At 33.6% G+C, this 72,089-nt stretch overlaps 7 protein-coding genes and 3 pseudogenes across 8 annotated transcripts in view; all 10 read right to left on the reverse strand.

Moving 5' to 3' along the window:
- Positions 1–3,507: 3,507 nt before the first annotated feature.
- Positions 3,508–4,344, reverse strand: LOC148772212 (uncharacterized; annotated as a pseudogene).
- An 85-nt stretch (positions 4,345–4,429) lies between these two features.
- LOC105977316 (uncharacterized) lies at positions 4,430–5,146 on the reverse strand. The gene has a single exon (XM_013002621.2). The coding sequence runs from the start codon at positions 5,144–5,146 to the stop codon at positions 4,430–4,432; it is 717 nt and encodes a 238-aa protein (XP_012858075.2).
- Positions 5,147–13,695: 8,549 nt separating this feature from the next.
- Positions 13,696–15,311, reverse strand: LOC148772213 (transcriptional activator HAP3 pseudogene; annotated as a pseudogene).
- Positions 15,312–24,083: 8,772 nt separating this feature from the next.
- Positions 24,084–24,801, reverse strand: LOC148772214 (glucan endo-1,3-beta-glucosidase-like). The gene is made up of 3 exons (XM_088814907.1): positions 24,653–24,801; positions 24,335–24,557; positions 24,084–24,242 (listed from the first exon to the last, which is right to left on the reverse strand). Exons 1-3 carry the CDS (start codon positions 24,755–24,757, stop codon positions 24,205–24,207), a joined length of 366 nt encoding a protein of 121 aa, XP_088671033.1. The 5' UTR covers positions 24,758–24,801; the 3' UTR covers positions 24,084–24,204.
- Positions 24,802–26,177: 1,376 nt separating this feature from the next.
- On the reverse strand, positions 26,178–28,849 carry LOC105977148 (pentatricopeptide repeat-containing protein At5g66520). 2 transcript variants are annotated; one of them, XM_088826490.1, is made up of 2 exons: positions 28,610–28,849; positions 26,178–28,369 (listed from the first exon to the last, which is right to left on the reverse strand). In XM_088826490.1, the coding sequence occupies exon 2, from the start codon at positions 28,361–28,363 to the stop codon at positions 26,336–26,338; it is 2,028 nt and encodes a 675-aa protein (XP_088682616.1). In that variant the 5' UTR covers positions 28,364–28,369; positions 28,610–28,849; the 3' UTR covers positions 26,178–26,335. The 2 variants fall into 2 exon arrangements, with proteins under 2 accessions (XP_088682616.1, XP_088682619.1); XM_088826493.1 differs by having other exon boundaries at positions 26,178–28,372; positions 28,610–28,806.
- A 1,896-nt stretch (positions 28,850–30,745) lies between these two features.
- Positions 30,746–33,311, reverse strand: LOC105977355 (high mobility group B protein 10-like). Its single transcript, XM_088814908.1, has 5 exons — positions 33,076–33,311; positions 32,409–32,484; positions 31,864–32,032; positions 31,483–31,757; positions 30,746–31,388 (listed from the first exon to the last, which is right to left on the reverse strand). Exons 1-5 carry the CDS (start codon positions 33,222–33,224, stop codon positions 30,954–30,956), a joined length of 1,104 nt encoding a protein of 367 aa, XP_088671034.1. The 5' UTR covers positions 33,225–33,311; the 3' UTR covers positions 30,746–30,953.
- A 27,368-nt stretch (positions 33,312–60,679) lies between these two features.
- LOC148772215 (nuclear transcription factor Y subunit B-8-like) lies at positions 60,680–62,292 on the reverse strand. Its single transcript, XM_088814935.1, has 2 exons — positions 62,226–62,292; positions 60,680–61,269 (listed from the first exon to the last, which is right to left on the reverse strand). Exons 1-2 carry the CDS (start codon positions 62,290–62,292, stop codon positions 60,680–60,682), a joined length of 657 nt encoding a protein of 218 aa, XP_088671061.1.
- A 1,844-nt stretch (positions 62,293–64,136) lies between these two features.
- On the reverse strand, positions 64,137–65,750 carry LOC105977409 (nuclear transcription factor Y subunit B-8). The gene is made up of 2 exons (XM_088814936.1): positions 65,684–65,750; positions 64,137–64,726 (listed from the first exon to the last, which is right to left on the reverse strand). Exons 1-2 carry the CDS (start codon positions 65,748–65,750, stop codon positions 64,137–64,139), a joined length of 657 nt encoding a protein of 218 aa, XP_088671062.1.
- A 2,109-nt stretch (positions 65,751–67,859) lies between these two features.
- LOC148772216 (nuclear transcription factor Y subunit B-9 pseudogene) lies at positions 67,860–69,209 on the reverse strand (annotated as a pseudogene).
- Positions 69,210–71,053: 1,844 nt separating this feature from the next.
- Positions 71,054–72,089, reverse strand: part of LOC105977419 (nuclear transcription factor Y subunit B-9) — a 1,614-nt gene continuing 578 nt past the window's right edge. The window contains exon 2 of the mRNA XM_088814937.1: positions 71,054–71,643. Coding sequence (XP_088671063.1) covers positions 71,054–71,643 — 590 coding nt within the window. The remainder of the gene's footprint in view (positions 71,644–72,089) is intronic.

The raw sequence follows: 72,089 nt of genomic DNA on the forward strand, positions 1-72,089 counted from the left end.
GTGAAAGATCAGTCTCATATTGGGTGTGCTAGAATCCTTGATTGAAGATGAATTCAAACTTCAAAACGAAGGATTTTCATCTAGAAAATGTGAAGAACTTGTTCTATCTATACTTCTATGAGTTCTTATGGTTTGATATTATCATATGTGAATATGGAAGTGATAAAATAAGAAGAGAAGTTTAAGGAATTGGTCTGGTCGTTTTTGGAAGAAGATAAGTGAAAATGAAGACCAAAACACAAAGTCTTCATTTATCTACCCATTCCCAACAAGGCCAAATGGAAGGTGATTATTGGAAGGCTTGTATTTATTGCATTCTTGGCGTTCCTCCATGTTTTTATAGCTTAACATGAGATAGGGGGATCATGTTTACTCATTATAATAAAGTGTAAACAACTTGAGGATGGTCTTGTGCAACCTAGTCAACCAACCAATCAAATTGCACCCTTTTGCATACTATTATAATTTTAGTCTTATATGAGTTACTTCAAGTAATTATGTATGGAAATTATTATATTAAAATGTAATTACAATGTAGAAATGCAATTAGGACGAATATGTGACCGTTTAGCACATTTTAAGAAAAATATTTGATCACGTATTAAAATACAATTAAAGCACATGTGTAGCAAGTACTCGTGATCATGCATCATGAATAATGAATTCTAACTATATGCATTGATGCAATATGTTTATTATTGTCCATGTATGAGATGATTGGGCATTACAATCCTTCCCTCCTTACAAAATTTCACCCTCGAAATTTGACGTACCGAACAATTTTGGATATTTGCTATGCATTTCTTCCTCTCTCCCATGTGGCTTCTTCAATTCATTGATTTCTCCACAATACCTTAACTAGTGGAATCTTTTTATTTCTCAGTTCCTTGAATTTTTTATCAAGAATTTGAATTGGTTTATCCTCATAAGACAAATTTACAGAAAACTCAAATGGTTCATTACTCAACACATGAGAGGGATTTGAGATGTTCTTCTTCAACATAGACACATGAAACACATTGTGAACACCAGATAATGAAGGAGGTAAAGCCACTCTATATGCTCTATCACCAACTCTTTCAAGGATTTCAAACGGACCAACATACCATGGACTAAGTTTTCCTTTCTTTCCAAATCTCAGGATGCCTTTCAATGGAGCCACTTTCAAGAATATACGTTCTCCAACCATAAACTCTAGATCTCTTCTTCGTTTATCGGTATAACTTTTCTGTCTACACAGTGCGTCTTCATTCTTTCCCTTATCTTCTCTACCGTCTCAACAGTATGTTGCACCATCTCTGGCCCAAGTAGAATTCTTTCCCCAACTTTATCCCAATGAACAGGAGACCTACATTTTCTCCCATATAGTGCTTCATAAGGTGCCATTCTAATTGTAGATTGATAGCTGTTATTGTAAGTGAACTCTACCAATGGAAGTTTTTCATCCCAACTCCCTTTCAAATCTAGAACACAAACTCTTAACATATCCTCAAGTATTTGAATAACTCTCTCTGATTTTCCATCTGTCTGTGGATGAAATGATGTACTAAATGCAAACTTCGTCCCCATGGCATCGTGCGAACTCTTCCAAAATGCAGCAGTAAACTTAGGATCTCTATCAGATACTATTGACACTGGCACTCCATGCAATCTAACTATCTCTTTAATATATTGTTGTGCATATTGCTCCATGTTGAATGTGGACTTCACTGGAAGAAAATGGGCTGATTTAGTTAGTCTATCAACAATCACCCATATTGAACTGTATGCCTGTTGTGTCCTAGGCATTCCAAGCACAAAATCCATTGTAATATGCTCTCATTTCCACTCTGGAATCAGTAAATGTTTCAATAGTCCTGCTGGTCTTTGATGTTCCATTTTGACTTGCTGACAAGTGAGGCATTCAGCCACAAACTTTGCTATATCTCTCTTTATGTTAGGCCACCAATAGTGAAGTTGTAAGTCTTTGTACATTTTCGTGCTACCCGGGTGCACTGAGTAAGGACTTCTGTGAGCTTCTTCCAAAATGTCGCCCTTTACGTTAGCACCAAAAGGAACACACAATCTACATTTATATTGAATCATTTCTTCATTACCAATAGAGAAGTTCGGCCTATTCTTAGCATCAATCATACTTCGCAACCTAGATAAATACCCACTTTCTGAGCCTCTTTGATTCGGTCATGAAGTACGGGTTTTAATACTAAAGATGATAAAGAACTAACCGTCCATTTATGTACAATTTCAAGTTCTAATCTTTGTAAATCCAGTAGTATTGGTTTCTATATAACAATGAAGAAAGACATAGATTTTTTACTCAATGCATCTGCAACTATGTTAGCTTTACTAGGATGATAGTTAATCACATAGTCATAATCCTTTACAAGTTCTAACCATCTTCATTGTCTCATATTCAATTCTTTCTGAGTAAAGAAGTACTTCAAGCTCTTCTGATCCGTGTAAATATCACATTTCTCACCATATAGGTATTGGCTCCAAATTTTCAAGGCAAACACAATGGCAATGATGCTCTAAATCATGAGTTGGGTAATTCTTCTCATACTCCTTCAATTGTCTTGAAGCATAGGCTATACCATTCACATGTTGCATCAATACAACACCCAATCCATTTTTGAAGCATCACTATACACTACGAAACCACTAGTTCCAAAAGGAATGACAAGAACAAGAGTTGTAGTCAATCTTCGTTTCAACTCTTGAAAGCTACTTTCACATGCATCAGTTCATACATACTTCATGTTCTTTCGTGTAAGCATTGTTAATGGAGTTGCTATCTTGGAAAATCCCTGAATAAATCTTCGATAATATCCTGCCAATCCTAAGAAACTTCTAACCTCTGATACAATTTTTGGTGTTGGCCAATTTTTGGCAGCTTCTATCTTACTTGGGTCAACAGAAATACCATTCTTGGACACGGCATGCCCTAGGAATACAACTTGATCAAGCTAAAACTAGCACTTCTTAAATTTAGCATATAGTTGCCTTTCTTTCAATATTTGCAACACCACCCTCAAATGTTCTCTATGTTCGTCATTATCATGGGAATAAATCAAGATGTCATCAATGAACACAATTACAAATTTGTCGAGGAACTCCTTGAATACCCTATTCATCGAATCCATAAAAGATGCAGGAGCATTTGTTAAGCCAAAGGGCATGACTACAAATTCATAATGTTTGTACCTTGTTATAAATATAGTCTTTTGTATGCATCCTCCTTTATTTTCAATTGATGATACCCAGAGCGTAAATCGATCTTCGAAAATATTGATGCTCCTTGCAATTGATCAAAAAAATCATCTATTCTGGGTAGTGGATATTTGTTCTTAGTTGTAAGCTTGTTTTGTTCTCTATAATCAATGCATAAATGTAATGTACCATCTTTCTTTTTCATGAACAAAGCCGGTGCTCCCCAAGGAGAATAACTCGGACGAATAAGACCTTTAGGCAACAAGTCTTGTAGTTGAATCTTCAACTCTTTTAGTTCTATTGGTGCCATTCTGTATGGAGCTTTAGAAATAGGAGTACTTCCTGGCAACGTATCAATAACAAATTCAATTTCGCGATCCGGTGGCAGTCCGGGTAAATCATCTGGAAATACCTCAAGAAACTGATCAACCACATCCACATCATGGGGTTTCAATTATGTTCCTACTGAAGTGTCCATAATTAGCCAAGTATCCAACATAACCCTTACTCATCATCTTTTGAGCCTTCAGTGTAGCTATAAATGGTATTGAAGATGAAAGTGAATGACTACCGAACTCGAAATGTTCTTCCCCAGGTGGCTGAAAGATGACAACCTTCTGATTACAATTAATTGTTGCATAATATTTTGTAAGCCAATCTATGCCCAAAATGGTGTCAAAATTTGCGACTAGTAAACCAACAAGATCCGCGTAAAGTGTTATGCCACTCATCTGAATAGAACAATGTTTCAACATTTGGTTGGAATTTATCTCTTCCCCTGATGGAGTCGTCACGTTATACATGACATCTAGCATATCTGGTATAATGCCCAATCTTCTCACCTATGAATGTGATGCAAATGAATGTGTAGACCCCGAGTCTATTAATGCAAGTGCTGGAGTTTGTGAAATCAATATAGTGCCTCATCAACTTGTTCTTTAGTCATTGTATACACCCTCGCTTGAACTTTGACTAGTGGGGTGCGACAATCCCTTGCAATATGCCTTGTTTTCTTACACTTGAAGCAACAATTTTAACCGTTATAGCATTCTCCAAAATGATTCTTCCCACATGTGTCACATTGGTCTTTTGCAACTGTAGTAGAACTTTGTACAACTCTAGGGTGCTTCTCATTTACTTATCAGGATTTCTGCTATGGTCTCTTCCATTGGGATTGATTTCTTTGAATAAAAGTTTGCCTTTTCTGTTGATGACATTTCTAAATTTTCTTCTCATCAAAGTCAGCCATCAATGCGTTGTCTACCACTTGTCGAAACTCGATTGGAGAAGAGATCCTTACATCTTCTCTAATAACTGGGTTGAGGCCTCTCATGAAGTTATCCATCTTTTCTTTGTTATCTTTGGCTATATAAGGTACATACTTGCAACCCTCCTCAAATTTTCTCACGTAGTCACATACGGACATTTCATTCTGCTTCAATTCCAAGAACTCTCTAACTTTGAGTGACCGGACATCCCTCGTGAAATACTTATCATAAAAAATTGTTTTGAATGCCTCCCATGTCAACTTCTCAATATCCACTGCTAGGTTTGTACCCTCCCACCAAGTTCTAGCTTCTTTATTCAATAGGAAAATGGCACAAAGAAGTTTATCGGAATCTTCAATACGCATGTAGTCAAAGAAGACATCTAGAGATTTAACCCATTCTTCGGCAACCATTGGATGAGACCCACAATAGAAGTCAACAGGTTCCATTTTATGAAACTTCTCATATACGATAAGCCTGTTATCGTGTCTAGCTTGGGGAGGAGGAGGTTGTTGGTTTTGTTCACGGGTTCGTTGTATCATATCGAACAATTTGTGTATCTGTTCACCATGCGTTCTAGTATGTTGCTGAATCAAACCAACCAAATTATCAACTAAGTTGTGGTCACTCTTGTGGTTAACATTCCCTGTCTTCCTTTTTGGTGCCATCACTTCCTATACATTGCCAAATCTCATCATGTTCATTGGCCAATACTAATGCACAATAATGAAAATGGCATACATATGTTAATAAATCAAACACATAGGTAAATGAGAAGAGAGTTAACCAAGCTTCCCAGCCAAGGTATGTTCATATGCCTTCTTCTGTCTTTAGAAAACATTTTAAACCTCCGCTCTGATACCACAAAATGTAACAGCCCACAACGTAACAACATAATCCAATCGGATCGCAACCATTAAGTCAGGGATGCTAACCTTTTTATATATACTTAAAACATTATGGTTTTCATACAAATATACATAATATGCTTTGAACTTTGTACTGTCTCAAAGTTGTACACACAATATATATATATATATATATATATATATATATATATATATATATGTATTCATGGTTTACAAAATTACATTGTACAAAAACCATAATAGAACGGCTAACAAAATGAAATCAGAGTTTTTAGCTCAGCTACAAAAATGGCTCGAAGCATGGCATATGAACAAATCTCTGTCTGGCCGCTCTTGGCTAGGTCAAATTCTAAACATGTACATCATTATCTCAAGTTCAATATGGTGTATGAAGTGAAAATATTAGTCTCATATAGGGTGTGCTAGAGTTCTTGATTAGAGATTAATTCAAACTTCAAAATGTAGGATTTTCAGCTAGAAAAGGTGAAAAACTTGTTCTAGCTATACTTCTATGAGTTCTAATGGTTTGATATTCTCTTATGTGAATATGAAAGTGAAGAAATAAGAAGAGAATCTTAAGGAATTGGTCTAGTCGTTTTTGGAAGAAGACAAGTGAAAATGAAGACCAAAACACAAAGTCTTCACTTATCTACCCATTCCTAACAAGGCCAAATGGAGGAAGATGATTGGAAGGCTTGTATTTGTTGTATTCTTGTGGTTCCTCCGCGTATTTATAGCTTGACATGAGATAGAGGCTGGTGTTCAGTCATTATAATCAAGTGTAAACAACTTGACATGAGATAGAGGCTGGTGTTCAGTCATTTATATAATCATATTTTTTTAAGGGAAATTAACTAGGCTTTCATCTCATGAATTTCTTAGGCTCTGATTGGTTCATGGATTTTAAATAAGGCAAATGAAAATGCAAAGGAAAAGGAAATCAAGGACTTTTGAAATCCTAATTGTGTTTGGTTCCAAAGAAAAATGGTAATGAAAATAATTTTGAGGAAAATCATTTTCCATAGTTTTGTTTTGTTCTTAAGGGAAAATAATAAAGAAAAGTAGCAAGTAAAATGACAATAACAATGAATTGTTATTAAAAACTAAGGCTTTGTTTGTATAATTTTTATTTCAAAATAAATTCTAACTCAAAAAGAGATAATTTTTCTCTTTTAAAATAAATTATGACCCAAAAAAGTGTCCTGTAACGAATAAAGCAAAATGTACAATAAGATGGACATTTTATGTGTGTAAGATAGAGGAGATATGTATATTTTCATTTCCTTATTAATGCATTTTAATTATCAGAGAGAGAGAGAGATGAGAGATGAGAGATAAAGAGATAAAAGAGGAGAAAAATAGCTAAAGAGAGAGATAGAATGACACACTTTCCTCAATTTTTAGAGGGAAACTCATTTCCCTTGTTTTAGTGCAATTTTTGTTCCACCTTATCCATAAAATTATTTTACATAGCATTTTACTTATCAACCAAACAAGAAAACTATTGTACATCATCTTTTCACTATTTTACCTACTATTTTACATCTCTCTCTTTATGTGTGTTGTTTTCTTAATTATTTTTTCTTTATGTTTTGTTTACGCAGATGGAATACACTATTTACAGGAATTGTGAAGTATGTTAACTCAAAATTCATGGTTATACAAATAAGTGCACGCTTTGAAATGGGTCCACAAGGGCAACCAAGGATGGTGAAAGGACATATGGACAAATTAAAACTGTTAACCTTGTGATTATGTGGTACATTTCCATTCCTGTAGCGACAAATTCTGGGTTATGTCTTAATTGTGCGTGTTGTGAGACGATTTTTTTTTTCACACAAAAAGAAGAAAAGACGGGGGTATGGCGAAAAGTAGGCAAATGAATGCTAATTGTTACACTTGCATGAAATTTTGGTTAATAATAAAAAAATCTTATTTTATCTAAGAACATTGACCGCTCTAACTAATATGAAAAACCGTAATGCTTGTTATTTGAAATCCATTTTTTGTACGTAGCGATGATTAAAACTCGTCCGAACTCAACAATTGTTAATAACTTAAAATTAAACTCAAACACAATTGTATAGGTTCGATAAAATTGTGAATAATTTTGAATAGTATGTGTATATCTCAACTTGATGATTTATTTGCATTGTTATCTATATGTGTTTGTGTATGTAATCTCAATTTGGAGGCTAATTACTCATCACTTATTGAATTTTGGGATAAATATGACTTAGATATATAAAAATTAGTCATTTTTTGCTTTTAAAGGAGATTTATTAAATTCATGTAGTATATATAAGATTTGGATGTCGTTAATAACAATGATGTGGTCATTACTCGCAAGATCAAAGTAAACATTGTTTATATTTCTTGAATTACAATTTTTTTCAAAATTGAAAATTTTAATTATTAAAATAATTAAAACTAATAGTTATGATGGGATATATTATACTATACAATAAATTTAGTAGTGATATTTAAATTTCAGAAACAACATCAATCTTCATCAAAATCTGATATTATAAATTTAAAGAAAAACCTTTTGTAATAATGGAAAAGACGTCTTTAATAGTGGAAAATACATTTAATTACTCTTAGTTGTGCCGATACAGTTCCAACAATAACCGCTAATCATACAAAATAAAAAGTAATATATAGTCATTCTATCAGTTGACAACCTTACAGTTATAAGATGAGTTTTAACGCAATATATTTCTAATGGAGGAACGATGATGTTTAAGTTCTAATATTGTGCTTGTAAAATTAAAATAGTCCATATACAATTTCGCAGATCTCCATGGATGTAGGGTACAATTTTATCCGAACCACATTAATGTTTTGTCTTTCTTAATTCTTTTCATACGCACTATTACAACACTTTATGCAATAGTAACAGAAAATTGAATGTGACACAAATAATTAATGTTTTCAGGAAATAATTCTATAATGTCTAAGTCTCTAGGATCCTATAATCTTAGAGACTTCATTTATAATTTAAAAAGTTTTGCCACGATTTTACCTTTCAATGTAACTTGATTTTGATTTTTTTATAATTTCATATGTTAAGTATATTCACTGAGCTTATGGTTGGAAGCTTGTTCAGTTACTTCATTCTTCATGATTCGAAATTCCAATCATGTCACAAGAGTTGCTAGTGTTTCTCACCCAATGAGGTGGCAAACTTCCTCTTTCTACTCTTCCAATATGAATAATTCGCCGTATACATTAGAGGAGGGCGAGTCGTGGGGCTTGTTTTCGAAGGTTACTCATATTTTTTTAACTCGTAAATAAATAAATCAAATCTCAATTATTAGCATCAATTTATATAATGACCTCCTCTGATGCCATTAGTTATTTTAGAAAAGTATTAACTATTGTAACACTTAGATAAATTTCAACATTTCGAATATAGTTGTAGCAGATAAACCGTGTGCGATGATTGATAATGAGCTTCAGAATAAAAATTACACAAATTTAATGTGGTTTTGATAAAACTATATATTAATATCCACCAGGAATTTCCTTAACAATGAGTTACACTGGGAATTATTATTGCAAGTACAACTCATCAAGATATAATAATCTCCATGTTTTCTCTTCAAGTTCTCATCAATTTTATTTATGGTTGAGTAGAAATAACCCGCATGGGGAACTAATTAGCACAATCACAACAAGCAAAGCAACATTGGGTACAGTTCTGAAAGCACTATCTTCTTCAAAGCCTTCACGAGGAAACCTTTCTAAGATTTTTTTTTTTCTTTTTTGGAAAATATATATGTTATGCCAACGCCAATAGCCTATATTCTTCTATGATAAAAAGTATGTCTTCTAATGAGTGTAGGAATAAAAACTATGGGTTCTCTAGGGTCTAAGAACACCATACCTCTCGAACCATAAGAGAACTCATTTCGTCCGATGCATAAAAATTACTTAATAAAGATGCAGAGGTAGTATAACTGTAGTATTCTATAAATTGATCCACATCCAATACACAGTTAAACCTCTATAAATTAATACATTAAACCTCTATAAATTAATACAGTTGGGACCATCAAAATTCCATTAATTTAGCGAAATATTAACTTATCGATAAATTAATAATTATTAGTTTATACATTAATTAATAATTTATTAATTTATGAAATTATTTTTATTATTATTTTCAATGAATACATTTTTTTTATTTATATAAGTGGATATTATTCATTGTACCATTATTCTAATGCACTATAGAGCCCGTTTCACGAATGGAAGCTCTTAAAGCAGCAATGCTATAGAACACTTTCATGTTGAGTTATGCGAAAGCTATACCAAAAGTTCTAACCATGTTAAGAAAAGTGAGACACGAGATTGATGGTAATGTGAAGTTCAACAAGAAACAAACGGCAATTAAAGTATATTTTATTAAACCTTCATAGATCTATAAAATATGTATTGTACCATGTAATTTAAGAATTATTTTTTATGAATTATTAATTTATATATTATATGGGGCTTCTTAAAATTTTTGAATATGTCTTATCTTATAAATTTAGTGAATTATTAATTTAGCACGTTGTCCCCGAGTCGGTACCGGGAAAATTTATTATTTAAGCGAGGTTATTAATTTATCGGGTATTAATTTATCGAGGTTCTACTGTATACAAAATAGATTTAATAAATAATAATATATAAATCAACATCTGATCATCGTAGTTAAATAATGGAATGTTTATTATTTCGCAAAATAGTAGATTTCATCAAAATAAATTGTAAACTTCAAATGATCCAAACTCATTACGCAACAATGCTGCAAACAATATAATTAGTATTTCATTAAAAACAAAAACCTCGCCAAACAAACCTAAACGGTTCAATCGCCGCCGCTGCTAGGGGAGCATTCTGCATCACCATCACCGTAATCGTTTAAAAAGTACATCCTAATAACTTCGTCGAACCCAATATACTCATCGGGGTCCACTTCTTCTTCGTCATCAACTATCACCGCCCCATCACCCATTACCACTAGCGTCGCCGGAGGTGGTGCTGGAACTGGTGGAGCTACAGGAGCAGCCGGGGGTTGCTGGGTGCCGCTGCGCATGGCCATCGGCAATTGAACCTACATCGATGCGCTGCGCTCGTGATCCTCTGCTCGATATTTATTCAGAAAAAATTTCAGGAGCTCCATGTAGTCATCGAATCCCAATGAAGCCATGGAGGCGATTACATCTTCTGGGTGGATGGTTTATTCGTACTCGCTGTGGGCCTTCTAATTGGCCTCACTCCTTACAAAGGGGATGAACTCTAAGACACACTCTTGAATAATCTCCTTCGCATATCGGAAATTTTTGCATGGGGCGGGAGCGTCCTACGTAAGACTCGGACAATGTTGGTCATTGGCATATACAGATCCGCCTCACGCCTGAAGTGTTGCGGTGGCGCCGGATTCTGATCGCCGACATTATTTGTGGGGAGGATGGCGGCTACTGCCTCTGGTGTTGATTGTGCCTGACATGAATCAATTGTATATTTTTACTAAAAGCATGTGAAGTAAATGCGCAACCCAATGCTTAAAATTGAACAAATGTTTGGTTATATTTTCGGAACAATTTTTTTTTCTACATCCATTTATCAAATAGCCATGTAATGGTATGCGAACCATGTCAATAGTAAATATAACCCATAATTTATTACACTTAATTCGTTTCAACAACAAAAGAATATTGACAACTATGCATATTTACTCTCCTTTTTTGCACTTACTTATACAATTAATTTCTCTCACTTTTATTCTTCTATTACACTTCATGTGTATATCCTCTCACATTTTTATTCTATCAATACACCTCATGAATATGTATATATGTGACATGTATAAATAAAATCCATAAGATGCAAAATAGTATCCAATTTTACTTCAAGAATTTCTTTAAGATTGACTTTTCCCGTTTTTTCCATCCCAACCCTTTTGTCTGCATCATGAACGCCATTTTAATTTAATATTTATGGGAAAAAAAACACGGAGACACTATTTTATTTTGTGACGTATCTACTTAAGATACATCATGCAAAAAAGTAAAATAAAAGGAAAAATAACAATTCAAGTATATAAACGCATAATCAAATAAAGTAAACTAACGCGTGTCGTCCAACGTCAAACCATGAGTTAATCAAGAATGTTACTTGACAAATAAAGTAATCAAAATAGAATCATATACGAAAGGTGACAAAAAAATAATTTATATTTAATTCAAACAACAGTCTCTATATGAGGTATCTCAAAGATCTGTAAACTTAAATAGTACTTATATAAGATCATAATAAAAAGATAGATCCAGAAAGTTAAATTAAGAGCATGAATGTTAGATTGCTAGTACAACAGAAAATCAAATTAACACCGTTCATAGTGATTTTATCTAATTCAAAAATAAATATGAAAGCAAATTTATTTTTGTGCAAATTTTACCAGATGCAGATGCAGATGCACTTGTGGCATCCTTATGTTGGTTATTTGAATTTCCTCTAATCTCCATCTTTATGATTTATTTCTATTTTATTTGTGAATGTTTTTCTTAACACTCAAATGTCACACTCTAGTTCACTATATGCCTCTTTGATTTTTGCTATGAAATATGAAGTGAAAAGGCAAATGCGCATTCAATATATATATAAAAATTTAGTGTTTGGAAATGCGTACACGAGGGCAAATTAGGGCGGTGAAAAATTTTCATTAGTGGTGAAGGTAGGAGTAAATATGGAAAAAATAAATATTGCTTGGACTGTCCAACTAGTATATTGCCTTTTCTTTTGATGAATGAAAATGTTGCCGAGTTAAAAAAATTGCTATAATTGCATGCTTTTAGGAGTAAGTGAATTATAATAAAATACCATAAATGCTTTTGTGAATATGACTAGATTTATGTTATTCATTCAAGAAGACGAAATATTTTGTTATTCTTTACAAATACTAGATTCTCTCGTATATAACAAGCAATATCAATAACAAGAAAATATGTCCGATGTTTTCAAAATATTATGGTAATAAAATATATACATAGCAACATCACTAAACCTGGTTCAGACAACCCAAAACGTATAATTCAACTAAGAAAGTAGGACAAAACTCACATCCAAGCTTGATTCCTCAATTATGTAGTAGAGCTAATGGAATTTTCAACAAAATATTCATCATTTTTAAAATATATTTATATACCTAATCATTTATGATTTCGGCAGTTATATTTAAAATTGAATAGCCAAATGTGCATGTCGATTTTCAGCTAGCTCTAGGTAAGGAGACATGACACATTTTCGGCTAATTGTTGGAGTATACAGAATTATAAACGAAGGTGAATTTTTTTTGTTTTCAATTAAAGTCACGCCGCAAAAAAAATCCATGCATGAAATACCTATAAGATTTATATACAAACTATATATACCTTATTTTCTAATAGAAAATACATATCCACACACTACTAGAGTGTTAATAATTAGTATTCATTTTTTATGCGCAAATAATAAATAGGAAGAAATCCAATATAATACACATTGGTTCATATATACGTGTAAAATGAAAATGGTAGGAACACATTTATGCAGCTCTTTTTAACAGATGTTGATGTTCATCTTGAACTTTAATTTTCCTTCTGGTCCTAATTATCTGTGATTTTTCAGTGTCCTCAGAATTGATGAAAACGAACTGATAATTGATGCAATTTGTTAAAGATAACTATGAAACATTGGATTGATGAAATGGAGTTCGAGTTGTACATCAATTCGCTGTCGGATTGCTCGTTTAATTCGGGGGAATTCGAAGAGTGTTGGAGGGAGTTTGAGAGGATTTGAATTTTTTTGAAAAAAGATACAAATGAACTAAAAGTGCACTGCAATGTGGTAATTGTTGCACGATGAATAGCATTTCAATACTGTTAATGACTATAGGAATACAGACTATGGGTTATTTAGGGTCTAAGAACGTCATACCTCTTGAACCATAAGCTAATCTATTCGGTGATTTGCATAAAAATACTTCATAATTAATTTTGTATATTTTTTTAGGTGCAAAGCAACCCTTGTATTCTACTCATTGGTGCACATACAATATATACATAATAGATTTAATAAATAATAATATAAAAGTGAATATCTGATCATCGTAGTTAAATAATAGAATGTTGATTGTTTCACAAAATAGTAGGGTTTTATGAAAATAAATTGTAAATTTAAAATGATCCAAAGTCATTACGCAACATCCACATAAAACCAGAACATTATTATTTGATTAAAAACGAAAACCTCGCTGAACAAGCCTGAACTGTTCAATCGCCACCGTTGCTAGCGGAGCCTTCTCCATCACCACCACCCTAATCCTTCAAAAAGTACTTTCTAATTACTTCGTCGAACCCAATATACTCATCGGGCTTCACTTCTTCGTCATCAACTATCACCGCCCCATTGCCCATTACCACAAGCGGCGCCGGAGGTGGTGCTGGAACTGGTGGAGCTACTGGAGCCGCCGGCGGTTGCTGGGTGCCGCTGCGCATGGCCATTGGCAATTGAACCTGCATCGAGGTGCCGCGCTCAGGATCCTCAGCCCGATATTTATTCAGAAAAACTATTAGGGGCTCCACGTAGTCATCAAATCCCAGTGAAGCCATGGCGGCGATTACATCTTCTGGGTGGATAGTTTTTTTGTACTCGCGGTGGGCCTTCTCATTGGCCTCACTCGTTACAAAGGAGATGAACTCTGAGACACATTCTTGAATAATCTCCTTCGCATCATCGGAAATTTTTGCATGGGGCGGGAGCGTCCTACGTAAGACTCGGACGATGTTGGTCATCGGCATATACAGATTCGCCTCGCGCCTGAAGTCTTCCGGTGGCGCCGGATTATGTTCGCCGACATTTGTTGTGGGGAGGTTGGGGGATACTGCCTCCGGATTAATTGTGCCTGAAATTAATGAATTTTATATTTTTATTAAAAGCATGTGAAGTAAATGCGCAACCCAATGCTTACAATTGAACAAATGCTTGGTTACATTTTCGGAATAATTTTTGTTTTCTTCATCCATTTATCAAATAGCAATGTGATGGTATGCTAACTATGTTAAAAGCAAATATAACCCCTAATTTATTGCATTTAATTCGTTTTAACAACAAAAGAATATTGACAACCATGCATATTTACTCTCCTTTTTTACACTTGCATATACAATTAATTTCTCTCACTTTTATTCTTCTATTACACTTCATGTGTATATCATCTCACATTTTATTCTATCAATACACCTCATGGATATGTATATATGTAACATTTATAAATAAAATCCATAAGATGCAACATAGTATCCAGTTTTACTTCAAGATTTTTTTTAAGATCGACTTTTCCCGTTTATTCCATCCCAACCCTTTTGTCTGCATCATGAACGCCATTTTGATTTACGATTTATGGAGAAAAAAAATACGGAGACACTATTTTATTTTGGGACGTATCTACTTAGGATATATTGTGCAAAAAGGTAAAAATAAAAGGAAAAATAATAATTCAAGTATCTTAATGCATAATCAAATGAAGTAAACTAACGCGTGTCGGGCGCCGCCAAACCTTGAGTAAATCAAGAATGTTACTTGACAAATATAAAAGTAATCAAAATAGAATCATATATGAAAGCCGACAAAAAAATAATTTATATTTAATTCAAACAACAATCTCTATATGAGGTATCTCAAAGATCTGTATACTTAAATAGTACTTATATAAGATCATAATTAAACGACAGATCCAAAAAGTTAAATTAAGAACATGAATGTTAGATTGCTAGTACAATAGAAAATCAAATTAACATTGTTCATAGAGATTTTATCTAATTCAAAAATAAATATGATAGCAAATTTATTTTGTGCAAATTTTACCAGATGCGGATGCAGATGCTCTTGTGGTATCTTTATGTTGGTTATTCGAGTTTCCTCCAATCTCCATCTTTATGATTTATTTCTAATTTTATTTGTGAATGTTTTTCTTCACAATCAAATGGAACACACTAATTCACTGTATGCCTCTTAGATTTTTGCTATGAAATGTGAAGTGAAAAGGCAAATGTGCATTCAATATAAATAGAAAAATTTAGGGTTTGGAAATTCGTACACAAGGGCAAATTAGGGCGGTGAAAATTTGTCATTAGTGATGAAGGTAGGAGTAAATATGGGAAAAATAAATATTGCTTGCAGTGTGGAACTAGTATATTGCTTTTTCTTATGATAAGAGAAAATATTGTCGAATTAAAAAAATTGCTATAATTGCTTGCTTTTAGGAGTAGGTGAATTATAATAAAATACCATAAATGCATTTGTGAATATGACTGGATTTATGTTATTCATTCAAGAAGATGAAATATTTGGTTAATTTTTACCAATACTGGATTCTCGTATATAACAAGCATTATCAATAACAAGAAAATAAGTCCAAGGTTTTCAAAATATTATGGTAATAAAATATATACATAGCAACATCATTGACCCTGGTTCAGACAACCCAAAACGTATAATTCAACTAAGAAAGTAGGACGAAACTCACATCCTAACTTGATTCCTCAATTATGTAGTAGAGCTAATGGAATTTTCAACTAAATATTCATCATTTTTAAAATATATTTATATATCTAATCATTTATGATTTCGGCAGTTATGTTTAAAATTGAATAGCCAACTGTGTATGTCGATTTTCAGCTAGCTCTTGGTTAGGAGACATGATTATTTTCGGCTAATTTTTGGAATATATAGAATTATAAACGAAGGTGAAAGATATTTTCTTTTTTTCAATTTAAGTCCCGCCGCAAAAAAAAATCCATGCAGGAAGTACCTATAAGATTTATATACTAACTATATATACCTTATTTTCTAAAATAAAATAAATATCCAAACACTACTTGAAAGTTAATAATTAGTATTCCTTTTTTATGCGCTAATAATAAATTGGAAGAAATCCAATATCATACATATTGGTTCATATATACGTGTAAAATGAAAATGGTAGGAAAACTTTTATGCAGTTCTTTTTAACAGATGTTCATGGTCATCTTGAATCTTAATTTTCCTTCTGGTCCTAATTATCTGTGATTTTTCTGTGTCCTCTGAATCGATGAAAATGCACTGATAATTGATGCAATTTGTTAATAGACACCTTTGAAACATTGGATTGATGAAATGGAGTTCGAGTTGTACCTCAAATGGCTGTCGAATTGCTCGTTTAATTCGGGGGAATTCGAAGAGTGTTGGAGAGAGTTTGAGAGGATTTTGAATTTTTTTGAAAAAAGATACAAATGAACTAAAAGTGCACTGCATGTGGGAAATGTTGCGCTATGAATAGCATTTCAATATTATTAATGCGTATAGGAATACAGACTATGGGTTCTCTTGGGTCTAAGAACGCCATACCTCTCGAACCATAAGCGAATCTATTTACTTCATAATTTATTTTGTATATTTTTTTAGGTGCAAAGCAACCCTTGTATTCTACTCATTGGTGCACATACAATATATACATAATAGATTTAATAAATAATAATATAAAAGTGAATATCTGATCATCGTAGTTAAATAATAGAATGTTGATTGTTTCACAAAATAGTAGGGTTTTATGAAAATAAATTGTAAATTTAAAATGATCCAAAGTCATTACGCAACATCCACATAAAACCAGAACATTATTATTTGATTAAAAACGAAAACCTCGCTGAACATGCCTGAACTGTTCAATCGCCACCGTTGCTAGCGGAGCCTTCTCCATCACCACCACCCTAATCCTTCAAAAAGTACTTTCTAATTACTTCGTCGAACCCAATATACTCATCGGGCTTCACTTCTTCGTCATCAACTATCACCGCCCCATTGCCCATTACCACAAGCGGCGCCGGAGGTGGTGCTGGAACTGGTGGAGCTACTGGAGCCGCCGGCGGTTGCTGGGTGCCGCTGCGCATGGCCATTGGCAATTGAACCTGCATCGAGGTGCCGCGCTCAGGATCCTCAGCCCGATATTTATTCAGAAAAACTATTAGGGGCTCCACGTAGTCATCAAATCCCAGTGAAGCCATGGCGGCGATTACATCTTCTGGGTGGATAGTTTTTTTGTACTCGCGGTGGGCCTTCTCATTGGCCTCACTCGTTACAAAGGAGATGAACTCTGAGACACATTCTTGAATAATCTCCTTCGCATCATCGGAAATTTTTGCATGGGGCGGGAGCGTCCTACGTAAGACTCGGACGATGTTGGTCATCGGCATATACAGATTCGCCTCGCGCCTGAAGTCTTCCGGTGGCGCCGGATTATGTTCGCCGACATTTGTTGTGGGGAGGTTGGGGGCTACTGCCTCCGGATTGATTGTGCCTGAAATGAATGAATAGTACATTTTTATTTAAAAGCATGTGAAGTAAATGCAATCCAATGTTTAAATTTAACAAATGTTTGGTTACATTTCCGGACCAATTTTTGTTTTCTTCATCCATTTATAAAATAGCCAAGTAATGGTATGCCAACTATGTCAAAAGCAAATATAACCCCAAATTTATTGCACTTTATTCGTTTCAATGACAAAAGACTAGTGACAACCATGCATAATTACTCTCCTTTTTTCACTTATTTATACAATTAATTTCTTTCACTTTTATTCTTCTTACACTTCATGTATATATCATCTCACATTTTATTTTATCAGTACACTTCATGGATATGTATATATATGACATGTATAAATAAAATCAATACGATGGAACATAGTATCTATTGGGTTATTTTAAGAAAAATATTTTATTTTATTATAAAGTATAATATTGACTTTGACCACTTTTATGAGGTTATTGAGACCACTATATTTAAATCTTCAAAGTCATTATTCTCCTACATAAAACACCATAAATTTCTTTAATTCTATATTTAATAGAGGTTTATGGGGGTCATATTATATACTATATAAAGGGGGCATTGAGGCTTTGTAAGAGTATGTGAGAAGAGAGTACAAGAGGTGATAAAAAAGAAATACTTTTCTTTTATACTATATACGTATACTTTGAGCTTTTCTTGTGTGTCGGGTGTAAGCTTTTGCTTTACTTGAACGTGCAGTTTCGGTGAAGTTACAGTGGAGAGACGGGCTGGGCTGGTTTATCACATAGGCGACACGATCGGAACCTTTCTTCACCTCATTTGAGAAGGGATCGTGAAATTCGTCTTAAGAGAGCGACCTAGTCCGCGCCTCACCTTGCCTATCTTCATATTATTGTGAATCTTATTGCAGCTAATTATCAACTATGAAAAGAGAGAGCAAATGGAGTTCGAGCCTCACATCCGTTATTTCGTGATCGATCGTCAAAGTGCAGCCGTGGTTCCAACAATTTAAGACGAATTTTCAATCCCGTAAAGATGAGCTTTGATGATGATCCAAAAGAGGCGGACACTACAACCCTTGATGATGAAAAGGGAGATGATAAATTATATTTTATTAATATTTTGAGTTGACCAAAAAAAAATAACTATCTTATTTTGTTTTAGGTGAATTTTCGCACAATTCACCGTGTCAGATTTTGAGTCAAATTTCGGATCTAATGTTGATCGAATCTGAGAATGTGTAAAATACGAAAGTTGTAGGAATTTTTGTTGGCTGTTCAGATCATCTTGAATCCCCAAAATCGGATCTCAAACGAGAGAGGTAACCTTAAAATATTGAGCATTGTCGGACCTGCCAATTGTGCGCGCTTTTTGACCAATCCACAAAATATTGAGGTGCCGAAAGATGAGAATTGTGAATTATCGAATTTCTGGTACGCATTTTGTTTGCACGTATTATTTCTGAAACTTGTTTCAATACCATAATAATATTGCATGATAAAATGTGTGATTAATATGATTGAGAATCATAAATAATTTGAGATTAGATGAGTTTAGACATGTGCATTCGTGATTCTATGTTGGGCATGTTATTATTAATTTATTATTATTATTATTATTATTATTATTATTATGTTATATTATTCTAATTGGATGAGTATATAATTGCAACACTGTATGTATTCATACATCGGAAGGTTTAGCTAGAGGACCTATTATCAAAATTGAATGCAATCTGCATATATATGTGCATGGCAACATGAGTTTAAATTTTGTTTCATTCACTTGTACGTTTGCTTTTTGAGTATGTTGTTCTTAAGTGAAATGTTTGGCTTCTATTAGATGTCTGAAGGATTATTATTTACTTGAACATTGAGAATTGATTACCTATTCAATTAGTATTAAGAATTCATAATTGGGTAATTAATGTTTTTTTTTTTTTTTTTTTGTATTGAGCGCTTCACCTGACACATTAATTCAGCCGTTATATAGTGAAACTAAATGCATGTTTTGACTGTGTTGGATATATTTGAAGGATTATATTAACGTTCATATACATATTGCGATGCGTGTATAGAAGTTTATAAGTTGTTGTTGTAATTTATGATAAATTCAATATAGCTAAATGCATGTTTTGTACAAAAAAAAAAAAGATAACAGAACATTTAATTTTGCATGCGGTTATCTGTTGAAAATGGGAACTGGAAATATGTGAGCATGCTAAATTGCCGCTGATTCGTAGAGAATAATTTTGTTTAGTCATGAGACGTTTTCTATATGGAAAATATTTTGAGAAATAATGGGGTTATTAGTGTGATATTTTTTCTATGGAGAAAATAATTTATTAAATGGGTAAATTACAACCACCCCCGAGGTATGGTCAAATTACAAAAACCCCCCTCTTGTTTGGGTAATTACAACCACCCCTCAACTCATCAAATTTAGTGGAATCTTCGAGATTATATAGAATATTATCACTTTTGTACCCGTTTTATCTTATTCGAACTCTACATTTTGAAGCAAGATGATCCTAGTACGTGTTTTTTGGCTTATATATATATATATATATCAGATTGTGGTGCATCAGAAACTGTATTTTTACACAAAACGAGTACAAACTAGAGCAAATTTCACAGAATCTAGACGATTATGTTGAATTTGACACCATAAGGGTGGAGGTGTAAGAAAAAATCATAGTTAAGGGGTAGATGTAATTATCCAAATAAGAGTGGTTTTTTCGTAAATTGACCATACCTCAGGGGTGTTTATAATTTACCCTTATTAAATTGAGAAACATTGGAGGTGTTTGTGAGTAGGGTCACAATTGATATATTTTAATTTTTAATTCATGATTTATTGGGAAGAGGTAATATTGCATGGGTTTTACGCCTTATTTAATATGCTTTTAATATTGGAAAATAGTGGAGGGCTTAATATATATTTATATGAGCATGTTATAATTGATTTTAATGTGATCCATGTTAATCGTTTATTTTATGATTGCAAAAATGTGAATAATTGAGTAATATTATTGTTGTGGCTTAAAAATATTATTTGCAATCTTGAATATATAAGTAATTATTATAAGGCCTAATTTTGCATATATGTGACACCGATGTTATTTAGAAATGCCTAAATAGGGATATTGATTTGCGAAAATAAATTTGTGAAAAGTAACATTTATTACTTGTGAAGTGAAATATTTTTCAAAGTTTTCTATATTGTTGATTATTGAAAATCTAAATATGAAGAATTATATTCCAATTTGATTACATTTTTTACCTTGTGTGAAGGAGCTTATATGTCGATGTTTAAAAGTCAAAATTCATATCAATTTTGATTGGTTGTTTTGACATTAGCCTATGAAGAGGCCGGTTGATAACGAATGTGATATATAAAATCATAGTGTATGATAAATCAAATGCTTTGTGCTTTGATTATTGAGATTGTGAAACATCAATGATTTGTGCGTTGATAGATGCGATTGAAAAACTGCAGTTGGCAAATGCGAGAATCTATGTGAAAATTCACGTGAAAATCTATAAGATATTACATGTAAAATTATTTGAGATGGTTAATAACCATTGAGTCTACGAGACTTAATGTCAGATAAGCGCTACTAAATTTGTGAAATTATATTTCACATTATTTCAGAAATCATCTGAAATACATTGAGGGCGATTGGGTTAAAGCCTAATATATTTTATAAAGTTGTTGATGGAAATACAACCGGGCGATTGGGTGAAAGCCTAATATATTTTATAAAGTTGTTGATGAAAATACTACCGCCTAGGGACTAGAGATCCTTCGAACTAGGCGAAGAAAAATGAATCTGAAAGCAACTTTATAGTGATAAAAGTGCACATTAATTTTTATTATCCATCCCTATGATGTGTGTGCACTAATAAAGCTCGTAACGAATTGTGAGGTTGAGACTTTGATCTGTTAATGAGTTTTGTAGCCCGTATGGGTGGGGTGTTGGAGTTACGTAAACATCCTTGATAGAATTCACCTTGTAGTGTGGAAGTGGGACCGCTTCCTATGGGAATTATAGGTTGTTCTCTAGAGCTCTCACGAGAAATGGGGTAAAGCATAAGGCCGTTAACGTGCTGGCTTTAGAAGCTTCGACCGGGACACTTTGAGTATTATGTGTGCAATATGATTCTACGTGCCCCGAGGATCACTGTTTGAAGGCTAAGTCCACTTTGATTCTAGTACAGGAAACATATTGTACTAAGTGAATGTTTGAAGGCATTGTCCACTTTCATTATGCATAATATTCCGCAAGAGCTCAAGTATATTTATATTCTTATTGTTTATTAAAATAAGGAGATTGTTGCGTTATTTTAATAAAAATAAGATATTATTATTATAAGATATAATATTGGTTCTGACCACTTTTATGAGGTTAATTAGACCACTATTTTGAAACCTTCAAACTCATTATTCTCCTACATAAAACACCATAAATTTCTTTAATTCTATATTAAATAGAGGTTTTATGGGGTATTATATACCATATAAAGGGGGCATTGAGGCTTTGTATAAGAGTATGAGAGAAGAGAGTACAAGACATGATAAAAATAAATACTTTTCTTTTATACTATATATGTATACTTTGAGCTGTTGTTGTGTGTCGCGTGTAAGCTTCTGCTTTACTTGAACGTGAAGTTTCGGTGAAGTTACAGTGGAGAGATAGGCTGGGCTCTTGTATCCCATAGGCGACACGATCTACACTTTTTTGCACCTCATTTGAGAAGGGGTCGTGAAATTCGTCTTAAGAGAGCGACCTAGTCCGCGCCTTACCTTGCCTATCCTCATATTATTGTGAATCTTATTGCAGCTAATTGTCAACTATGAAAAGAGAGAGCAAATGGAGTTCGAGCCTCACATCCGTTATTTCGTGATCAATCGTCAAAGTACAGTGATGGTTCCAAGAGTATCCAATTTTACTTTAAAAGTATTTCTTTAAGATTGACTTTTCCCTTTTTTTTCGATCCCAGCCCCTTTTGTCTGCATCATGACTGCCATTTTGATTTGAGATTTACGGAAAAATAAACACGTAGACACTATTTTGTTTTTTGACGTATCTACTTAAGATATATCGTGCAAAACGGTAAAAATAAAAGGAAAAATAATAATTCGAGTATATAAACGCATAATTAAATAAAATAAACTAATGCGTGTCGTGCGCCGTTAAATCATTAGTTAATCAAGAATGTTACTTGACAATTTTAAAAGTAATCAAAATAAAATCATATACGAAAGCCGACAAAAAAGTAATTTATATTTAATTCAAACAACAGTCTATGAGGTATCTAAAAGATCTGTAAACTTAAATCGTACTTATATTTAATCAAGAATGTTACCTTAATTCACTCCCTTATCGGAGTTGTCACTGATGACAGCGAAGTCAAATCCAACGTTGTCAAATCCACTATTGCGCACAGTGGATTTTCACATTTCTATTATTAAATGATTAAATCCACTATTGCCCCGTTCCAACAATAACCGCTAATTATACAAAGTAATATATATCCATTTTATCAGTAGTTGACAACCTGACAATTATAAGATCATATTTTATGCAGTATATTTCTAATGGGGGAACGTTGATGTTTAGGTTCTAATACTGTGCTTGTAAAACTAAAATAGGTAAAATTTAATTTCCCAGATTCTCGTGGATGTAGGGTACAATTTTATCCGAACCTTTTTGTCTCTTTTTAATTATGTTTTTACGAACTGTTACAACACTTTACACAACAGTAACAAAAAGTTGAATGTAACACAAATAATTAATATTTTCAAGAAATAATTCTATAATGTGTAAGTCTCTAGGATCCTATATTAATCCTACAGACAACATTTATAATTTAAAAAGTATTGCCATGATTTAACCTTTCAATGTAACTTGAGCGTGATTTTTTATAATTTCATATGTGTAGTAGATATTTGTAAGTAAAAAAGTAGAATGTCCCTCTTTTAATAATCAAGTGGCCTCGTCATGGTTTTTTTTTTTGTTTTTTTGTTTTTTTGTGCAATTCACCCAAAATTTAAAGGTTAATCTTGGATTGTCTTATGTTTTATACGATTATAGACCAATAGAGAGAGTATTCTGTTTTTGAATATTTTGAGAAAGAAACTTGTGAACGAAAAAGGACAAGAATTAGGGTTGGTGTTAAAAGTTCAAATGTCGTGCATTAACTAAAATTTGTCCGATGTTTATCATTTGTCAAGAAACATCTGACACATGCATAAATTTCCCGGTGAACACAACTTTAATTCATGCAATAAAGAAAACTTGTACCATGTTTGTTAATTTGAAGCATGATGAATCGATCATATCAGCATTCATCAATCATAAAGCATCATTAATTAACATATAAGATTTATTTTATTCCATAATCATTAATATGTATATATATGTATTGTGACAAAATATAATTTAAGGGTTTCATATCAAAATTGCTGTGGTTGTACTTGCAGCATTCAGCCCTCACTGTGGCCTTCCAGGATACTGACAATCGCCATACGCTGCAAGGTAAATTTACATTTTAATAAAAAACATAAGACTAAATCTAAATGAAATCTTAATTTTGAGAGAGAGAGAGAGAGAGAGATGTTACATGGATCAACAGGCACAACTCGGCCGATTTTGGGGCTGCAGACGCCAAATTGAATGAAATAAGCATTAAGAACATAGGAACCGTGTGCGAGTACAGTTGGAGGATCGAAACATGGATTGCCCGGTTGGATGGGTTCACAGCTTAACTCCGAGCACGCGTAGTCTAAAAATTGTTGCACCTGACCTATATCTGCATCGTCTTTTGCCACACACCAAGCCACGCCCTATAAATCATCAATATTTACATCTATCAATACTAATAATTGTAAAAGAAATCTAATTTCATATGTGTACTATATATGTAATGTTAATAACTTACATCCTTCTGACCGGCCAATAGAGATTTTTCATCATAAGCTTGGACGACGACGACGACCAAAACCGAGATGACGAGAAACAAACATATATTGTTCTTCACCATCATACTTTCTCTATGGTAGAATAATTTTAACTAGGTTTTTCTTTTTTTTCATTTAAAAACTATGTCACATGTACTATTTAAATAACTGAGTGACATTTTGACCCCATAAAATCCAAAAAGATTGAGTAGATGGGAATTACTCCCAAAAAGTCTATGGGTTCATTAGCATTAATTTTCATACTACGTTCGTACCAAAATAAATGCTTCTTTCCTAATAACAAATGATAAAGATCTGATAATTCAAATATTCAAATAAATTACCAAATTATCAAAGAAAAGAGTCAATATGATAATATATTTCAAAATCTTAAGAAAATTACCTTACTATCTACTCCCTCTGTTCCATAATATCTGTCACTTTTGAGAAATTTTTTTGTTCCATATTATCTGTCACTTTACAATTCCGATGCTGCATTAATTGCTTATTTTTCAATTTTACCCTTATTAACTCTATAACACTCTTCCTACATTAATTTATAAACAAGGATATTTTGGTCCATCAATATCTATTTTCCTCGAATCAAGACATATTTATTGAGATTCTTAAGATTTGTGCCAAGGTGAAAAACGACACCTATTTAGGAACGGAGGGAGTAGATTATAAGTAATATTTTTTAAGGTAATAGTTAGGGGTGAGAGTGGGATGGCTCGGATCAGATCGGAATTAGCTTTTTCGGAAAATTCCAAAAAAATTTAGAAGTACAAAATCAATTCCAATTCCAATTCCAAAATTTTCGGAATCTATAAATACAATTCCAATTCCAAAAGGCCTGGAAATTTCAGAATTTCGGAAAAAATCGGAAATCACATAAGCTTTAAAATTTCAAAACTTAGCGGAAAATTTTGTAAAATGTTCATATTTTTCCAAAAATAAGAACATCCACGTCCATAAAAGTAAAACTAATAACTACTAAAATTCAGTGCAAAAAATAAATAAAAATAAACACGACATAAATTTTAGGGTCAATTCCAATTTCCCCCCTGTACTTTGGCTCGATATCACTTTACCCCCTTCTACTCTCAATTGCATCGATTTGCCCCCTTTTACTTTGGCTCGATATCACTTTGCCCCCTTGTACTTTGGCTCAATATCACTTTACCCCCTTCTACTATTAATTGCATCGATTTGCCATCCTGTACTTGAAAAATTGTCTTAATGTGGCCATCGCCGTTAGTTTAACGACTAATAATACGTATACTAGTGTGGCAAGAAAACTAATCAATTATAGTGTTATAACGACTAATAATTGTCAATATGTTTCTTGTTTTGTTTTTTAAATAAATGTTAATTTGTCATTGTTATGATAAAATTATGCATTTTTGTTATGTCCAAATTTGTTATTTCTAAATAAATCAAAATCATTATATTCAAAAACTTCCATTCGGTCAAAAATATAATTGGACTTCCCAAACCCCATATTAATAAAGTTCCAATTATTCAGTTAGAGAGTCTTTATTTATCTTGCCAACCAAAGCAAACATGTACCAATCATACATACCCATGAACGTGTGATATAAAATCCAAGAATGCACCAATATTCTTTAAGAGCAATTCCCTACCTACACAAATCAAATTTGGAACTACCAAAAATCCTTACAAGAACACTGCCCCCTTCTAAAATGATGATAACGAACCCGATCTCTCACGATAATCTCCCGATCGTACACTCGAGAAATGATCTTCGCCGCAGAGTGGCAATCCTCGCACACCCTCAAGTTCTTCACTATCCGAATTGTGTCTCCCGCTTCGGTGCTCAATATCCCGAAAGCTATAGCAAGCTTTTCGCTATGGTACTTCAACGAAGTCTCCTTCTCTTCCTCGCTAATATCGAACAACACCTCCGATGTATTCGGTTGATGATCCCCTTTTACCTCAATTTCTTCGACAAGCTTTTCCAAAAACGAATAAATGTCTTTACTCCGAGGGTGTGAAGTATCGCCCACTTTAAATTCATGCACGACCCCCTTGAGGTCTATCATGCTTCGCCCGACTATCGTTTTCACCCCTCTTTCTTTCATCAAGACTCTAAGCTTCTCAACTCTATCCCATTTGCCCGCCTTTGCGTACATATTCGAAATCAACGTGTATCTACCGCTATTTTCGGGCTCCAAATCGAGCAAAATTTCACCTACTCTCTCCCCCAACTCGAAATTCCCATGTACTCTACAAGCGCCTAAGAGCGCTCCCCAAACAACACTATTGGCCTTCATCGGCATAGTATAGATTAAATTCTCCGCTTCGTCGAAGTACCCCGCCTTTGCTAGCAAATTAACAACACAACCGTAGTGCTCCACTTTTGGCTCGATTTCGTATTTTTGTTTCATATTAACGAAAAACTTTAAGCCCTCGTGCACGAATCCTGCGTGAGCACATGCATTCAATAGCGATACAAAAGTGATTTCGTTCGGCTTCACATTGTGCCATTGCATCTTCAAGAAAAGCTCGATAGCATCTTTCGCTCGGCCGTGCATTGCAAGCCCACCAATCATAGCGTTCCAACAAAATGTCTCCTCCCGTTTCTTTATCTTCTCAAAAACACCCCACGCCAAATCAAGACGCCCACATTTCGCGTACATATCGACCAAAGAAGTCCCCAAAATTTCGTCAAGCATCATATTTTTTCTTCGAATATACGCGTGAATCCATTTCCCTTGATCGAGCGCTCCGATATTGGCGCAAACGGCCAACGCACTCGAAAGAACGAATTTGCTTAACTCGATTTCTTCCCTTTGCATTTGACCAAAAACTTCGAGTGCTTCTTTAAAGTACCCGTTTTTGTTGTAACCGTCAATCATCGCACTCCAAGTGACATCATCTTTTACGGGCACTTCGTCAAAGTAGTTTTTAGCCTCGAATACCATCCCATTGCCACATAAGCCACTAATCATCGTGTTCCAAGAACCGACACTCTTCTCCTGCATAATCCCAAACAACTCTCTAGAAGCTTCCACTTCACCAGATTTCAAGTAACCATCGATCATAGCATTACAACAAATAGTATCTTTTAATATCCCATTCGAGTCGAGCAAATTCCGAGCTTCTTTAAGGCGCCCCAAAGAGGCGTACATTTGAATTCCGGCGCTGATGATGTGGCGATCTTCGTTAAGCCCGTTTTTAACGATGTGGTTGTGGACTTGCAAGCCTTGTTCGAGGGCTCGTTCGAAGGTGCAGGCTTTGAGTAGTTGAGGGTACGTGTATTTGTTCGGCTTGGAGCCAGAAATAACCATTCGGAAGTACATCGAGATGGCGTTCGACGGGTGCTTGAGATCGAGGCACCCCTTTATAGCGAAATTCCACACAAAAACATTGGGGTCCGGAACCTGTTCGAGTACGCGTAATAAATTCGGTAGGGTCCCGAACTGCGGATTGGCGTAGCACTTGAGTAACGAACCTGCGATGTAGTGGTCTTGGAAATAGCCGGTTTTGAGGATTAAGGCGTGAGTTTGTTTCAGATTTTCGAAAGAATTTGTGCATTTTTGGTTTAGGAGTTCTAAGATTGCTTTATATGAGAGATTTGAGTTAGCCAAATTATTCTCATGAGTCAAGTGTTGTAGTGGTGGAGGGTGATAAGGCAACTCTGTTATGGCGGGAATTTGTAGTGCTCCCATATTCACCTGCTAATTGGCATTAAGTTGATGCAAGTAAGCATACATATTATTTCCAGTAACAAAGTCTAATAAATAAGTAAAAATAATTTTTCAATCTGGTAAGTAGTTTTGAAATTAAATCATCACACATACTTAAATGCTTAATATATACAAAAAAAAAAAAACACGTGGTATCCAACCTGGGATTAGTTAACATAAATCAATTTCAATTACTATTACAAGATAAGAAGAACAACTTAGTTATACCTGCAGCTGCAAAATTTGAGTGTGGTTTTTTTCTGAGGGGGTTTCCAAGATAATCCTGCAAATTTGTCAAAGCGCCTGTTTTTCTTTCAATCCCTGAACCAAACAGAGTATGAAATTAAGGGTAGAAGTAATATATGCTAAAAGTTTGAAATAATTTGTTTTTCTCGTTATATATTAGGTGTGTGGCTATGGAACCGGATAATGTTTTATCCCAACCCACGATTTATTGGGACCAACGGTGCAAGATATATCCATTGATCATGCCTATAAATATTTGCCAATAAAATAAGTAAATTTTGTTTTTGCCCATTTTCAATCTTGTGCACTATTTGTTTATTGGCGTCAAATTACCAAAAAAAATCGTTATATTTGGGTAATTACAATTATTTATTAAATGTGAGTGTTCTTACACGTCCACATTTATGGTGTCAAATTCAACATAATCTTGTGGGTTCCGTGGAATGTTCTGTAGTTTGTACTTGTTTTGTGCAAAAATACAGTTTCTGATGCACCACAATCTGATATTTACAAGCCAAAATATACAATGTGGAGCTCGAATGTGGTAAAACAGGTACAAATTGGAGAATGTTATACATAATCTAGAAGATTCCATTAACTTTAACACCACAAGGGTGAATGTGTAAATAGATTCATAGTTGAAGGGTTAGGAGAAATGAATTTATACATATTAAATTTTCTTTTATTTTTGGATTAATAGGATTTGGTATAAAGAATATGTGGCCCTTATTTTTTATTGGCAAAATAAATAAATGCATGTCTCAAATTTAATAATAAAATAGAAAGATATCCTTATAGCATCTCTGTCAAACTATGCCAAAATTACCAACATTTATCAAAAAAACCAGCTCCACCAGTTGTTTTATAATTAAGCTCACTTGCTATATTATGGATATCCCTCTCAAATTTGCTAAGTGAATCTCATATGCTAAAATTACTTTTTGGCAAAAAAAGTGAAAAATATCTTGCAAGACTATCTCCACATCAGCAAAGCACGCACTCAAAGCAAAATGTTTCTTATTATGTAGCTATATATGTGAGACTAGGGATGGCAAAAAAACCCGAACCGCTAGCTATCCGCGGGTATCCGCTCCGTTTAAAATCCGTTACCGAAACCATTAGGGTTTGGTAATGGTTTTGGTAAAAGAAAAGAAAACCGTCATGGTATTGGTATGGTTCTGGTTTTACTTTTACGGTCATGGGTACCCGACCATTTAATATATATATATATATATATATATATATATATATATATATATATATATATATATATATATATATATATATATATATATATATATATTAATTCAACATAATATGAATAAAAAAATTAATTTGGCAAATTTTTAAATAAAGTATTAAATAATTTAGGGAGGATATATTTGTATAATTTACTTTTTTTTTCTTCCTCTTTTCTGATAGTTATTTAAAAGTTATCGGACTTAAAGTTATTTTTATTATCACAATTTAAATGGTAAATGGGTACCCGTGGGTATCCGGATATTCGTGGTAATGGTTCTGGTATTTCCTTTAACTTTTTAAATGGGTTTGGTATGGTCATGGTTTGAGCTATATTAAATGGTAATGGTTCTGGTATTGCACTTTTTCGAGATTACCCGCTCCGCTGCCATCCCTATGTGAGACAATAAAGTATAATAATTGTTTATATATATAAATATTGTTTTTTTTTAAATATAAACAAACCACTGCTGGAGTGATTTAAAAAAAGTGATGTGATAAAACACTGTTCATTGTGTATAATTTAGAAAAAAAAAAAAAAACGATAAATTTTAGAACATCTGCTAGAGTTGCTCCCAGGAAATAAACCAAATGGAGACTTGTGATCTTTAGTTATTTGCAAGTTAAAGCTCTTCCAACGTCTACAATAGGTGATGTACAGTATGAATTGGACATGCTGCAGCTTTTTTTATAGATACAAAACTAAAGAAAATAACAAGGTAGATGGATATATACAATTAAACCTCTTTAAATCAACATCATATAGTTGCAACAAACAAAATTCTATTAAATAATCAAAATATTAAATTATCTAACTACTAATTTAATACGTTTTTATCGAGCCGGAGCTGGAAGAAAATATTATTTAAGCGAGAATATTAATTTATCTAGGTTCCACTGTACATTAGAACTAAGAAAAAAAAAAGGTTATAATTCACAAAACCCTTTGTTGAAGGCTTACAAATATATATGCACACACAACTTTCAACAACTCCTAATAATGTACAAAAATACCACAGAAAGTTGCAAAAGACACACACACACACACACACACACACACACACACACACACACACACACACACTAATTAAGGCATAATTCCCCAGTCAATATGAAAGATAGGGTCATCATTATTAATGGACTGAGCATTCTTCATCTCCTCAACCGCCAACTCCATCACATGACATTCGTCCGGCGAAAGCACTTCCTCTGATTCATCGCCTTCCAAACACACTCGATAAACCGATTCCTCCTTTGGAAATTTCATTATTCTTTCATCAGTCAGATTAATGACGGGCCCCACACTTGGCCCCTCGCCATTCACATTAAACTTCTTGTTTTCGAGATAAACTGATTCCTCCTTCGGAAATTTCATTATTCTTTCATCAGTCGGATTAATGGCGGGGCCCACACTTTGCCCCTCGCTATTAACATTAATCTTCTTGTTTTCGATCTGCTTATTATAAGCGGCCATCTCTTTATCATATCTCTCCTTGTCCATTACACTTGCTTCAATATACGGCTGCACGCAAAATAAATAATTAAACGAACAATGCTATATATATATCGAAGATAATCAAATGGATCAGTTTAATAATTAAATTCGAATAATTTACCTGTTTGTCTTTGTCGGAGAGGCACCTCCACGCATCAATTGCCATGTCTCGAAGATTTTGTGTATCGGAGCGAGTCTCTCCAAAAATTATCCTTAATCTATTAATCTCCAATCGGAGGAAGATGTGATAAGCTGTCCTTGGCTTCAAAGGAGCATAAACTTCATTTTTTATTTTTTTATCATTATTCGACTCTTTTGGAAAAGAAATTGAGCTGTCGTCGCAATGCTTCCGTTTTTCTGTTGAGTAGCTTTGGCTCAACCCACGGCACTTAAAACCTGCTAAATTATAATATCATTCACTAGATGGATTCGAAGATTTTATCTAAAACAAAAAAACCTTTCATTAAAATGTTAAGAGAAGAGAGTCGATCGGTTTGTTTACTTTTATTAGGCCATGTATTTGTGACTTGAGGCATCTTATGACAGTACATTAGTTCATATTGGAGGAGGAGTATTTCGTAAATATTCTGAAGTTGAGCTGCTGACATAGATAAAGAGCTCTTCAAGCTCAACGCTGATGCTACGTCACCCCATTTTCCAAATTTAGTCACCTATATAGAATGTCGAGAAACGTTACAAAATTAGTGAAAGTGGAAATATAAATTAAGATAAACTCGACTATTAACCCCTGAATTTTCGTGACGTGTCCAGCTAGTGACGTGAATGCATGTTGCAGAAATTACAGTCGAGGTTCGAACTGAGGATCGGATTTCAAAACCATTACCTAATTGTGATAATTGATTAAATATTCTCTTCAGAGTCGAATGTGTTACAATTTGATTTTATTTACGAAAATGTGGAATTTTGTTTATCGAATTAATATACCTATATTTTTATTATTTAGCCCATACAAAACTCAAATTAATGCAAAAAAAGTCATAATTTTATTTTGGGGATTCATAAAATACAAATATGGAAGAGATGTACCTGATAAAATCCCCCTCTCTTCACCACTTCTCGGTAAAACTGATGCAAATCCAGCATTGTTTCACGAAGGTTAAATCTGCGTGCGTGCAGAGGAACTATCTCAACCACTCATACTTCGGCATTGCGTAAAAATGTAGTAAACACAACCAATCAGGGTAACATGGAAAATTAAAAACAAATTCAAATAGAGAAGTAGTGTGATCCAATACTTGAAAAGGGCTAACAAGTAACAATTCCGAAATACATATAAAGTTTAATTATTCTAGTACAATCAAAATTGGGATTTTCATTTAATTTTGCAAATTGCATTCTAGTACATAACTTTAGCCCTTTTCCCCTGTTATAATCAATAAATGAGTTGCCTTGACACATGCAATCTGAATTTTGAAATCTCTTTCGTGCAATAAACCGACGACAACAATCACCCGGTACCGATTTCAAGCCCTCATCATGATTTTTGGAAATTAAAATCTAAATTTTTGTATTATTTTCTCACAACAGTAACAAAAGCCCATCAATTGATTTTTATTAAGCTTCAATGATCTTTTCAAAGACCATTATGCATGCACATATAGTCATTCATATATATGTGTATATCTATATATCCAATTATACATACACATTTATCTCTGTGGCAAAAATAAATTAACAAGAAATTAAAACTCACACTGAGCTGAGACCAGATGATTCATTCAATTTTGCAAGCTTTTCGTAGAAATGATCAGCAGCCGCCTTGCCGGGATCACAAATCGAAGCAGATTCTGGGTTTTTCTCGCCGGAAAAACCACCGGCGGGTTCGCCTGGCTTCCTCTCCATTCCGCCGCGGTTTCAGTTTTTCAGTTTATTGGGCTCTTTGGGTGGAATTCTTACAGTTTTGACTATCCCACTATATACTTTGTTCACAACTATTTTATAATTTATGGAATGCTGATTTAAATACTGTAAAACCAGCTTTGTTACTCTATGTAGTACGGACACGGGAATGCGGATACGGGAAAAAAAACATGTAAATAATAAAAATATAGGGGTGCATTCATAATTTCTAAAAAATATTATAATGTTTAATATCATTCCACAAATTAGATTCGGGGCATATAAATTTAATTTCGTATGGAATTAACCTCTACAAAAATAACTTTGTTGTTAGCACAGTAATTTAGAGAGGAAAAAAATTTTAAAAGAAAAAAAAAGTCAACGCCGAAATCTGGCCGAAAAAAAATTCAAAAAAAAGTTATTTTCTAAAAAAAAAAACATTTTTTAATAAAATTATGAAAATGTGGGTTATGTGATATATTTGTTCAAATCCGGGGTCGATGTGCAATATTAATTAAGTTAAAGTACAATGGATGGAGTTGATGAAAATTATATTATGAAGGGTATTTTAGACAAAAGACATGGGGATGTGTTTATTTGCGAGACTGTTTTTTATCTGGACCTATGTGCATTTAAGTCATTTCTCATGAGCCTATTTGCCATTTGCCCATAAAAATAAACAATAAATAATTTCAAGTCGATATAAGGTATAATATTGGTTTGAATAAAATAAATTAATACGTGACAAAATTATAAAGTTTACTTTTTAATTGAGAATTTTTATTTTCTCCATCAACCTATTTTTACTAAAGATATAATCCTTAGAGTTACTTATGATTTTCACCTAATTATCTAGGTGTTTGGAAAAGTTCATTCGAAAGTAAAAGTTAGAAGCATCAAGTGATTATTTCTAAAAGTTGGGATTATTTGCAAATATTATCGAAAATGAACTTAAATGGAAAGAAAAAAACAAACATGTTTATGGGTTTAAGCTTAAATCAACTTAATTTAAGAGAAGTAAAAACAAATGTTGATTCTAAAAGCTTTTACAAACACCACCCTGATACACAATTAATTCTTAATTTGGGTTCTAAAGTTTATAAGAGATTTTGCAAAACTAGAAGATACTGATTCTGATTTAAGTTAGTGAGACCATTAGTAATTGATTCCATTTCTTCTTTTTCCCTTTTCTATCTCTTTTAGATAGGGTGTTTGCAAATACTTGAAACTCAACTTTAACTAGCAGATTTGGAAGTTGCACGTGTTTAAATAAACTTTAATTTGGGCTTATTGTATATATCCCGCCTAAGTGGCAACTAAACTAGGGCTAAACCTAAGCCGAATTCTTCCTTTGACATGAGCCACTGACAATGGGAAAGTACGTTACTATCCCCAATGGTATAATACGCTATGAATAAAATAATTAATCAAATCCCACTAAAAGCACGCATTTCCCCAAAATACGCAACAAATCACACAGAAGATCATCTTCTCAAACCTTAATCCCGCCTCCGAAAATCGTGGAAACCGCACGCAATCATCATACAACTCTGTTCACCAAAAACCTCTCCCAACCTCTTTACCATCACTTTAAAAGTCGTCAACAAACACCATAAAAATGGGAAAGAAAGCAAAATCAGGCAAAAAATCAGGTAATTTTGCAGAAAACCTGCGTTGAGTTTGGCGACTGCTTCTGGGATTCTTTTTTGTTTCTTAGCTCTTACAGATTCATGCCACGCATGTAGTCATGTGTAGTCGTGCACTGTTGCCTGTAGTTTTATATTTTTTAAACCTTACCAAGAGCATGATTCTGTACCTAGGAAAGCAAAAAAAGACTGAGGCCGAGGAACTGAAAACCCTAGACGCAGGTATCTTTCCTGTTCTTCACCATTTATTTCTACTATCCCCCAATTTCTACACAAAAACTGATAGTTCTGTGTAGTTATTTTACCGTTGAAACCGACACCGACAAAAAAAAGATGTGCCGTATTACACTTGGGAACAACAATACCGGTAGTTATGTGCAGTACTATGTAGATACATGTAGTTATGTTAATATATTTCCGTACCGCCAGCGTCCGTGATATCCCGGTTTGATTACTGCAGATGAAGAAACTCTTCTGGCGCGCCAAAAACTTGATCAAGGAGGGTATATTTTGCAACACCATTCGACGCTGCATAAAACAGTTAAGTTCTTCTCCGATGTTCACCTCCGCCCAGAGCACTATGATTGCCTCCGACGTACACCCTTCTACAACCTTGTCCTCCCATTTGCCAAACACAAAATAAGTGAGGCTTCAATTACTGTAACACAAACCGCTGTCTGGAAAATATTGAAGAGTTACAATGCTAAAGCACATGCCTTTGTCATTGGAGGCAAGAATCTGACCATCGAATCGGAGGAATGCGAATTGATATTCGGTATAAAATCTGGCCTTGTATGAATGCGTTTCGATAGATCCCAGCGGCCAATCGACGACCTGATGCAAAGAAAATTCCGAAACTACAGTCAATTAAGCTTTTCAGATGTAAAAAACGAGCTAGCAGAATCGTTGGCGGGGAGAGAGCAAGAAGACGTCGAGGACGTAATCTGGTTGATCGTCCTACACCTGATGTCCAGACAAAAAACAGTCTGCAAATAAACTCATCCCCATGTCTGTTTTCTAAAATACCCTCCATAATATATTTTTTATCAATTCCATCCATTATACTTTAATTTCATCAATATTCCACATTAACCGCATATTTGAACATATATATCACATTAACCCCTATTTTCATAATTTTTTGAAATTTTTTTTTATTTCAGAAAATAATTTTGTTTCAGAATTATTTTCTCCAACCAGATTCCAACGTTGAATTTTTTTGTTTTGAATTTTTTTTTATCTATCTAAATTATTGTGTTAACAACAAAATTATTGTATGAGATAGTAATATTGAATACCAAAACAGTAATATTACTAATATTACTGTCCCAAACCCTAATATTACTGTCCCGAACAGTAATATTATGAATATTACTTTCCCGAACAACAGTATTATTAATATTATTGTCCCAAACAGTAATATTATTGCATGAGACAGTAATATTACGGTCGAAGACAGCAAAATTGAAGGCCAAGACGATAAAATTAATTACTACAGGCTGTCTCAAACAGTTAAATTATTGTCACCAATAGTTAAATTATTGTCGGGGACAGTAATATAGCAGGCCAAGACAATATATTAATTAAAATATTTTTTTAAGACAAAAAAAAGTTTAAAAAAAATAAAAAAAAATCAACGCCGTTGATCGGCGGTTGACCTGCCGGAAAAAAAATTCAGAAAAAAAAAGTTAAAAAAAAAAAAAAACAGTCAACGCCGTAGACCGGCGGTTGACCTGCCGGAAAAAAAGTTTCAGAAAAAAAAGAAGTCTTAAAAAAAAAGTCAAAGCTAGAGAACAGCGGTCAACGACAGCTGACCGGCGGTCTCCGGTGGTGGCGGTCCAAATTGAAATAAGGGTCAAAATTGATTAATTGGTGAAATCGGGCTAAATTTGGGGTGTAAATCGTGAAATTGGAGTTGAATAAGGGTTTCAAGGAATTGAGGGTAATTTTGGTATATATAAAAGAGTTTTCTTTATTTGCAAATAAGTTTGAATGAGGTGAATTTATTTGGAAGACAAAAAAGTTGGATATTCGTTTTTTAATTAAGTGCTCTTGTTATCATGGGCTTATTTGCCATTTCCCTTAAAAAGAAAGGGATTATTTGAGAAAACTCCCTTATATGGCATTTACAATTAGGAGGGGTCCATTTTGATCTCCTCATTTTGAGATAAATCCATAATTTAATATTTATAATAGTAATACAATTATGCACTTCACCAAACCCTATATCGCACCGTCCCATCCACATTTGTTTTTCTTCTGATGATCTCATCTCGCTCAACCAATTCGACCCCTCATTTCCCCCATCTCTTGTTCCTTTCAACCCTTCTGCCTCTCTCTCACCTCTCACCGCCGCCCCTCTTTCGTCTCTCTCTACTGCTCTCCGATTTTATTGCGGTGGTAAAAGTAGAAGAAGAGAAAAAACAAGTTCTTAAATTGATGTAAGTTTTTAGTGGATTTCGATAAAATTGGAGTGTATTTTCTCTTTGTAAAGGCAATTTTTTAGTTTTTTGTCATGGCTCAGGTTTTTGTTTTCAAATGTCAACGTTGTTGTCTTCTTTTTCTTTGTTTTAGATGTTTTTTAGCAGGCGGAGCGACGATAGCAAAGGTGACTAGGTTAGATGATGCTCAGATAGTTCTACTATTGTCAGTGGTGACGACATTTGTTGGTGCCCTTTTTTTTAGAAATAAAACAGAGTAATATTAGTAGTTTTGTTAATTTAATAGTATATTACGTTAATTTGATATTGTATTACTTTGATTTTGTAGCGAATTATTTTAATTTTATAGCATATTACGTCAATTATATAGTGAATTTCAATAGGCTTGTAGTGGATTTTAATTTGATATATTACATAGTGTATTTCAATAAATTTATAGGTGGAGTTCAAGTTGTTAAAACATGCTGGAAAAAAATAATAAAAAAGATAAAAAAATATAAAAATAAATTAGAAAATCGAAAAAATCCATTTAAAAAAATAAATAAATGAAAAATTATTTAAAAAATAATCGAAAATAAAAAACTGAAAAAAAGTAAACATAAAATCCCAAACAGACAACAATTGGGGTAATTTAGGTATTCTGCTATGGGAGGGGTATCTAAAAAATGGGATTAAAAACGGGATTTATCCCTATTATGAAATTGAATAAGAGGTTTATCTCAAATAGCCCAAAAAGAAAATATAACCCCTAATATGAAATTGAATAAGAGGTTTATCTCAAATAGCCCAAAAACAAAATATAACCCCTAATTTATTACAGGCAATTATTTATTTAATTTTTATTATTTTATTATGTTTTTTTTTTTTGCTAGAAAAGAAAAAAAAAAAATCCAAAAAGGTAAAGGGGCCTCGTTAAAAACCTTCTCGGCCTAGAACAAAGAAAAGAGTACCCCTATTTACAATGTTTTCGAAAGTAAAATATCCCAATACGATCTAAATACAAAATGTGCCTAGTATTAGTAGGAAGCATAGAAACGGTGGAATAAAATTTCGTCTTAACATGAGTACAAGCTTCTTTTGCCAGTAAATCCGCTAGATTGTTTTCTTCTGATCTGTAGATATGGTGCAGCTGCCAGGATCTCCTTAGACGTCGAATTGCTTTGACTAGACACTGGTGATCCCAAGCAACTGGAATCCGACCAAGAACCATGTCTACCAGGATTTTTTTGTCCGATTCGATAATAACATGTTCGACGTCTAACGTCAAACATAAGTTGTCAAGAAGGGCTTGAGCTTCCGCAAACATGGTGCGTGCGTATATTCCTCCCCTGTTCAAGCTTCTCTTTTTATTGAACCATCGACGTTGGGCTTGAGAGTTAAATGAGGGATCCATCTAATCCATCGACCGCTTCTCAAAGGGGGCTGTTTGACGCGAATATTGAGGGCATGCAAGATTGTTAAATCGAGATTATTGTTAGCAACCAATGGAGCAATCGTTTCGTTCAAGGCAACCAACGAGGAATAGATATTCCGGATACCCGTAATGAATTCATGGGGATATTTTCAAATACAGCCGTACATCGAGTTTTCCATATTTCCCAGCACCCAAAAAATAAATTTACCATTCCTTATTGAGTCGAGGTAGAGAGATTGTCCGACCAAACCCTAATTAAGTGCTGCATGGATCCATATATGTGTGGTTTGTGCCAAATTTGCGCGTAGTAATCCCAGACTCCGTGCGCCACATCCGAGTGAGGAAACAAATGGGATATACTCTCCTGCGTGGGCGATAAGCATCAATGACATTTTGAAGGACTTGTTAAACCTCTTCGCCGAGGTGCCATATCCAAACAAACCCTCCAATCTTATTCGGAATTTTAGGGTGCCATATCTTTTTGGCAAAAGGTACCTCCGCTCTCCGTTCACGAACGAAATCCCAGTAATCTTTCACAGAATTTTTCGGATACCGACTTCGTAAAAATTAAACGGTCTTCCATGTATTCGCCAATTTCTACAAATCAAATAGCTTTTGGTGGTCAGGCGTGAACATTGCTTTGTAAATCTCCGCTTGGTTTTTGGCATCCTTAATTGGTACCGATCTCGTTGAATCCAGGGTGTGATCATCTATCCATTTATCGCGCCAAAAGTCTATGTTTCCCATACTCACGATCCATCGACAACAGTCCTCCAAAGTCCCCAAATGCGGCCATATTTCCCTCCATAAAAAAGATGAGTGGCACGGGGGAGGGGAGGCTGTCCTGGTTTGTACGTGCCTTATTTCGCTCGAGAATATCGGGCCCATAAAGATTTTCCTTCCATTATTCTCCACACAATCTTCCCCGCTAAAGTAGCCTTCATATCAATCAACGTACGGATCCCTAGTCCTCCTTCCAGTTTGGGTTGACACACGGACACCCAACTGACCCAATTAATTCATTCCCCAGCTTGGTTGCCCCACAAGAATCTTCGAAAAAGCCCTTCCATTTTGACTAAAAACCTGTTTGGGCACCACGGTAGAGGATAGAGTGTGAACTGGGAAACTAGTGAGAACGGATTTGATAAGTGTAATACGACCACCAAAGCTCAGGACCTTAGCTTTGCCAACCAGCCACTCGATTTTGAACACGTTGGGTCATGTATTCGAAGTTTTTAACAAGGCATATGAAAGTTTTTCTTCTCTGGCTGCCACCGATCCACGAACGTAAACAACAACTGACCATCTATGCGCTGTATGAAAGAGCGGGTTAGGGGACAAACCGGTCATCCGCAGAAAATGCTTGTCTGCAATGACATCTATGCCTAACGGGGCTAGGGCATCTCCAATCGCCGTAGTTGAAATGGGTCAGGTAGCTGATACGGGACTCCACTCGTCCAACCGAACGGTCGTGCAATCATTTATTTAGAACACATATTAGTTAATCAACTATTAAAATATTTTAACATAAGATATAAAAATTATAATATTATAATTAAAACAAGTAATTAACTTACTTCTCTCCTCCAAATGTATGCCGCTATGTGCGACTTGAAACTCGGAATCAAAGTCGGATCCTGTGGGCCACCGGGAAATGGACCATCTAGCACAAACGGATTGACACGACTACGACTTCGACCACCACGATCTTCACAGCCCCGTGCTCGACCTCCACGACATCCACGAGCTACAACCTCGGTCTCGTGAACGGGGTGCACCGCCTCCTCCTCCATAGCATGGGAAGGTCCGACATCGGCATATGCAGCCGATAACCCAAGAGTGTTGGAAAGAATTTGACGAGTTTGTATTTTTTTTTAAAGTTACACATGAACTGAAAGTGCACTGCAAGGTGGTAAAAGTTGCACTATGAATAGCATTTTAATATTATTAATGAGTGTAGGAATACATACTATGTGTTCTCTAGGGTCTAAGAATGCCATACCTCTTGAACCATAAGCGAATTGATTTGGTCATTGGCATAAAAATTACTTAATAATTAATTTTGTATATTTTTTTTAGGTGCAGAGCTCGAACAACCCTAGTATTCTATGAATTGATGCACATACAATATATACAAAATAAATTTAATAAATAATAATATAAAAGTCAAAATCTGATCGTCGTAGTTAAATAATGGAATGTTGATTATTTCGCGCAAAATAGTAGATTTCATCAAAGTAAGTTGTAAATTTAAAATGATCCAAATTCATTACGCAACTTTCGTTGGAAACCAAAACACTAGTATTTGATTCAAAACAAAAACCTTGTCGAACAAGCCTGGACGGTTTAATCACCACCGCTGTTGGGGGAGCCTTCTCCGTCACCACCACCCTAATCGTTCAAAAAGTACTTCCTAATAACTTCACTGAACCCAATATACTCATCGGGGTCGACTTCTTCGTCGTCATCAACTATCACCGGCCCATCACCAATCATCACTAGGGACGCCGGAGGTGTTGATGGAGCTACTGGAGCAGCCGGTGCTTGCTGGGCGGTGCTGCGCATGGCATCAGCAATTGAACCTGCATTGAGGCCCCGCGCTTGGGATCCTCATCCCGATATTTAGTGAGAATAACTGTTGGGGGATTCACATAGTCATCGAACACTAGTGAGATCATGGTGGCGATTACATCTTCTAGGTTTATGGTTTTTTGGTACTCGCAGTGGGCCTACTCATTGGCCTCACTGGTTACAAATGAGATGAACTCTGAGACACACTCTAGAATAATCTCCTTCGCATCATCGTAAATTTTTGCATGGGGCGGGAGCGGACTCGGACAATGTTGGTCATCCACATATACAGATCTGCCTCGCGTAGGGGTGAACACGGGCGGGTTCAGGCGGGGTTAAAACAAAATAACCCGACCGGATAGTTGGCGGGTTACCAAATCATAAACTGCACCTGCCCAATTAAACTTATAAACCGAGCGGGTTTGGGTGAGTCGGGCGGGCGGGTTGACGGGCGGGTTGGCGGGTTTAATAATAATAATAATAAATATATAAAAAATGTAAAACCCTACTTTCCTTTATTCTCTCTTCTATTTCATTCCGCCGCCTCCAATCTTGTTTTTTTTTCTTCAATCTTTCTATTCTCTTTTTCCGTTCTCCTATAATCTCTATTCGCTCTCATTTTCCTTTTTCACATTTTTTCTTTTCTTCCTCGTTCTGTATTTCCTTCCATTCATTTTTTTCGTTTACAAACCTTGTAAAACTGTTAATGGGTTTGCTTACTTAGTACAAAATAGAAGATTTACAGAAGATGGAGAAGAAGAGGTGAGATTGAAACCTAGATTTTCTCATTATTTGACATAAAAAAAAATATAAAAGATATATACATAGCGGGTCGGGTCTTAGGCGGGTTTTGACAACTAAACCCGTTAACCGACCCGCACCAATCGGGTTTTCCAATTTTTAAACTGCCATTATTGTAATAAAAAACAAACATGGCGGGTTTCGGGCGGGTCGGGTCGGGTTTGGCGGGGATATGAACACTCCTAGCCTCGCGCCTAAAGTCTTGCGGTGGCGCCAGATTCTGATCGCCGATATTTGTTGTGGGGAGGTCGGCGGCTACTGCTTCCGGGTTGTTAATACATGAAATGAAATTGTATATTTTTATATAAAAGCATATGAAGTAAATGTAACCCAATATTTAGGCGAGGGGATAAGGTGGATATTAAACGAATTTCTATCTTTTAATCCCATTAATTCAGAAAAATAGTGATTTGAGAAAAAAATTATTAATAATTCAATAAACTATGCTATATATATAGACATATCAATTTGATTGGCCCCAATTGCTAAGGGCAAACAAATTAAATGTTAATGTTTAAAATTGAGCAAATGTTTGCTTACATTTTTTAGGACAAATTTTTGTTTTCTTCATCCATGTATAAAATACTCAAGTAATGGTATGCCAACTATGTGAAAAGCAAATACAACCCCTAATTTATTACACATAACTAGTTTCAACAACATAAGAATATTGACAACTATGTTTTAAAATAGCATATTTAATTAACTATTTGGTTTGTGATTGTCGAAATAAATGAGAACGTAAATAACAATAATAGAGAGAGGAGAAGGAAATAACACAAATGAACAACAAAGAGAGACAAATGTATAGAGATAATTGTCGATGATTAGGGGAGGGAAGATTATCATTTATATAGGTGTAATCCACTGGAAGTTACAAAGGAGTTACATAGGGGTTTCAACCACTACAAAGTGTGGGGATAATGGGTTAGTGGGAAGTTTAGAATCTATAGTGGAATGGAGGTTACACCTCTCATGTGTTAGGATAGAAAGATCCATTTTTCATATTATTTACGACACCTCGTTAAAACCTTCCGAGTAATAAAAATCCAGTGGGAAAAAAACAACCTCGGTTAGGAAAAATAGTACAATGCACAATCTTACCAATCAACATGTGTTGCCTCGTTTAAACCTTAGCGAGTAACGAAAACCCCATGGGAAAAATAAACCTCGGGCGAAGGAAAAAGAGTACAACAGTGCACCCGGGTATCTTTTGGATATCGAGTATCTACATGGTACTCACCCTCAAGTTAACTCCCCCTAATATGTACAAGGGTGTGAGCTCGGATAATCTTCTCAAGTCAATAGCCTTAACATGTTTTCAAAAGTTGTCTGTAGGAAAAACTTAGTCTAAAAGTTTGAGTAGTTATCTCGAATTTCGATCTGCCGGGTCATTATTTGTTTAAGCTATTGTTGTTGTTGATTGAAGAAAACTTCAAAGTTATGTACTTGGAGTTGTCACATCTAATGAATCCCATCTACATTTTCTTAATGCATATTGTATTATATTAAAATTCAATCCCGTAGGCTATTCTGTGTTAGTCGATTCACTGGAATTTCTAACATGCCTAATCATGGCTTCAGGCCATGTGCATTCACTCACTATCTCGTGAAGCAAACATCATGCATGATTTGACATAGTGACAACTAATGTACTTTTCACAAAACCCCAAGGCATAACTCTATACCAAACCACAATTTGAAAACGATCTTTGTGTGGATATGACTTCTGGTCAATGCCAATATAAACCACAAGTTTCGCATCATTCAATAATGCATATGACGTGTCAGTAAGGTAAGATAAGATAAGTCTACCTAATAAATTTACCGAAAACGCTAAATCATATCGAGTACATGGAGTTAAGTATAATAAAGAATATATTGCATTTACATATGGCACTTATGGGGCTAACACTTACTTTTCCTCCTCTATTCCTTGTCCTCCTCTATGGGACAAAATGAATCATTAGACCTATTCCACTGTCGAACTCCCATAGGTTTTACTCGATAATTTTGCTTTCTCCATAACATCTTCCGGATGTAATTCGATTGATGGACAAAAATCTAATTGACATGATAAATTTTAATTTGCTACAGACAACAAACTAGTCTCATTTAGATCTTTGATCATGAACTCACATTTTCAACAATTGAGTTTTCTTACTTGACTTCTTCAGGAATCCAAATCAAGTTCATGTCTTTAACATAAATTGTGGTAATATGAACAATCAAAACCAATTACTGTTCACATATTCTCTTCTGGAGCAATTATTCACTTAGGCGATTATCATATATTGTTTCGGAATATTTCAAGCCATAATATAACTGAACGTCTCATCTCAACTGAGTTTATGTTCCATGGTCTGAAACTAGTTGTCTCGGGAAAACATAGTCCTTCAGAGACTTGCATATTAATATTTTTATCTAGATCCCCGTAAGATACTTTGTGACCACGTGTTTAATAACATTCACCATGAGAGAGTATACCTCTTTAAAATCAATCTCAAGTTGCTGAGAAAATTCTTGAACTATGAAATGAGTTTTCAAGCTCCCAATCTCAGTTGCTCATAAATCATTGTACTATGAGATGATTCTTCTGGCTCCCAATCTTGTTCGTGCTATGAGATGAGTCTTCGGGCTCCCAATCTTGTTTAATCTATAAGAGGAATCTTCTGGTTCCCAATCTCATTTCATTAATTGGGCTATGAGATGAGTCTCTTGGCTCCCAATCTGGTTTGAACAATGAGATGAATCTTCTGGTTCCCAATCTCATTTCATTCCTTGAGCTATGAGATGAGTGTCCTGACTCCCAATCTCGTTTTGAGCTATGAGATGAATCTTATGGTTCTCAATCTCATTTCTTTCTTTGTGAGTACTCACATATATCCCATGGGTGAAATTCAAGGAGGTGGAGGTACTACTGGTTTCTACACTCCTCATTGTATCAAGGAATCAAATTCACCTTGGATTGCGTTTTCTCATTTCGACCCATCACCCCTTCGTTTACACTTATCAATATATCGAGGTTTTATATCATCACTCGATAAAATTTCAGCACCTACAGTGTAAGGAAATTTTTCATCGATGATCATTTCAGCCCAATACCACATCTCATTCATGCATGCATAACTAGTCGCTATTTTCCTATTCTCAAGAATGGATATTGATGTCTAGGCGTCCCCCGACTTCATCTCCCGTACGAATCCATATTCTGGAATTATTTGATGAGATGGATCAGGTGGGATCCCATTGGTACTAGTCCTAACCGTATTCCATTGTTAGGCATTCATTCTCTTCTAGAGATGAGAATCCTTTGATCCCATTGTTCTCCCCCTCTTCTGGGCAGGGAGGCAAGACTGGTTAGCAGAGATTGATGGCCTACTCATATTTTATTCTTCTAGGACATCTATCCGTGTAGACTTATGTGAGATCTCGTCACCTTTTCAAACCAGAGAATGATTCTGGCCTATTCGTCACACACATCTTCATGTTGTTCTTCAGGAACATTAGTGTTGACAATCTTTGCAGATTTAGTAATCGTCCCACACGACTTCACGTCGTTCTTCAGGAGCGCTAGTGTGGATGATCTATTAATCTATATGTCAATTCTCTGACATAGGGAATCTTGATGAGACATGGTGGGGTCGTCCCACACGACTTCACGCCATTTTTAGGGGCGTTAGTGTGGACTTTCTTTATTCCCCCTAACGGCTGGAAGACAGTCTCATCAAAGTGATAGTCCTCAATTTGAGCGGGTAAGAGATCGTCTGTCTAAGGTTCTAAATTTAAGTTATAGATGGTGATGCATAGTCCACATATATCTTCCTGAATTACCTCCAAGAAAGTAATTGAAACATTACATGTATGCGCATATGCTAACATATGATCAAATTACTTGATTTCGAGCAATCGACAATTTATGCTTCTGGCATTCAAATTGTGGTTCTACATAACCGTCTCGAAAATTCCTCTAATTATCCTAATGTACGCTTATGGCCGTACACGTTAGAGGTGGTGCACATATATTGGATTTCTTTTCTTTATTGGTTTCAACATAATAACAATTAGCTCAAATATTTTTTAAAGTTCAACAACGTTCTACTCGAACGTGGAGGAAAAAGAGCTATTTTAATGGCAAAATTTGTGCCATGTGATAACATAATGTGGACATTACCATAACCATCTATGAAAACTACATGTGCCTCATTTAGTTATCGATGAGGTCTTTGCTACTACTAGACATGAAATTAATAAAATACAACTTATCTCTAAGGATAGTATATGTAATCGCACTATCTGCCAGACATTTATCCCCACATGTCATGTCAAGAGAGTTATATATTCTAATCACATATTTGTAGTACTAAATAAAATTCAACAAGTAAAAAAAACATAATCATAATATCTAATTTAAAAACATATAGTCACATAAGTATATGATCCGGATCTAAACTAAAAATAATTCACATACGAATATGGTTTATAACATGAGCATATGAAATAAGATAATTGATATTCAATAAAATGATTAACGAGAGACATAAAATGAACACAATACATTTTCAGGAAATCAAAAGTTCAATCATATCCCAATATTGTTCATTTGGTCAGATGTGCCCAAGTATTATGTTGAGCAACGGGCTCCACATTTAGAACATTGTCTATATCAGACTAGTTTATGCTGGTGCATTATTATTTATAACTCCAGCAACAACAGTCATCGCACTGCAGGTGTGTGACCAATGCCCATATCCACTACATATATAGCATGCATCTATAGTTTTATTATGATACTGATTTTACAGGAACTATGAAAAAATACACATGTTTCTTGCTTCACGCAATAGTCTATTGGTGATAAAAATGATTAGTGAGTATAATCCTATAATTTATGAGGATTTCTATTGATGAATATAATCCAAACAAATGACTTCATCTAAGTGTCTGTTGATCAGAATCATAGCCCCGGTCTTGTAGACTTTGCTCAGAAAATAGCGCTCGACAACTATTCTCAATTTCATACTAAGCAGGTTGATCTTAACATCCATTTTTCACCTCATACAATTTTCACCAGATACATTAAGATGAGTGAACTCGAGCTTGCCCATGTGTTTCGTCTTGAATCAAATACAGTATGGAGTATTAGTGTTTTATGGGAATGTAACATCCATAAACAATTTCATGAATATTTTAACTTATTAGAACTTCCGGTCTAATAATTCATACACCACATGTTCACACATATTCATGGATTTCATAAGATAAACCATAACGAAGAACCAAATATTACACTTACATCACAAAATTACATTTAACAAAATTACATTTAACAGATAAACAATTAATCAATTGAATAGAATTCTCAATTAGAGATTGACCAAAGTCTTCATGCAATTTAGACAATGAAAATTTGCCAAACGTCAAAGAAGCATGCTCAATAGTATTGGTATAAAAGATAATCAAAACCGTATAACTTGACATGATACAAATCATAATTATCATGTATATATAACTCATACAAGTTCCATGAACTAATTTGAAATGACCAAGATAGTTAATTACCAATTAACTAAAAATATCCATAATGCAAAATTTATACACTTACATTGGGCATAAGTGATAATACGTAAAAAGCATGAGACAGAAGAATATATCACCAGATTTCATCACTTTGAATCTCAAACATTGACATAATCATATATATCAAAATACAAAGAACCAGATAGCGTGCTTCAGACGGCCAAATTCATGATAATATTTCATACTTGATCATGCAATACTTTTCCCCAATAATAAAATACCATTTCACATGCTCAGAGCAATTATTACATGGAATAGGAAGACAGTTTAATTACATTATTCATAGAATAAAGATTACCAATCAGATCACATTTTCAAATAATCCACGGTATAAATGAAGTAATGACTTGAACATAAATATATACTTCATATATTTCATGTCATTAAATAGATCTATCATCATTCTGTTACTAAATCAAAATTGCAAGGAGGTTAAAGTTTATTTGAAACGCTTAAATCCAAATATTAAGAAAAATATTACACATTCTTCCGAGATTACCGTTCACATACAAACTCGGATCAAGAGTTCTCCAAATAACATTGTCCCACGAACATTTACCTTTCCATGAGCACCTAGAATTCTTCGAGTATCCTCGCCCTACGAACGATTGTCTTTCCACGATAACAACGAGCACTTTGTGCTGATAACGTGTTGTAAAATAGCCTATTTAATCTAGCTCTTTGGTTTGTGATTGTGGAAATACATAAGAACGTAAATAACAAATAATAAAGAGAGGAGAAAGAGAGAACACAAATGAAAAACATGAGAAACAAACGTAGATAATTAATTGTGGGTGTTTAGGGGAGGGGAGATTCTCATTTATATAGGTGCAATCCACCGGAAGTTACAAATGAGTTACATAGGGGTTAAAACCACTACAAAGTGTGGGGATAATGGGGTAGTGGGAAGTTGAGAATGTAACACCCCGCATTTTCGGTAAAATATTATTATTTTATTTTACCACCTCTATGTGCAAATTTATGAAATTAGAATTTAGAATAATTCTTGCATGATTAATAATTACGTGAAAATTAGGTGATTATGTGAAATATACGATTATGTGAATTATGTGATTATGTGAATTATGTGAATTATGTGATTGTGTGAATGATGTGATTATGTGAATTATGTACTTAGGAAATATTTTGAGATATTATGTCGAAATAAATTATTTTTCATGAACTAAGATTTTATTCTTGCATATGAGTTTAAGTGAACATTTTATCATATTTATGCATGCACTAAATTTTAGAAAATAAAATTTTCTCATGCATTTTAGGATTTTTAATTAGTGGAGAAAATTAGAAAATTAGTGGACATCAATACACACACACACACACACACACACACACACACACACACACACACACACACACACACACACACACACACACACACACACACACATGATTTAAAAATTGCATGATAATTAGGAATATACATGCATTAGAGTGGTTGTACTTTGGGCATTGAAAGAAATACCTAAGCCTAGTCCTCCTACTCACTAGCTAGGCATGTTTTTTCACTCCCACGCTCAACTTAAGTAGACCAAAGGTCACTCTCCTCCTTCCTTCTTCTTCATTTTCGGAAGCCACAAAACCACCACCATAGGCACCACCTTCTCAAGCTTGAACCACCCAAGAACCACCACCACACCTCTTTCAAAAAATTGCAAAATCCCCCCCACAAAAAGATGTATTTCCCTTTCTTCTCCATTGGCTTTGAACTCTCCAAAAACTCTATAAATACCTGCAATGTCCAAGACCAAAATGCACTCTCAAACTCCACTCTTACCATCTATAAGTTTAAGGTCTGTTTCTATTTCAATAGGAGGAGAATTTTCGGCCAAGGCTAAGTAAGCTCTTCTTCCTCTTCCTTCTTCTTTCTTTTCCGAAAAGAGCTAAGCTCTTCTTCATCCAAGTTCTTCTTGTTCTTCTTCTTCTTTTCTTAATATATAATCTAACTCTTGATCTCTTCTTGTAATAGAGAGAAAAGAGCTAACAAATCCTTCCCCTAAAGAGTAGAGGTGAGAGTTCTTGAATTCTTGCTCAAACATGCAACACCACTAGTATTTTCGGTTTCTATGTGATTTATTTGTTTATTCTTGCATATTATGTGATTATATGGCTTAGATGATGATTGCATGTTAGTGTTTTGAAAAGATAACTTTGTTCTTGAAGTTTTATGTTTTTTTCGAAATGTTTGGGGCAAATTGCTTAAAAAGCTTATTTGGCTTAATTAGTAGCTTGCATGTGTTTATCTAGTGATTGATTGTTGAGTTGTGCAAAGAAATTGATTTTTTGGCTTAACTATGAGTTTTTCGAAAATTTGGGGAAAATTTCTTAAATTGCTTATTTGGCTTAATTAATGCCTTGCATGTGTATATCTAGAGATTGATTGTTGATTTGTGAAAAGAAATTGAATTTTTGGCTTAACTATGAAACTTTTGAATTTTTGAGGTAAAGTGGCTTAAATTGCTTATTTGGTTTATTTGGTATCTTTCATGTGGTGATTGTTGATTTAAGGCCTTGCATGTTAAGATCTAGTGATTGATTGTTGATCTAAGGTCTTGCATGTTAAGATCTAGTGATTAATGGTTGATCTAAAGTCTTGCATGTTAAGATCTAGTGTTTTCTATGAAAAATGATGAAAGAACTAAGAAATTGTGCTAACTTGATTAAAAAGACCCTTGTATGTGTAGATCTACTGAATTTGCTTGAATAAAATGTAAAGATGAAAGTCTTGAACTTTATTCTTGTAAAATGTTAGATTTAATGAACTTTTGATTATAGATTGTCTTTTCATGTTAAGATTTCGGTTATTTCTTGTATTTGATTATGGATGATATTTTGATGCCTAAATGACTATGTGAAACTTTAATTGTGGTTTGCTATGTGCTCTTGCTTGTGTATGTGTTGATCATTGGGTGTGAGGATGAGAAAAGGGTAAGTAGATGGGTGCATGTGTGGGTGCATTAGTGTCATGATTTTTAAAAGGTAAAAATATGTTGGAAAGTCTCTCGAGGTTACGGTAAATAACCGGGGTACGACAAGTCGGTACCGTAGGGCCTAGGGGTGGTTTGATTGCACGTAGATAGATGGATTCGTAAAATATGAGGTTATTTATCGGGAACTTAGATTGATTCTTCCAAAGGGATTCCCGATGATTTTTCATATCATGCATGTCTCATTATGGTGTTGAAGATATAGATGGGAAAATCTCACTCTATGGTCTTGGGATCGTAGGGTTATAAAGGTGGGAGATTCTCATTCCATAATCTTCAATACGTGTCATGGCATAGGGTTATAAAGGTGGGATATTCTCACTCTATGGTCTTGGGATCATAGGGTTATAAAAGTGGGAATTTATCTCACTCTATGCGTGTGACAATTATGTGACGAAGAACTCCGACGAAAAGGGAAATATATGATTGCTTTAAATTATGTTGCATGTATATGTATAATATATATATATATATATATATATATATATATATATATATATATATATATATATATATATATATATATATATATATGTATGATCTATGTGTTATGTGTATTCGATAATACTTCAAGATTCTCATTGAGTCCTCAAAGGCTCATATAGGTGTTGTATGTTTGTAGGTATACCCGATTTTGAGCCCGAGAGTGAAGTTGGGAATCGAGCTTGAGAATCGGGAGGAGATCGTATGGAGGGGTTGTGAATTGTGTTGGCTCTTAACTTAGTTATGTGGTTTTATTTGTATAATATGCTTGTAAAGACTTTTGGTACGGTTTTAGGTATCTTCTATCGATCGCTTCCTCCGATCGGTGGAAATTATTAAAAGACAATATGTGTAATAGTAATTAGGATTGCCCTCTTTTCGATATTTAATCGGTAATCCGTAATATTTTGTAAACGAAAGCGAATTTTACTACCTATATGCATGCACGCTTCTCGGCTAGTAATTTCTTCGTGTCTTGTCTCGATGTTTGAAAATAGTTTTCATATAGGTGCTCTATTTAGAAAATCATGCAATTTTAGGAGTCTCTGCATCTCTCTGTTCTCATCATTTTGAATTGGGTAAGTATTTAATTAGTTATGAATTATTTATCACTACTGCACTAAAACAGGGTCAGTCTAGTGTTTTCTGTTATAACTGGAGTTTTACTCACTCAAATGCCTTGTTTCTACTTGGAAAATGTTTTGCACTTATTTTCTTGTCTTGCAATAAAATGTGGTAATTTTTGGGTCAGTGAGAAATTTATTAGGGAATTTCCAAACTCCCTCCCCTGTTCTGGATTTTAAATTGAGTGTATGTGCCATTTTATTTATTTCTCCCAAGTGGTCAAGAATCATTCAATACTGTTTTAACTTAGTGATTTAGACCCATGGTAGATGATATGGTATTATTGTGGAGTCATTTTCATGAATAGTTTAAGGGTAATTAATTTTTGAAGTTGCTGCATTGAATCTGTCCGAATTTTCATTAGGTCCATCATGCCTAGTTATTTTCTAATCTTGCATGTAGCATGTATTTGTGTTAATTGATTGATTAGGGTTTAGTATAGTGTGACCTCTCTCCCTCTGATTTAAAAAGAATTTTTTTTTACGTAAATTTATATCGACAAGAATCATTTTTAAAAAGTCTTCCGCTCAGATTACATATAATAAGAGTAATCGAGAGAGGGGTGTCACAGAGAATCTATAGTGGAATATAGAGGTTACAACCTCTCATGTGTTAGCATAGGAAGACCCATTTTTCTACATTATTTGCAACAAACTATGTATATTTACTCTCCTTTTTTGCACTTACACATACAATTAATTTCTCTCACTTAATGTATATATCTGGGAAAATTACATTTTTCATCCTCATACTTTACCCACTTTTTCAAAACTGTCCCTAAACATTATAGAGTTACAATAGTAGTCCTTAATCATGCCATTTTTTGACAGAATTGGTCCGCCGTTAATTTTTGCAGTTAAGTTAGATGGAAAATGGCACGTGCCTCTCACATGCCTTCAATTTACAACACTACATAAAAATGGACTTTCAACAACACGCATTGCGTCTTGTTAAAACATATTTTTTATAATTATTATTTTTAATTAAAATTTAATATAAAATCGAAATCACGTAAATTCCAAAAAAATCAACTCGTTTAGGAAATATTGTTTAAAAAATCAAAATATGGTTTAAAAATTTAAAATGTTGTTCCAAAATCGGCATTTTTGGAATTCAATTAAAATATATCGCTCCAAACCAAAATAAAAAACCCGATAGGAATTGGGGATTTAGAAATCTCCATTCCAATTTTCACCTCTAGTCAATTCAAAAAATCCCAATTGTGAGACAATATGTGGAGTTTTAAATCATTCAATATTGGTGAAAATTGGAAAAGAGTTTTCTTATGTTGCCTAGTTTGATAAAATTTTTATTTTATTTTAAAATAATAATTTCATTCAATTTCCAAAAATTCCAATTTTAAAACACAATATTATTTTTTTAGACAATATTATGATTTTTTAAACAATATTTCTGAATTTATTTTGAAAAAAAGATATCGAGTTTTAGATTATTAAATAAGGTTGAAAATTGGAACGGAGTTTTCTTACTCTGCCTATTACGATCAGATTTTTAGTTTATTTAAAACAATAATTTTCATTTGGATTCAAGAAATCCCGGTTTTACAACATTATATAATTATTTTAGACAATACTTCAAAAAATATTTTGAAACAATTTATTGAGTTTTACATTATTAAATTATGATGAAGATTGAAATGGAGGTTTCTTATCCCACCTATTTGGATTGAATTTTTATTTTATTTTGAAACAATGTTTTCATTTGAATTCCGAAAATCTTGATTTTGAAAGCAATATTTCATTTTTTTTAAAACAATGTTTCAATTGTTTAAAGAATATATCTCAAAATATTTTAAAACAAAATATATCGATTTTGTTTTTTTTGGAATTTATATAATTTCGAATTTCAATCAAGTTTTAATTATGAAAAATATGTTTTAACAAGATGCAATGCGTGTTGTTAAAAGTTCATTTTCATCTAGTGTTGTAAATTGAAGGCATGTGAGAGGCACATGCCATTTTCCATCCAACTTAACTGGAAAAATTAACGGCGGACCAATTCTGCCAAAAAATGGCATGATTAAGGACTACTATTGTAACTCCAAAATGTTTAGGGACAGTTTTGAAAAAGTGGGTAAAGTATGAGGACGGAAAATGTAATTTTCCTTATATATCTTCTCATATTTTATTTTATCAATATACCTTATGGATATGTATATATGTGACATGTATAAATAAAATCCATAAGAGGCAACATAGTATCCAATTTTAGTTAAATAACTTTTTTAAGACTGACTTTTCCCATTTTTCCCATCCCAATCCCTTTTGTCTGCATCATGAACGCCGTTTTGATTAAAGATTTACGAAAAAAACATGGCGACATTATTTTGTTTTGTGACGTATTTACTTAGGATATATCGTGCAAAAAGGTAAAAACAAAAGGAAAAATTATAATTCAAGTATATAAACGCAAAAGCAAATAAAGTAAACAAAATAGAACCTTATACGAAAGCCGACAAAAAAATAATATATATTCAATTCAAACAACAATCTCTATATGAGGTATCTAAAAGATCTGTAAACTTAAATCGTACTTATTTAAGATAAAAATAAAAAATAGTTAGACTGCTAGTACAAGAAAAATTGAAATTAACATTGTTCATATAGATTTTATCTACTTCAAAAATAAAAATGATAGCAAATTTATTTTGTGCAACTTTCACGAGATGCAGATGCTCTTGTGGTATCTTTATGTTGGTTATTTGAGTTTTCGCCAATCTCCATCTTTATGAATTATTTCTAATTTTATTTGTGAAATTATTTTCTTCACACTCAAATGGCACACACTAATTCACAATATGCCTCATAGATTTTTGCTATGAAATGTGAAGTGAAAAGGCAAATGTGCATTCAATATATATAGATAAGTTTAGGGTATGGAGATGAGGCCACAAGGGAAAATTAAGGTAGTGAAAATTCGTCATTAGTGGTGAAGGTAGGAGCAAATATGGGAAACATAAATATTGCTTGTACTGTCCAAAACTAGTATATTACTTTTTCTTTTGATGAGTGAAACTGTTGTCGAATTAAAAAAAATAAATTGCTATAATTGCTTGCTTTTAGGAGTAAGTGAATTATAATAAAATATTTTAAATGCATTTGTGAATATGACTGGATTTATGTTATTCATGTAAGAAGATGAAATATTTTGTTAATTTTTACAAATATTCGATTCTCGTATATAATAAGCATTATGAAAACCCAGAAAATATGTACGAAATTTGAAAACTTTTATGGTAATAAAATATATACATAGCAACATCATTGACCCTGGTTCAGACAACCCAAAATGTATAATTCATTTAAGAATGTAGGACGAAACTCACATCCTAACTTGATTCCTCAATTATATAGTAGAGGTAATAGAATTTTCAACCAAAAATTCAATATTTTTAAAATATATTTATATATCTAATCATTTGATTTCGTCAATTGTGTTTAAAATTCAATAACCAAATGTGTATGTCAATTTTCAGCTAGCTGTTGGTTAGGAGTCATGACACATTTTTGGCTAATTGTTGGAATATGTAGAATTATAAACGAATGTGACAAAATATAATATTTCTATTATATTCACGCCGCAAACAAATATCCATACATGAAGTACTTATAAGATTTGTGTACTAACTATATATATACCTTATTTGATAGTATAAGATAAATATCCAAACATAATAGAGAGTTAATAATTAGTATTCATTTTTTATGCCATAACAATAAATGAGAAGAAATCCAATATAATACACATTGGTTCATATATACGTTATGTTTAAAATGAGAATGGTAGGAAAAAAATTATGCAGTTATTTTTAACGGATGTTGATGGTCATCTTGGATCTTAATTTTCCTTACGATCTTAATTATCTGTGATTTCTCTCTCTTTTTGTTGTTTTCTTAATTATTTTCTCTTTATGTTTTGTTTACATAGATGGAATACACTATTTACAGGAGTTGTGAAGTATGTCAAATCAAAATTCATGGTTATAAAAATAAGTGCACGCTTTGAAATGAGTCCACAAGGGCAACCAAGGATGGTGAAAGGACATATGGACAAATTAGAAATACTAATCGTGTGATTAAGTGGTACAGTTCCAGTCGTGTAGACAAATTCTGGGTTGAGTCTTAATTGTGCGTGTGTTGTGAGACTATTTTTTTTCACACACAAAAAAAAGGGAGGGGGTATGGAGAAAAGAAGGCAAATGAATGTTAATTGTTACAGTTGCATAAAATTTTGGATAAAATTTTGGTTAATAATAAAAAAAACTTCTGTTATCTAAGAACACTGGTCGCTCTAACCAATATGAAGAACCCTAATGCTTGTTATTTGAAATGCCATTTTTTGTACGTAGCGATGATTAAAACTCGTCTGAACTCGACAGTTGTTAATAACTTAAAATTAAACTAATATACAGTTGTAAAAGTTCGATAAAATTTTGAATCAGCTTGAATAGTATGCGTATATCTCAATTTGATGATTCATTTGATAATTTATATAAGTATATAATAATATCCAAGTGGAATCACATAAATTAGTTTAGTAGAAAGTCGTATTAAGAACATAATTCATGAATGACTCAGAAATTATGCAGTTTCAGAAAATAATTCATAACTTAATCAATATAATTCTGATTCATTCATACTATACATCAAGTTGAATCTAGTAGAGATATCTAGAAACCACTAAAATTTCACAATTTTCTGAAGAGAATTAGTTAGTCAAATAAGTGATTAAACAGGATGCTACTAATCTGTAACTTAACTAGCGTTCATTAAAATTCATATTTTCTAATTCTTAATTACCCAAACTAATTCTTAATCATATAAATAATTATAACACATAAAAAATCATATTATTATTCTTTATTCCTATCTCATGAAAGACCAAGGTTCTCACCTATGTGATCAAAATCGAAGATAAGGGAAGGGTAAACCGAGAGATTCTTGGAGGTGTGACATCGTGACCTTCGAACTTTGGCCATGAATGATCTTGGGATGACTTGGGCTGAGTTTGGAGAGCTTAGAAGGATTCTCTTCTTGACTATTTTGGGGGAATTTGAGAGAGAGAGAGAGAGAGAGAGAGAAACAGAGAGAGAGGTGATTATTTTTTAGCTGCGGAGCTAGAACAACCATAGTATTCTATTCATTGACGGACATACAATATATACAAAATAGATTTAATAAATAATAATATCAAAGTTAAAATCTGATCGTCGTAGTTAAACAATAGAATGTTGATTATTTCTAACAATTGTAGGTTTAATCAAAATAAATTGTAAATTTAAAATGATCCAAATGCATTACGCAACATCCACTGGAAACAAGAACATAAGTATTTAATTAGAAACAAAAACCTCGTTGAACAAGCCTGAACGGTTCAATCGCCACCACTGCTAGGGGAGAGCCTTCTCCGCCACCACCACCTAATCATTCAAAAAGTACTTCCTAATAGCTTCATCGAACCTAATATACTCATCGGGCCCCACTACTTCATCGTCATCAACTATCACCGGCCCATCACCCATTACCACTAGCGGCGCCAGAGGTGGTGGTGGAACTGGTGGAGCTACTGGAGCAGCTGGCGGTTGCTGGGCGCCGCTACGCACGGCCATCGGCAATTGAATCTGCATCGAGGCCCCGCGCTCCGGATCCTCAGCCCGATATTTATTCAGATAAACTGTAAGGGGCTCCACGTAGTCATCGAACCCAAGTGAGGACATGGCGGCGATTACATCTTCTGGGTGGATGGTTTTTTTGTACTCGCGGTGGGCCTTCTCATTGGCCTCACTAGTTACAATGGAGATGAACTCTGAGACACACTCTTGAATAATCTCCTTCGCATCCTCGGAAATTTTTGCATGGGGCGGGAGCGCCCTACGTAGGACTCGGACGATGTTGGTCATCGGCATATATAGATCCGTCTCCCGCCTGAAGTCTTGCGGTGGCGCCTGATTCTGATCGCCGACATTTGATGTGGGGAGGTTGGGGGCTACTGACTCAGGGTTGATTGTGCCTGAAATGAATGAATTGTATATTTTAATTTAAAAGCATATGAAGTAAAGGCAACATAATGTTTAAAATTGACGAAATGTTTGGTTACATTTTCGGACCAATTTTTAGTTTCTTCATATATGTATAAAAAAACCAAGTAGTGGTATGCCAACTATGGAAAAAGCAAATATAACCCCTAATTTATTGCATTTAATTCGTTTCAACAACAAAAGAATAATGACAACCATGCTTCTTTACTCTCTTTTTTTGCACTTATTTATACAATTAATCTCTCAAACTTTTATTCTTCTATTACACTTCAAGTATATATCATCTCACATTTTTTTTATCAATACACCTCATGGATATGTATATACGTGACATGTATAAATAAAATCCATAAGATGCAACATAGTATCCAATATTACTTAAAATATTTTTTTTATGATTGACTTGTGCCCTTTTTTTCAATCCCAACCCTTTTGTCTACATCATGAACGCCATCTTGATTTAAGATTTACGGAAAAAAAAAACACGATTATTTTTTGTGACGTTTCTACTTAAGATATATCGTGCAAAAAGGTAAAAATAAAAGGAAAAATAGTAAGTCAAGTATATAAACTCAGAATCAAATAAAGTAAATTAACGCGTGTCGTCTGCCGTCAAAACATGAGTTAATCAAAGAATGTTACTTGACAAATATAAAAGTAATCAAAATAGAATCATATACGAAAGCCGACAAAAATATAATTTTTACTTAATTCAAACAACAATCTCTATATGAGGTATCTAAAAGATCTGTAAACTTAAATCATACTTATATAAAATAATAATAAAACAACATATCCAAAAAGTTAAATTAAGAGCATGAATGTTAGATTTCAAGTACAACAGAAAATCAAATTAAAATTGTTCATAGAGATTTTATCGAATTCAAAAATAAAAATGATAGCAAATTTTTTTTGTGCAACTTTTACCTGATGTAGATGCTCTTGTGGTATCCTTATGTTGGGTATTTGAGTTTCCTCCAATCTCCATCTTTATGATTTATTTCAAATTTTATTTGTGAATGTATATCTTCACACTCAAATGGCACACACTAATTCACTATATGCTTCTTAGATATTTTGTATGAAATGTGAAGTGAAAAGGCAAATGTGCATTCAATATATATAGATATGTTTAGGGTTTGGGAATGCGTCCACAATGGCAAATTTGGGCGGTGAAAATTTATCATTAGTGGTGAAGGTAGGAGTAAATTTGGGAAAAAATAAATTTGCTTGTACCGTCAAAAACTAGTATATTGCATTTCTTTTGATGAGTGAAAATGTTGTCGAATTAAAAAAAATGCTATAATTGTTTGCTTTTAGGAGTAAGTGAATTATAATAACATACCATAAATGCATTTGTGAATATGACTGGATTTATGTTATTCGTTCAAGAAGATGTAATATTTGGTTAATTTTTACAAATATTGGATTGTCGTATAAAACAAGCATTATGAACAACAACAAAATATGTCTGAAATTTGAAAAATATTATGTTAATAAAATTTATACATAGCAACACAATTGACCCTAGTTGAGACAACCCAAAACGTATAATTCATCTAAGAATGTAGAACGAAACTCACATTCTAGCTTGATTCCTCAGTTATATAGTAGAGCTAATACAGTTTTCAACCAAAAATTCAACATTTTTATAATATATTTATATATCTAATCATTTATGATTTCGGCATTTATTTTTAAAATTGAATAACCAAATGTGTATGTTGATTTTCAACTAGTTGTTGGTTAGGAGTCATGACGCATTTTTGGCTAATTGTTTGAATATATAGAATTATAAACCAAGGTGAAAATATAATTTTTTTCTATCTAAGTCACGGCGCAAAAAAAAATTCATGCATGAAGTACCTATAAGATTTATATACTAACTATATATGCCTTATTTTCAAATATAAAATAAATATCCAAAACACAACTAGAGAGTTAATAATTTGTATTCATTTTTCATGCGTTAACAATAAACGGGAATAAATCCATTATAATACACATTGGTTCATAAATACATTACGTTTCAAATGAAAATGTTAAGAAAACTTTTATGCAGTTCTTTAAACATATCTTGACGGCCATCTTGAATATTATTTTTCCTTCTAGTCCTAATTATCTGTGATTTTTCAGTGCCATCTAAATCGATGAAAACGCGCTGATAATTGATAAATTATTTTAATAGACTACTATGAAACATTGGATTGATGAAATGGAGTTTGATTTTTACCTCAAATCGCTGTCGGATTGCTCGTTTAATTCGCGGGAATTCGAAGAGTGTTGGAGAGAGTTTGAGTTAACTTTGAATTTTTTTGAAACAATATACAAATGAACTAAAAGTGCACTGTAATGTGGTAAAAGTTGCACTATGAATAGCATTTCAATATTATTAATGAGTGTATGAATACAAGACTATGGGTTCTCTAGGGTCTAAGAATGCCATATTTCTCGAACCTTAAGCGAATTGATTTGGTCATGTGCATAAAAATTACTTAATAATTAGTTTTGAATATTCTTTTTAGGTACAGAGCTGGAACAACCCAGTATTCTGTTCATTGACGCACATCCAATATATACAAAATAGATTTTATAAATAATAATATCAAAGTTAAAATCTGATCGTCGTAGTTAAACATAAAAATGTTGATTATTTCTAACAATTGTAGGTTTAATCAAAATAAATTGTAAATTTAAAATGATCCAAATGCATTACGCAACATCCACTGGAAACAAGAACATAAGTATTTAATTAGAAACAAAAACCTCGTTGAACAAGTCTGAACGGTTCAATCGCCACCACTGCTAGGGGAGAGCCTTCTCCGCCACCACCACCTAATCATTCAAAAAGTACTTCCTAATAGCTTCATCGAACCTAATATACTCATCGGGCCCCACTACTTCATCGTCATCAACTATCACCGGCCCATCACCCATTACCACTAGCGGCGCCGGAGGTGGTGGTGGAACTGGTGGAGCTACTGGAGCAACTGGCGGTTGCTGGGCGCCGCTGCGCACGGCCATCGGCAATTGAATCTGCATCGAGGCCCCGCGCTCCGGATCCTCAGCCCGATATTTATTCAGATAAACTGTAAGGGGCTCCACGTAGTCATCGAACCCAAGTGAGGACATGGCGGCGATTACATCTTCTGGGTGGATGGTTTTTTTGTACTCGCGGTGGGCCTTCTCATTGGCCTCATTAGTTACAATGGAGATGAACTCTGAGACACACTCTTGAATAATCACCTTCGCATCCTCGGAAACTTTTGCATGGGGCGGGAGCGCCCTACGTAGGACTCGGGCGATGTTAGTCATCGGCATATATAGATCCGTCTCCCACCTGAAGTCTTGCGGTGGCGCCTGATTCTGATCGCCGACATTTGATGTTGGGAGGTTGGGGGCTACTGACTCAGGGTTGATTGTGCCTGAAATGAATGAATTGTATATTTTAATTTAAAAGCATATGAAGTAAAGGCAACATAATGTTTAAAATTGACGAAATGTTTGGTTACATTTTCGGACCAATTTTTATTTTCTTCATATATGTATAAAAAAACCAAGTAGTGGTATGCCAACTATGGAAAAAGCAAATATAACCCCTAATTTATTGCGTTTAATTCGTTTCAACAACAAAAGAATAATGACAACCATGCTTATTTTTCTCTCCTTTTTTGCACTTATTTATACAATTAATCTCTCAAACTTTTATTCTTCTATTACACTTCAAGTATATATCATCTCACATTTTTTTTATCAATACACCTCATGGATATGTATATACGTGACATGTATAAATAAAATCCATAAGAAGCAACATAGTATCCAATTTTACTTAAAAGATTTTTTTTATGATTGACTTGTGCCCTTTTTTTCAATCCCAACCCTTTTGTCTACATCATGAACGCCATCTTGATTTAAGATTTACGGAAACAAAAAACACGATTATTTTTTGTGACTTTTCTACTTAAGATATATCGTGCAAAAAGGTAAAAATAAAAGGAAAAATAGTAAGTCAAGTATATAAACTCAGAATCAAATAAAGTAAATTAACGCGTGTCGTGTGCCGTCAAAACATGAGTTAATCAAAGAATGTTACTTGACAAATATAAAAGTAATCAAAATAGAATCATATACGAAAGCCGACAAAAATATAATTTTTACTTAATTCAAACAACAATCTCTATATGAGGTATCTAAAAGATCTGTAAACTTAAATCATACTTATATAAAATAATAATAAAACAACATATCCAAAAAGTTAAATTAAGAGCATGAATGTTAGATTTCAAGTACAACTGAAAATCAAATTAAAATTGTTCATAGAGATTTTATCGAATTCAAAAATAAAAATGATAGCAATTTTTTTTTGTGCAACTTTTACCTGATGCGGATGGAGATGCTCTTGTGGTATCCTTATGTTGGGTATTTGAGTTTCCTCCAATCTCCATCTTTATGATTTATTTCAAATTTTATTTGTGAATGTATATCTTCACACTCAAATGGCACACACTAATTCACTATATGCTTCTTAGATATTTTGTATGAAATGTGAAGTGAAAAGGCAAATGTGCATTCAATATATATAGATATGTTTAGGGTTTGGGAATGCGTCCACAATGGCAAATTTGGGCGGTGAAAATTTATCATTAGTGGTGAAGGTAGGAGTAAATTTGGGAAAAAATAAATTTGCTTGTACCGTCAAAAACTAGTATATTGCATTTCTTTTGATGAGTGAAAATGTTGTCGAATGAAAAAAAATGCTATAATTGTTTGCTTTTAGGAGTAAGTGAATTATAATAACATACCATAAATGCATTTGTGAATATGACTGGATTTATGTTATTCGTTCAAGAAGATGTAATATTTGGTTAATTTTTACAAATATTGGATTGTCGTATAAAACAAGCATTATGAACAACAACAAAATATGTCTGAAATTTGAAAAATATTATGTTAATAAAATTTATACATAGCAACACAATTGACCCTAGTTGAGACAACCCAAAACGTATAATTCATCTAAGAATGTAGAACGAAACTCACATTCTAGCTTGATTCCTCAGTTATATAGTAGAGCTAATACAGTTTTCAACCAAAAATTCAACATTTTTATAATATATTTATATATCTAATCATTTATGATTTCGGCATTTATTTTTAAAATTGAATAACCAAATGTGTATGTTGATTTTCAACTAGTTGTTGGTTAGGAGTCATGACGCATTTTTGGCTAATTGTTTGAATATATAGAATTATAAACCAAGGTGAAAATATAATTTTTTTCTATATAAGTCACGGCGCAAAAAAAAATTCATGCATGAAGTACCTATAAGATTTATATACTAACTATATATGCCTTATTTTCAAATATAAAATAAATATCCAAAACACAACTAGAGAGTTAATAATTTGTATTCATTTTTCATGCGTTAACAATAAACGGGAATAAATCCATTATAATACACATTGGTTCATAAATACATTACGTTTCAAATGAAAATGTTAGGAAAACTTTTATGCAGTTCTTTAAACATATCTTGACGGCCATCTTGAATATTATTTTTCCTTCTAGTCCTAATTATCTGTGATTTTTCAGTGCCATCTAAATCGATGAAAACGCGCTGATAATTGATAAATTATTTTAATAGACTACTATGAAACATTGGATTGATGAAATGGAGTTTGATTTTTACCTCAAATCGCTGTCGGATTGCTCGTTTAATTCGCGGGAATTCGAAGAGTGTTGGAGAGAGTTTGAGTTAACTTTGAATTTTTTTGAAACAATATACAAATGAACTAAAAGTGCACTGTAATGTGGTAAAAGTTGCACTACGAATAGCATTTCAATATTATTAATGAGTGTATGAATACAAGACTATGGGTTCTCTAGGGTCTAAGAATGCCATATTTCTCGAACCTTAAGCGAATTGATTTGGTCATGTGCATAAAAATTACTTAATAATTAGTTTTGAATATTCTTTTTAGGTACAGAGCTAGAACCCAGTATTCTGTTCATTGACGCACATCCAATATATACAAAATAGATTTTATAAATAATAATATCAAAGTTAAAATCTGATCGTCGTAGTTAAACATAAAAATGTTGATTATTTCTAACAATTGTAGGTTTAATCCAAATAAATTGTAAATTTAAAATGATCCAAATGCATTACGCAACATCCACTGGAAACAAGAACATAAGTATTTAATTAGAAACAAAAACCTCGTTGAACAAGTCTGAACGGTTCAATCGCCACCACTGCTAGGGGAGAGCCTTCTCCGCCACCACCACCTAATCATTCAAAAAGTACTTCCTAATAGCTTCATCGAACCTAATATACTCATCGGGCCCCACTACTTCATCGTCATCAACTATCACCGGCCCATCACCCATTACCACTAGCGGGGCCGGAGGTGGTGGTGGAACTGGTGGAGCTACTGGAGCAGCTGGCGGTTGCTGGGCGCCGCTGCGCACGGCCATCGGCAATTGAATCTGCATCGAGGCCCCGCGCTCCGGATCCTCAGCCCGATATTTATTCAGATAAACTGTAAGGGGCTCCACGTAGTCATCGAACCCAAGTGAGGACATGGCGGCGATTACATCTTCTGGGTGGATGGTTTTTTTGTACTCGCGGTGGGCCTTCTCATTGGCCTCATTAGTTACAATGGAGATGAACTCTGAGACACACTCTTGAATAATCACCTTCGCATCCTCGGAAACTTTTGCATGGGGCGGGAGCGCCCTACGTAGGACTCGGGCGATGTTAGTCATCGGCATATATAGATCCGTCTCCCGCCTGAAGTCTTGCGGTGGCGCCTGATTCTGATCGCCGACATTTGATGTTGGGAGGTTGGGGGCTACTGACTCAGGGTTGATTGTGCCTGAAATGAATGAATTGTATATTTTAATTTAAAAGCATATGAAGTAAAGGCAACATAATGTTTAAAATTGACGAAATGTTTGGTTACATTTTCGGACCAATTTTTATTTTCTTCATATATGTATAAAAAAACCAAGTAGTGGTATGCCAACTATGGAAAAAGCAAATATAACCCCTAATTTATTGCATTTAATTCGTTTCAACAACAAAAGAATAATGACAACCATGCTTATTTTTCTCTCCTTTTCTGCACTTATTTATACAATTAATCTCTCAAACTTTTATTCTTCTATTACACTTCAAGTATATATCATCTCACATTTTTTTTATCAATACACCTCATGGATATGTATATACGTGACATGTATAAATAAAATCAATAAGATGCAACATAGTATCCAATTTTACTTAAAAGATTTTTTTTATGATTGACTTGTGCCCTTTTTTTCAATCCCAACCCTTTTGTCTACATCATGAACGCCAGCTTGATTTAAGATTTACGGGAAAAAAAAAACACGATTATTTTTTGTGACGTTTCTACTTAAGATATATCGTGAAAAAAGGTAAAAATAAAAGGAAAAATAGTAAGTCAAGTATATAAACTCAGAATCAAATAAAGTAAATTAACGCGTGTCGTGTGCCGTCAAAACATGAGTTAATAAAAGAATGTTACTTGACAAATATAAAAGTAATCAAAATAGAATCATATACGAAAGCCGACAAAAATATAATTTTTACTTAATTCAAACAACAATCTCTCTATGAGGTATCTAAAAGATCTGTAAACTTAAATAATACTTATATAAAATAATAATAAAACAACATATCCAAAAAGTTAAATTAAGAGCATGAATGTTAGATTTCAAGTACAACAGAAAATCAAATTAAAATTGTTCATAGAGATTTTATCTAATTCAAAAATAAAAATGATAGCAAATTTGTTTTGTGCAACTTTTACCTGATGCGGATGCAGATGCTCTTGTGGTATCCTTATATTGGGTATTTGAGTTTCCTCCAATCTCCATCTTTATGATTTATTTCAAATTTTATTTGTGAATGTATATCTTCACACTCAAATGGCACACACTAATTCACTATATGCTTCTTAGATATTTTGTATGAAATGTGAAGTGAAAAGGCAAATGTGCATTCAATATATATAGATATGTTTAGGGTTTGGGAATGCGTCCACAATGGCAAATTTGGGCGGTGAAAATTTATCATTAGTGGTGAAGGTAGGAGTAAATTTGGGAAAAAATAAATTTGCTTGTACCGTCAAAAACTAGTATATTGCATTTCTTTTGATGAGTGAAAATGTTGTCGAATGAAAAAAAAATGCTATAATTGTTTGCTTTTAGGAGTAAGTGAATTATAATAACATACCATAAATGCATTTGTGAATATGACTGGATTTATGTTATTCGTTCAAGAAGATGTAATATTTGGTTAATTTTTACAAACATTGGATTCTCGTATATAAGAAGCATTATGAACAACAAAAAAATATGTCCGAAATTTGCAAAATATTATGGTAATAAAATTTATACATAGCAACACAATTGACCCTGGTTGAGACAACCCAAAACTTATTATTCATCTATGAATGTAGGACGAAGCTCACATCCTAGCTTGATTCCTCAATTATATAGTAGAGCTAATACAGTTTTCAACCAAAAATTCAACATTTTTATAATATATTTATATATCTAATCATTAATGATTTCGGCAATTATGTTTAAAATTGAATAACCAAATGTGTATGTTGATTTTCAACTAGTTGTTGGTTAGGAGTCATGACGCATTTTTGGCTAATTGTTTGAATATATAGAATTATAAACCAAGGTGAAAATATAATTTTTTTCTATATAAGTCACGGCGCAAAAAAAAATTCATGCATGAAGTACCTATAAGATTTATATACTAACTATATATGCCTTATTTTCAAATATAAAATAAATATCCAAAACACAACTAGAGAGTTAATAATTTGTATTCATTTTTCATGCGTTAACAATAAACGGGAATAAATCCATTATAATACACATTGGTTCATAAATACATTACGTTTCAAATGAAAATGTTAGGAAAACTTTTATGCAGTTCTTTAAACATATCTTGACGGCCATCTTGAATATTATTTTTCCTTCTAGTCCTAATTATCTGTGATTTTTCAGTGCCATCTAAATCGATGAAAACGCGCTGATAATTGATAAATTATTTTAATAGACTACTATGAAACATTGGATTGATGAAATGGAGTTTGATTTTTACCTCAAATCGCTGTCGGATTGCTCGTTTAATTCGCGGGAATTCGAAGAGTGTTGGAGAGAGTTTGAGTTAACTTTGAATTTTTTTGAAACAATATACAAATGAACTAAAAGTGCACTGTAATGTGGTAAAAGTTGCACTACGAATAGCATTTCAATATTATTAATGAGTGTATGAATACAAGACTATGGGTTCTCTAGGGTCTAAGAATGCCATATTTCTCGAACCTTAAGCGAATTGATTTGGTCATGTGCATAAAAATTACTTAATAATTAGTTTTGAATATTCTTTTTAGGTACAGAGCTAGAACCCAGTATTCTATTCATTGACGCACATCCAATATATACAAAATAGATTTTATAAATAATAATATCAAAGTTAAAATCTGATCGTCGTAGTTAAACATAAAAATGTTGATTATTTCTAACAATTGTAGGTTTAATCAAAATAAATTGTAAATTTAAAATGATCCAAATGCATTACGCAACATCCACTGGAAACAAGAACATAAGTATTTAATTAGAAACAAAAACCTCGTTGAACAAGTCTGAACGGTTCAATCGCCACCACTGCTAGGGGAGAGCCTTCTCCGCCACCACCACCTAATCATTCAAAAAGTACTTCCTAATAGCTTCATCGAACCTAATATACTCATCGGGCCCCACTACTTCATCGTCATCAACTATCATCGGCCCATCACCCATTACCACTAGCGGCGCCGGAGGTGGTGGTGGAACTAGTGGAGCTACTGGAGCAGCTGGCGGTTGCTGGGCGCCGCTGCGCACGACCATCGGCAATTGAATCTGCATCGAGGCCCCGCGCTCCGGATCCTCAGCCCGATATTTATTCAGATAAACTGTAAGGGGCTACACGTAGTCATCGAACCCAAGTGAGGACATGGCGGCGATTACATCTTCTGGGTGGATGGTTTTTTTGCACTCGCGGTGGGCCTTCTCATTGGCCTCATTAGTTACAATGGAGATGAACTCTGAGACACACTCTTGAATAATCACCTTCGCATCCTCGGAAATTTTTGCATGGGGCGGGAGCGCCCTACGTAGGACTCGGGCGATGTTAGTCATCGGCATATATAGATCCGTCTCCCGCCTGAAGTCTTGCGGTGGCGCCTGATTCTGATCGCCGACATTTGATGTTGGGAGGTTGGGGGCTACTGACTCAGGGTTGATTGTGCCTGAAATGAATGAATTGTATATTTTAATTTAAAAGCATATGAAGTAAAGGCAACATAATGTTTAAAATTGACGAAATGTTTGGTTACATTTTCGGACCAATTTTTATTTTCTTCATATATGTATAAAAAAACCAAGTAGTGGTATGCCAACTATGGAAAAAGCAAATATAACCCCTAATTTATTGCATTTAATTCGTTTCAACAACAAAAGAATAATGACAACCATGCTTATTTTTCTCTCCTTTTTTGCACTTATTTATACAATTAATCTCTCAAACTTTTATTCTTCTATTACACTTCAAGTATATATCATCTCACATTTTTTTTATCAATACACCTCATGGATATGTATATACGTGACATGTATAAATAAAATCCATAAGATGCAACATAGTATCCAATTTTACTTAAAAGATTTTTTTTATGATTGACTTGTGCCCTTTTTTTCAATCCCAACCCTTTTGTCTACATCATGAACGCCAGCTTGATTTAAGATTTACGGGAAAAAAAAAACACGATTATTTTTTGTGACGTTTCTACTTAAGATATATCGTGAAAAAAGGTAAAAATAAAAGGAAAAATAGTAAGTCAAGTATATAAACTCAGAATCAAATAAAGTAAATTAACGCGTGTCGTGTGCCGTCAAAACATGAGTTAATAAAAGAATGTTACTTGACAAATATAAAAGTAATCAAAATAGAATCATATACGAAAGCCGACAAAAATATAATTTTTACTTAATTCAAACAACAATCTCTCTATGAGGTATCTAAAAGATCTGTAAACTTAAATAATACTTATATAAAATAATAATAAAACAACATATCCAAAAAGTTAAATTAAGAGCATGAATGTTAGATTTCAAGTACAACAGAAAATCAAATTAAAATTGTTCATAGAGATTTTATCTAATTCAAAAATAAAAATGATAGCAAATTTGTTTTGTGCAACTTTTACCTGATGCGGATGCAGATGCTCTTGTGGTATCCTTATATTGGGTATTTGAGTTTCCTCCAATCTCCATCTTTATGATTTATTTCAAATTTTATTTGTGAATGTATATCTTCACACTCAAATGGCACACACTAATTCACTATATGCTTCTTAGATATTTTGTATGAAATGTGAAGTGAAAAGGCAAATGTGCATTCAATATATATAGATATGTTTAGGGTTTGGGAATGCGTCCACAATGGCAAATTTGGGCGGTGAAAATTTATCATTAGTGGTGAAGGTAGGAGTAAATTTGGGAAAAAATAAATTTGCTTGTACCGTCAAAAACTAGTATATTGCATTTCTTTTGATGAGTGAAAATGTTGTCGAATGAAAAAAAATGCTATAATTGTTTGCTTTTAGGAGTAGGTGAATTATAATAACATACCATAAATGCATTTGTGAATATGACTGGATTTATGTTATTCGTTCAAGAAGATGTAATATTTGGTTAATTTTTACAAATATTGGATTGTCGTATAAAACAAGCATTATGAACAACAACAAAATATGTCTGAAATTTGAAAAATATTATGTTAATAAAATTTATACATAGCAACACAATTGACCCTGGTTGAGACAACCCAAAACGTATAATTCATCTAAGAATGTAGAACGAAACTCACATTCTAGCTTGATTCCTCAGTTATATAGTAGAGCTAATACAGTTTTCAACCAAAAATTCAACATTTTTATAATATATTTATATATCTAATCATTTATGATTTCGGCATTTATTTTTAAAATTGAATAACCAAATGTGTATGTTGATTTTCAACTAGTTGTTGGTTAGGAGTCATGACGCATTTTTGGCTAATTGTTTGAATATATAGAATTATAAACCAAGGTGAAAATATAATTTTTTTCTATATAAGTCACGGCGCAAAAAAAAATTCATGCATGAAGTACCTATAAGATTTATATACTAACTATATATGCCTTATTTTCAAATATAAAATAAATATCCAAAACACAACTAGAGAGTTAATAATTTGTATTCATTTTTCATGCGTTAACAATAAACGGGAATAAATCCATTATAATACACATTGGTTCATAAATACATTACGTTTCAAATGAAAATGTTAGGAAAACTTTTATGCAGTTCTTTAAACATATCTTGACGGCCATCTTGAATATTATTTTTCCTTCTAGTCCTAATTATCTGTGATTTTTCAGTGCCATCTAAATCGATGAAAACGCGCTGATAATTGATAAATTATTTTAATAGACTACTATGAAACATTGGATTGATGAAATGGAGTTTGATTTTTACCTCAAATCGCTGTCGGATTGCTCGTTTAATTCGCGGGAATTCGAAGAGTGTTGGAGAGAGTTTGAGTTAACTTTGAATTTTTTTGAAACAATATACAAATGAACTAAAAGTGCACTGTAATGTGGTAAAAGTTGCACTACGAATAGCATTTCAATATTATTAATGAGTGTATGAATACAAGACTATGGGTTCTCTAGGGTCTAAGAATGCCATATTTCTCGAACCTTAAGCGAATTGATTTGGTCATGTGCATAAAAATTACTTAATAATTAGTTTTGAATATTCTTTTTAGGTACAGAGCTAGAACCCAGTATTCTGTTCATTGACGCACATCCAATATATACAAAATAGATTTTATAAATAATAATATCAAAGTTAAAATCTGATCGTCGTAGTTAAACATAAAAATGTTGATTATTTCTAACAATTGTAGGTTTAATCCAAATAAATTGTAAATTTAAAATGATCCAAATGCATTACGCAACATCCACTGGAAACAAGAACATAAGTATTTAATTAGAAACAAAAACCTCGTTGAACAAGTCTGAACGGTTCAATCGCCACCACTGCTAGGGGAGAGCCTTCTCCGCCACCACCACCTAATCATTCAAAAAGTACTTCCTAATAGCTTCATCGAACCTAATATACTCATCGGGCCCCACTACTTCATCGTCATCAACTATCACCGGCCCATCACCCATTACCACTAGCGGCGCCGGAGGTGGTGGTGGAACTAGTGGAGCTACTGGAGCAGCTGGCGGTTGCTGGGCGCCGCTGCGCACGACCATCGGCAATTGAATCTGCATCGAGGCCCCGCGCTCCGGATCCTCAGCCCGATATTTATTCAGATAAACTGTAAGGGGCTCCACGTAGTCATCGAACCCAAGTGAGGACATGGCGGCGATTACATCTTCTGGGTGGATGGTTTTTTTGTACTCGCGGTGGGCCTTCTCATTGGCCTCATTAGTTACAATGGAGATGAACTCTGAGACACACTCTTGAATAATCACCTTCGCATCCTCGGAAATTTTTGCATGGGGCGGGAGCGCCCTACGTAGGACTCGGGCGATGTTAGTCATCGGCATATATAGATCCGTCTCCCGCCTGAAGTCTTGCGGTGGCGCCTGATTCTGATCGCCGACATTTGATGTTGGGAGGTTGGGGGCTACTGACTCAGGGTTGATTGTGCCTGAAATGAATGAATTGTATATTTTAATTTAAAAGCATATGAAGTAAAGGCAACATAATGTTTAAAATTGACGAAATGTTTGGTTACATTTTCGGACCAATTTTTATTTTCTTCATATATGTATAAAAAAACCAAGTAGTGGTATGCCAACTATGGAAAAAGCAAATATAACCCCTAATTTATTGCATTTAATTCGTTTCAACAACAAAAGAATAATGACAACCATGCTTATTTTTCTCTCCTTTTTTGCACTTATTTATACAATTAATCTCTCAAACTATTATTCTTCTATTACACTTCAAGTATATATCATCTCACATTTTTTTTATCAATACACCTCATGGATATGTATATACGTGACATGTATAAATAAAATCCATAAGATGCAACATAGTATCCAATTTTACTTAAAAGATTTTTTTTATGATTGACTTGTGCCCTTTTTT

Source organism: Erythranthe guttata, chromosome 2, assembly GCF_056151865.1.
Source record: "Erythranthe guttata isolate IM_541 chromosome 2, IM_541, whole genome shotgun sequence".
NCBI classification, from domain to species: Eukaryota; Viridiplantae; Streptophyta; class Magnoliopsida; order Lamiales; family Phrymaceae; genus Erythranthe; species Erythranthe guttata.

What these genes read in the sequence shown, in the direction of transcription:
- LOC105977316 (XM_013002621.2), bottom strand. Translation starts at nt 5,146, where the DNA reads ATGGCACCAAAAAGGAAGACAGGGAATGTTAACCACAAGAGTGACCAC.
- LOC148772214 (XM_088814907.1), bottom strand. Translation starts at nt 24,757, where the DNA reads ATGATGGTGAAGAACAATATATGTTTGTTTCTCGTCATCTCGGTTTTG. An exon ending in TATTGGCCGGTCAGAAGGAT is followed by an intron (nt 24,558 to 24,652) that starts GTAAGTTATTAA and finishes GATGATTTATAG; the next exon opens with GGCGTGGCTTGGTGTGTGGC. An exon ending in AGTTGTGCCTGTTGATCCAT is followed by an intron (nt 24,243 to 24,334) that starts GTAACATCTCTC and finishes TTTACCTTGCAG; the next exon opens with CGTATGGCGATTGTCAGTAT.
- LOC105977148 (XM_088826490.1), bottom strand. Translation starts at nt 28,363, where the DNA reads ATGGGAGCACTACAAATTCCCGCCATAACAGAGTTGCCTTATCACCCT.
- LOC105977355 (XM_088814908.1), bottom strand. Translation starts at nt 33,224, where the DNA reads ATGGAGAGGAAGCCAGGCGAACCCGCCGGTGGTTTTTCCGGCGAGAAA. An exon ending in AGAGAGGGGGATTTTATCAG is followed by an intron (nt 32,033 to 32,408) that starts GTACATCTCTTC and finishes CATTCTATATAG; the next exon opens with GTGACTAAATTTGGAAAATG. An exon ending in TCTCCGACAAAGACAAACAG is followed by an intron (nt 31,389 to 31,482) that starts GTAAATTATTCG and finishes TTTTGCGTGCAG; the next exon opens with CCGTATATTGAAGCAAGTGT.
- LOC148772215 (XM_088814935.1), bottom strand. Translation starts at nt 62,292, where the DNA reads ATGGAGATTGGAGGAAACTCAAATACCCAACATAAGGATACCACAAGA. An exon ending in AGCATCTCCATCCGCATCAG is followed by an intron (nt 61,270 to 62,225) that starts GTAAAAGTTGCA and finishes CATTCATTTCAG; the next exon opens with GCACAATCAACCCTGAGTCA.
- LOC105977409 (XM_088814936.1), bottom strand. Translation starts at nt 65,750, where the DNA reads ATGGAGATTGGAGGAAACTCAAATACCCAATATAAGGATACCACAAGA. An exon ending in AGCATCTGCATCCGCATCAG is followed by an intron (nt 64,727 to 65,683) that starts GTAAAAGTTGCA and finishes CATTCATTTCAG; the next exon opens with GCACAATCAACCCTGAGTCA.